We start from the raw sequence: 72,089 nt of genomic DNA, 5'->3' as shown, positions 1-72,089 counted from the left end.
ATATATAGGAAGTCATATTCCAAGTTTGGAAATGATCCGGTGCATTTATGGAAGGTTCTAGAAGCTTCTAGAAAAGTCCGGAAGAAATCACTAAGGAAGGAGGAGTCCCGGAGGGACTCCACCTCCCCATGGCCGGCCAACCCTAGAGGGGAGAGTCCAAGGTGGACTCCACCAAGGGGGCCGGCCACCCCCCTTCATGGAAGGGTGGAAATCCCACTTGGGTGGGAGTCCCACCTTGGGTAGGTTTCCCTACTACATGGAAGGTTTTGGGTTCGGGTCTTATTCGAAGACTTGTAGTCCAACACTTGGGGTTCCACCTATATAATGAGGGGCATAGGGGAGGGGGCCGTATACCACTACAAGCCACCAAGCTGGCCGCACCCCTTGAGGCCGGCCACCCCCTCTCCCAAACCCTAGCCGCCCCCTCTCTCCTCCACCTCTCCCGCACGCTTAGCGAAGCTTCGCCGGAGTTCTCCATCACCACCGCCACCACGCCGTCGTGCTGCCGGAGTCAAGGAGGAGCTACTACTTCTGCTGCCCGCTGGAACGGGGAGAAGGACATCGTCTTCATCAACACCGAATGTGTGACCGAGTACGGAGGTGCTGCCCGATCGTGGCACCGTGATCAAGATCTTCTACGCGCTTTTGCAAGTGGCAAGTGATCGTCTACCGCAGCAACAAGAGCCTCATCTTGTAGGCTTTGGAAATCTTCAAGGGTGAGTCTCGATGATCTCCTCGTTGCTCCCGTCTTCTAGATTGCGTCTTGGCTTGGATTGCATTCTCGCGGTAGGAAATTTTTTGTTTTCTATGCAACGAATCCCTACAGTGGTATCAGAGCCGTGTCTATGCATAGATGGTTGCACGAGTAGAACACAATGGTTTTGTGGGCGTTGATGCTTTTGTTGTATTTAGTTTGAGTACTTTGCATCTTTGTGGCATAGTGGGATGAAGCGGCTCGGGCTAACTTTACATGACCACGTTCATGAGATTTGCTCCACGCTCGACATGCAACTTGTATTGCATAAGTGGCTTTGCGGGTGTCTGTCTCTCCTACTATAGTGAAGATTCAATTTACTCTTCTATTGACAACACTAGTATCACCGTTGTGGTTCATGTTCGTAGGTAGATTGGATCTTACTCGAAAATCCTAAACCACGTAAAATATGCAAACCAAATTAGAGAACGTCTAACTTGTTTTTGCAGGGTTTGGTGATGTGATATGGCCATAATGTGATGATGACTATGTATGAGATGATCATTATTGTATTGTGGCAACCGGCAGGAGCCTTATGGTTGTCTTTAAATTTCATGTTGAGTAGTATTTCAAAGAAGTTGTAATAGTTGCTACATGGGAGAACAATCATGGAGACGGCGCCATTGACCTTGACGCTACGCCGACGATGATGGAGATCATGCCCGTTGATGATGGAGATCATGTCAGTGCTTTGGAGATGAAGATCAAAGGCGCAAAGACAAAAGGGCCATATCATATCACATATGAACTGCATGTGATGTTAATCCTTTGTGCATCTTATTTTGCTTAGATCACGACGGTAGCATTATAAGATGATCCCTCTCACTAAAATATCAAGATAATAAAGTGTTCATCCTTAGTAGCACCGTTGCCAAGACTTGTCGTTTCGAAGCATCTCGTGATGATCGGGTGTGATAGACTCAACAAGTGCATACAACGGGTGCAAGCCAGTTTTGCACATGCGGATACTAAGGTGGCCTTGACGAGCCTAGCATGTACAGACATGGTCTCGGAACACATGATACCGAAAGGTAGAGCATGAATCATATGATTGATATGATGAACACTTTGAGTGTTCGCCATTGAAGTTACATCTTGTCTCGTGATGATCGGACTTGGTGTAGTGGATTTGGTTCATGTGATCACTAAGACAATGCGAGGGATATTGTTTTGAGTGGGAGTTCACCTAGTTTTTAATTATATTGAATTAAAATTTGAACTCAATTTGTCATAAACATTAGTCTAAAATATTGCAAATATATGTTGTAGATATGGCGTCCCCAATCAATTTTAACCAGTTCCAAGAGAAAGAAAAGCTTCAGAGCAACGGTAGCAACTTCACCGACTGGTTCCGTCATGTGAGGATCTTTCTCAATGGCGGAAATCTGCAATATGTGCTTGATGCACCTCTAGGTGACCCTCCTGCAGAAACTGAAACCGATGAAGTAAAGAACGTTTACGCGACTCAGAAAACTCGGTACTCTCAAGTTCAGTGTGCCATCCCGTGCAGTCTGGAAGCCGATCTTCAAAAACGTTTTGAGCACCACGATCCACATGAGTTAGTCAATGAGTTGAAAACTATCTTTGAAACTCATGCGGCCATGGAATGCTATGAAGCATCGAAACACTTCTTCAGTTGCATGATGGAAGAAGGCAGCTCCGTTAGTGAGCACATGTTCGCCATGACCGGGCATGCGAAGAAACTCAGTGATTTGGGAATAGTGATTCCTAACCGACTGGGGATTAATCGTGTCCTTCAATCACTGCCACCTAGTTACAAGAACTTTGTGATGAACTACAATATGCAGAACATGAACAAAGAGTTACCTGAACTCTTCTCCATGCTGAAATCTGCTGAGATTGAGATCAAGAAAGAGCACCAAGTGTTGATGGTCAACAAGACCACCAGTTTCAAGAAACAGGGCAAGTCTAAAGGCAGAAACAAGAAGGGTGGCAAGAAAGCTGCCACGCCTCCTGTGAAACCTAAGACTGGCCCTAAGCCTGATGCTGAGTGCTATTACTGCAAGGAGAAGGGACACTGGAAGCGTAATTGCTCCAAGTATTTGGCGGATCTGAAGAGCGGCCTTGTCAAGAAGAAGAAAGAAGGTATATCTGATATACATGTTATAGATGTTTATCTTACTGGTTCTCGTACTAGTACCTGGGTATTTGATACTGTTTCGGTTGCTCATATTTGTAACTCGAAACAGGAACTAAAGAATAAACGAAGACTATTAAAGGATGAAGTGATGATGCGCGTTGGAAATGGATCCAAAGTCGATGTGATCGCTGTCGGCACACTTCCTCTACATCTACCTTCGGGATTAGTTTTAAACCTCAATAATTGTTATTTTGTACCCGCGTTGAGCATGAACATTATATCTGGATCTTGTTTAATGCAAGATGGTTATTCATTCAAGTCTGAGAATAATGGTTGTTCTATTTTTATGAATAATATCTTTTATGGTCGAGCACCTGAAAAGAATGGTTTATTTCTGTTAGATCTCGATAGTAGTGATAGACATTCATAACATTGATGCTAAGCGAATTAAATTGAATGATAATTCTACTTATATGTGGCACTGTCGTCTTGGTCATATTGGAGTGAAATGCATGAAGAAACTCCATACCGATGGATTACTTGAATCACTTGACTTTGAGTCACTTGATAGATGCGAAGCATGTCTAATGGGAAAAATGACTAAGACTCCATTCTCTGGTATTATGGAGCGAGCTACAGACTTATTGGAAATTATACATACCGATGTGTGCGGACCAATGAGTGTAGCATCGCGCGGTGGTTATCGTTATGTTCTAACCTTCATGGATGATCTGAGTAGATATGGGTATATCTATTTCATGAAACATAAATCCGAAGCTTTCGAGAAGTTTAAGGAATTCCAAAGTGAAGTAGAAAATCAACGTAACAAGAAGATTAAATTTCTACGATCTGATCGCGGAGGTGAATATCTGAGTTATGAGTTTGGCATGCATTTAAAGAAATGCGGAATACTTTCACAATTGACACCGCCGGGAACACCTCAACGAAACGGTGTGTCCGAACGTCGTAATCGAACTCTCTTAGATATGGTTCGTTCTATGATGTCTCTTACTGATTTGCCGTTATCATTTTGGAGTTATGCATTAGAGACAGCCGCATTCACTTTAAATAGAGCACCATCAAAATCCGTTGAAACGACACCGTATGAATTATGGTTTAATAAGAAACCTAAGTTGTCGTTCCTAAAAGTTTGGGTTGCGAAGCCTATGTAAAAAAGTTACAACCGGACAAGCTAGAACCCAAAGCGGAGAAATGCGTCTTCATAGGATACCCTAAGGAAACTATAGGGTACACTTTCTATCACAGATCCGAAGGCAAGATCTTTGTTGCTAAGAACGGAACCTTTCTTGAGAAAGAATTTCTCACTAAAGAAGTGAATGGAAGAAAAGTAGAACTCGATTAGATTGATGAATCTTCACTCATTGATCAGAGTAGCGCAGTACCAGAAGATGTTCCTGTGCCGCCTGCACCATCAACAGAGGAAGCTAATGATGATGATCATGAAACTTCAAACGAGATAGCTACTGAACCTCGCAGATCGACAAGGGAACGTGCCACTCCTGATTGGTATGATCCTTGTCTAAATGTCATGATTGTGGACAACAATGATGAAGACCCTGCAACGTATGAAGAAGCGATGATGAGCCCAGATTCCAACAAATGGCAAGAAGCCATGAAATCCGAAATGGGATCCATGTATGATAATAAAGTATGGACTTTGGTAGACTTACCTGATAGCCGCAAGGCTGTCGAGAATAAATGGATCTTCAAGAGAAAAACAGATGCTGATGGTAATATTATTGTCTATAAAGCTCGACTTGTCGCAAAGGGTTTCCGACAAATTCAAGGTGTTGACTACGATGAGACTTTCTCACCTGTAGCGAAGCTAAAATCTGTGAGGATTTTGTTAGCAATAGCTGCATTTTTCAATTATGAGATTTGGCAGATGGATGTCAAAACGGCGTTCCTTAATGGAGACATTGAGGAAGAGTTGTATATGGTACAACCCAAAGGTTTTGTCGATCCTAAAAATGCTGACAAAGTATGCAAACTTCAGCGTTCAATTTATGGACTGAAGCAAGCATCAAGAAGTTGGAACCGACGCTTTGATAAGGTGATCAAAGACTTGGGGTTTATACAGTGTCATGGAGAGGCCTGTATTTACAAGAAAGTGAGTGGGAGCTCTGTAGAATTCCTGATATTATATGTAGATGACATATTATTGATTGGGAATGATATAGAACTATTAAGCAGTGTAAAAGGTTATTTGAATAATAGTTTTTCGATAAAAGTCCTTGGTGAAGCATCGTATATATTAGGCATCAAGATTTATAGAGATAGATCAAGACGTCTAATAGGGCTATCACAGAGTACATACCTGGACAAGATTCTAAAGAAGTTTAGAATGGGCGAAAGTAAGAAAGGATTCTTACCTATGTTACCAGGCAAGGTCTTGAGTAAGACTCAAGGTCCGGCTACGGCAGAAGAAAGAGAAAGGATGAGTCAGATCCCCTATGCCTCGGCAGTAGGCTCTATATATCATGTATGCCATGCTATGTACTAGACCGGATATAGCACATGCTGTTAGTTTGACCAGCAGATATCAAAGTGATCCAGGAATGGAACACTGGACAGCGGTCAAGAATATCCTGAAGTACTTGAAAAGAACTAAGGATATGTTTCTTTGTTATGGAGGTGACCAAGAGCTCGTTGTAACAAGTTACACCGATGCAAGTTGGAACAACGATCCCGATGACTCTAAGTCACGATCACGGGTACGTGTTTATATTGAATGGTGCTTTGCAGAAGTCGGGCAAGCTCGAAGCAGTGCACGGTGGCGAAGTCATCCACAGAATCGGAGTACATAGCGGCTTCAGAGGCTTCATCAGAAGCGGTATGGATGAAGAGGTTCATTGTAGAGCTCGGTGTGGTTCCTAGTGCATTGGACCCACTAGTCATCTACTGTGACAACATGGGTGCCATCGCCAATGCACAAGAACCAAGGTCACACAAGAGGATGAAGCATATCAAGCTGTGTTATCATTCGATTCGCGAGTACATCGAAGATGGAGAAGTAAAGATTTGCAAAGTACACACTGATCTGAATGTAGCAGATCCATTGACTAAAGCTCTCCCTAGGGCAAAGCATGACCAACACCAGAATGCCATGGGTGTTAGGTACCTTACAATGTAATCTAGATTATTGACTCTAGTGCAAGTGGGAGACTGTTGGAGATATGCCCAAGAGGCAATAATAAAAATGGTTATTATATATCTTTATGTTAATGATAAATGTTTATATACCATGCTATAATTGTATTAACCGAAACATTGATACATGTGTGTTATGTAAACAAACAATGAGTCCCTAGTAAGCCTCTTAACTAGCTTGTTGATTAATAGATGATTAGTTTCATAATCATGAACATTGGATGTTATTAATAACAAGGTTATATCATTATATGAATGATGTAATGGACACACCCAATTAAGCGTAGCATAAGATCACGTCATTAAGTTATTTGCTATAAGCTTTCGATACATAGTTACCTAGTCCTTATGACCATGAGATCATGTAAATCACTTATGCTGGAAAGGTACTTTGATTACATCAAAGGCCACTGCGTAAATGGATGGTTATAAAGGTGGGATTAAGTATCCGGAAAGTATGAGTTGAGGCATATGGATCAACAGTGGGATTTGTCCATCCCGATGACAGATAGATATACTCTGGGCCCTCTCGGTGGAATGTCGTCTAATGTCTTGCAAGCATATGAATAAATTCATAAGAGACCACATACCACGGTACGAGTAAAGAGTACTTGTCAGGAGACGAGGTTGAACAAGGTATAGAGAGATACCGATGATCAAACCTCGGACAAGTAAAATATCGCGTGACAAAGGGAATTGGTATCATATGTGAATGGTTCATTCGATCACTAAGTCATCGTTGAATATGTGGGAGCCATTATGGATCTCCAGATCCCGCTATTGGTTATTGGTCGGAGAGAGATCTCAACCATGTCTACATAGTTCGCGAACCATAGGGTGACACACTTAAGGTTTGATGTTGTAATAGTAGAACTTGAATATGGAATGGAGTTCGAAGTATTGTTCGAAGTCTCGGATGGGATCCCGGACATCACGAGGAGTTCCGGAATGGTCCGGAGAATAAGATTCATATCTAGGAAGTCATATTCCAAGTTTGGAAATGATCTGGTGCATTTATGGAAGGTTCTAGAAGGTTCTAGAAAAGTCCGGAAGAAATCACTAAGGAAGGAGGAGTCCCGGAGGGACTCCACCTCCCCATGGTCAGCCAACCCTAGAGGGGGGAGTCCAAGGTGGACTCCACCAAGGGGGCCGGCCACCCCCCTTCATGGAAGGGTGGAAATCCCACTTGGGTGGGAGTCCCACCTTGGGTAGGTTTCCCTACTACATGGAAGGTTTTGGGTTCGGGTCTTATTCGAAGACTTGTAGTCCAACACTTGGGGTTCCACCTATATAATGAGGGGCATAGGGGAGGGGGGCCGTATACCACTACAAGCCACCAAGCTGGCCGCACCCCTTGAGGCCGGCCACCCCCTCTCCCAAACCCTAGCCGCCCCCTCTCTCTTCCACCTCTCCCGCACGCTTAGCGAAGCTTCACCGGAGTTCTCCATCGCCACCGCCACCACGCCGTCGTGCTGCCGGAGTCAAGGAGAAGCTACTACTTCCGCTGCCCGCTGGAACGGGGAGAAGGACGTCGTCTTCATCAACACCGAACGTGTGACCGAGTACGGAGGTGCTGCCCGATCGTGGCACCGTGATCAAGATCTTCTACGCGCTTTTGCAAGCGACAAGTGATCGTCTACCGCAGCAACAAGAGCCTCATCTTGTAGGCTTTGGAAATCTTCAAGGGTGAGTCTCGATGATCTCCTCGTTGCTCCCGTCTTCTAGATTGCATCTTGGCTTGGATTGCGTTCTCGCGGTAGGAAATTTTTTGTTTTCTATGCAACGAATCCCTACACGGGGAAATGGGCCGGTCGATCCAGCCGGCGCCTCCACCGGGCGCCCCATTGGCAACAAGAAGGCCAAGGCCGAGAGGAATGCGGCGCCATTATTGGCAGCCGTGGACGCCTCCCTCGAGAACAAGGAAGCGTCGGATAGGGCCGCTGTCGTGTGGAAGCAATCCTCGACAAGCAAGACAAGAAGATCGCGTTGGAGAGGGAGAAGGTGGAGGCGGTGAAGAAGGAAGCTCACGCCGCTGCCATGAAGGCCACCAACGAAGCGATGCAGCTATCGTTGGCCAAGGTGTCTCAAGAATCCAAGATCTTGATGACCGACATGGAGAAGATGGACCCGTTGGCGCGGGTGTGGCACGAGATGTACCGCGAGCGCATCGACCAAGAGGTGATGGCGGCGCGAGCTGCGTCGGTGTCTCCCCTGGCACCCTCCAAGTACATGTCTCCGTCGGCACCGTCCACATTCATCTCTCCGCCGGCACTGTCCACGTTCATGCCTCCCCCGGCGACCGTGGATCCTGTTGCATCGATGGAGCTGCCACCGGGGCTCGCCGCCGATGAGGAAGTTGTCGAGGTTGAGCCGCCCGTGACCTTGTTCATCTGATCAGCTGGCTTGGAAGCCATTTTTTTGCGCCGGAGATGGCGATTTGGTGGTCGTATGTTGGCCCAAACTTCATATTCGAAAACATATTCGAAAACCTATTCGAATTTGGTGGCCGTGTGTTGGCTCAAACTTTAAATTTATAAACTTATTCGAATTTCTATGCTCTTATTTGAATTTTCAAATTCAAATCATCTATTGGGGCCATCGTATGGGGCGCAGCGGTGTGGGAGCATCTCCCCTAAATGGAGGATGCTATGCCGGCGTCCCCAATACGACGGTGCCTGCGCCCCTGCCGGCGACTATTTGGGGGCGCCGGTGGAGATGCTCTAACATGAGAAACCAAAACTTGTTTACGTTGGAAAATTTTATATAGGGAGGGATATTGTTGGGAGAGAGGCGTATTCCCAAGCCATGTGGGGTATATAGGGCAAGAAAAAACCCCTTGCCAGGGTATTACATGTGGGGTACATATACGTGCGGTGCACTACACCGTATCCGTATCCATACACTAGTATTACACATAAAACTCTAACAACCCCCCTTAATCTAAACTTGGAAGAAGATTTAGATTACGTCCAAACTCATGTAAATTCCTAACAAAAAGTGTTTTAGTAAAGTCATCTGCAACCTGATCTTTACTATTGAAAAATTTGCAAAAGAAAATGACAAAAAAGAATAATGTTGATTTATAGAGACAAATAGTACAATGAAAATTTGAGACATCAAAATAAGCTGTCAGTAAACTAATAAGAAGACAGGGAAAATGCATCAGCTATTGACAAGGTATTAACTTGGCAATACCTACAAGTTATAGACTTGGGTTTCACGGAAGTAGAGGGGAAGTAGATCTCGAAGGTTTCAGCCGAAAAGGTGCTCGACTGCTAAAAACTAGGGTTGGATTGGCAATAAGATAGGTCCTTTCTTTGTCCCTCGACTCCCCCTTATATAGGAGGTGGAGCCGAGGGTTTCGTATTACACAAGTTACAATTCTCGGGAGACTCTTTGAATCCGTCCCGTAAAGTTACAAATCTCTATATTCTCAATCTATCTCTACTTGCCATAGTTGACGTCTTCATGGGCTTCCGGGCTTCATAAACTTCGGGTAGTGGGCTTTCACTAAACCCCGGGTACTATCTTTGGCAGGCCCATCTGGGATGCCTATGTCAGTAGCCCCCGAGATTTTGCTTGAATCGTAGAGTCGAGTAAAATCTCCATCATTCAATTTTCCCATAAATTCTTTGAGTCATTTACAAATAATTCATTCGAGACTTTTATATCTTGTACAGAGATATGGTAGATGGGGCTGGTTCATCTAACGGATCAGGTACCAGTTAACTGCTCTCGTGACAAACCCGCAAAAACCTACTTCAAAGTCAAGTCCCTGGACATGACCTCGGGATACTGGCGTAATTCGTCATGTGCCGCTTCAGGACTTACTCATGAATCGAATTCCAGTTAAGTTTTTAAAGTCCATAGCGCGTCCGCCAGGAATAATTCTTCGCATCTGTTGATACAGAAAAAATTAGCAGAGCGCATTCGGGTGCGATACCACGCCTCTCAGGACAAAACCTGGGCTCTTACCTTCATAACATTTTACGGCATCTAGAGACTCTATCGCGGCGGACGCGCTCTAGGAATATATTGTTGAGTACCTTTATCGGCTGCTGGAATAGCCAATTTTCTCGAGATACATCATGATAATATCTTGACACTCCCGATGGGAGTACATGTCGAGTTATATATAACTCCTGGATGTACAACGATTTATTGTTCATTTTATATTTTGTCTGCCAATCTCGGGGAATCATGCTCTATTTCTATCGGGAGTACTGCTTCAGCTCCATGGACCAAGAAGAACGGGGTTTCCTGTGTCGCTGTGTTCGGTGTAGTTCGTATGCTCCATAATACGCTAGGCAACTCCTCTGGCCACGTATGTCGAGCTTTTTCCAATGGCGTCAACAACCGTTTCTTGATTCCATTGCAGATTATGTCGTTTGGTTTTTCGACTTGGCCATTGGTTTGCGGGTGTGCCACCGATGCAAAGTGCAATTTGATGCCCACTTCTGCATAGTATGCCTTGAATTCTTTTGATGTAAAATTGCTACCATTGTTTGTGACTATGCTGTTAGGGACACCGAATCGAAAAACTATGCCCTTGATGAAGCTCACCACCGATGCTGCATCTGCCGAAGTTACTGGTACTGCTTCGATCCACTTGGTAAATTTGTCGACAGCCGCAAGAAGATATACATATCCTCCTGGCCAAGCTTTGTGTAGCTTCCCCACCATGTCGAGACCCCATTGTGCGAAGGGCCAAGCCAATGGTATTGACATCAGTTCTGCTGCCGGAGAATGAGGCTTTGCCGCAAACCTTTGACACGCATCGCACGTGCGCACTATATTTTTTGCATCTTCTATTGCTGTCAGCCAGTAAAATCCTGCCCTGAAAACTTTGGCTGCTATTTCTCGGCTGCTTGCATGATGGCCGCATATTCCTTCATGTACATCCTTGAGTATGGTTGTTCCTTCTTCGGGTGTGACTCATCTTTGCAGTACTCCTGATATACTTCATTTGTACAGTTCTCCCTTGATCACAGTAAAAGCTTTTGATCGTCGGATGACCGGTCGTGCCTCAACTGGATCTTGGGGTATTTCTTTCCTCGTATTATATGCCACGTAAACCTGCATCCAAGGGACTTCTATCGTCATGACTTCATGTGATTCCTCCTCGTCTTCCGACATATTGGCCTCGGTGTTTTCCGGAGCCCCGAGCCTTTCTTGGACTTCTCCTATTTTTTCGGCTGCTTTGGTATTTTCTTCGGCTTGGTGGAACTCTCACTTATCTCCTCCCAAAACACGCCAGGTGGTATCGGCAGGCACTGCAACCCGATATTTTCCAGAACGTCGGCTTCATCGTTGTTGAGTCTGCTAATATGGTTAACTTCGCACCCATCAAAGAGTTTCTCGAGTTCATTGTAAACTTATTTATATGCAACCATACTGTCGTTGACTGTGTCGCACTTGTTCATCACCTATTGTGCTACCAACTGGGAGTCGCCAAAGATTTTAAGGCGAGTAGCACCGCACGCCTTTGCCATCTTCATCCCGTGTATGAGTGCTTCATATTCTGCCTCATTTTTGAATGCGTTAGGAAACGCCATCCGCAATATATACTTCATTTTGTCGCCTTGAGGTGATATGAGTATTACGCCTGCTCCAGCTCCCTCTAATCTTTTGGGCCCATCGAAGTTCATGGTCCAAGTACTCGATAAATCCGGAGGTCCCGTGTTTTGCAGCTCCATCCACTCTGCGACAAAGTCTGGAAAAATCTGTGACTTTATTGCTTTTCTTTTCTCATAAGTATTGTCTCGAGGGGAGAGTTCTATGCTCCAAAGGGAGACACGCCCCGTGGCTTCTGGATTGTTCAGGATGTTGGAGAGAGGTGCCTCATTGACAACTACTATCGGGTGTGCCGAAAAGTAGTGTCGCAACTTTCTTGCCGTTGTAAACACGCCATATGCCAACTTCTGATATTGCGGGTAACATTGCTTAGATGGCGATAAAACTTCACTGATGAAGTATACCGGACGCTGAACTCCATGGATTTTCCCTTCTTCTTATCTTTCTACCACGAGGACCGTGCTGACCACCTGAGGTGTGGCCGCAATATATAAAAGGAGGGGTTCTTTATGTTTTGGAGCCACCAGTATCGGGGGTGTCGAGATTGTCCGCTTGAGGTCCTCAAAAGCTCTGTCGGCTTCTTCGTTCCACTCAAACTTTTCCCCTTGCTTGATCAACGCGTAAAATGGCAGCGCTTTTTCTCCCAGCCTGGCGACGAATCTGCTTAAAGCCGCGACTCGCCCAGTTAGCTGTTGTATTTCCTTGAGCTTGGTTGGCTTCCTCATCGTTATGATGGCTTGAATTTTCTCGGGGTTAGCCTCGATTCCTCTTGCTGACACCAGAAACCCAAGAAGGTCTCCTGCAGGGACGCCGAAAGAGCATTTTGTCGGGTTCAGCTTGAGGCAGAATGTCGAGGTTGTCGAAAGTTTCCTTGAGATCATCGATCAACGAGGATCCTTGCTTTGTTGTTATGACGACATCATCGATGTACACTTGAACATTTTTGCCAATCTGCGTGGCGAGACATTTCTGCATCATCCGTTGATATGTTGCTCCCGCGTTTTTCAACCCAAAAGGCATTGTTCTGTAACAAAACACGCCATAAGGGGTTATGAAAGCTATTTTGACTTCATCTTCTTCTTTCAAGTGGTTGTAACCAGAGTATGCGTCCAGGAAGGAAAGACGTTCGGAGCCTGCCGTGTAGTCGATAATTTGATCGATCCTCGGGAGGGGGAAGTGATCCTTTGGACAATGTTTATTGAGACACGTAAAGTCGACGCACATGCGAAGGACCTCCGTGTTTTTCTTCGGGACCAGCACTGGGTTAGCTACCCATGTGGCTTCTGTGTGTAGTTCCTTGATAAATCCTGCCTCTCTGAGTCGACTAATCTCAGATAGCATAGCTTTGCAATTTGGCTCATAGAAACGCCGCAAAGGTTGTCGAATCGGCCTGGCTCGTGGATCTAGATTAAGTGGGTGCTCGGCAAGTTTTCTGGGTACTCCTGGCATGTCAGCTGGACACCATGCGAAGATTTCCCAGCGCTCATGGAGGAACTCGACGAGCGCGCTTTGCTATGCGCTATCCATGTGGATAGCCATCGTCTTCTTAGGATCTGTCGGGTAAATCTGCACTTCCTTTGAGTTTTTTTAGGTGTCGAAGGTTTGCTCCTTAAGTGGTCTCCCTCCGTCAGGTAACACATCATAATCAGTTGTTATCTTTGACGCCATGTACTCTGCCTGCATCCCGAAGGTTTCTGACATCCTGTGGAATTCCTTGTCGCACTTATCTGCCAAAGCAAAACTTCCCTTCACCGTGATTGGGCCCTTGGGTCCGGGGAGCCTCCATAACAGGTATGTGCAATGTGGTACTGCCATAAACCTGGCGTAAGCTGGTCTCCCCAGTAAGGCATGATATTGCGATGGGAAATCCACGACTTCAAACTCCAGCTTCTCTCTTCTGTAGTTTTCTCGGGTTCCAAACTAAACGTCGAGATTGATCTTTCCCAGCGGATAACTAGGTTTTTCGGGTGTGATGCCGTGAAAACGCGTGTCATTTGGTGTCAAGTTTGCCAAAGATATGTTCATCTTCCTCAATGTATATGCGTACATGAGGTTTATGCTGCTCTCTCCATCTATGAACACGCGTGATACGTCGAATCCTGCGATTACTGCTGGAAGGATCGTCGCTGATTGCCCTGGTCGTGGAACTTGAGGTGGATGATCTGCTTGGGTGAACCCGATATCTTGTCCGACCAATGCAGATACTCTATTGTTGGTGGAGGCATCTTTTCTGCCATGAACACTTGCCGTGAAATCACTTTTTGGGCCCTATTCGAGGGTCTGCCCTTCTGGATCATTGCCACTGCTCCGTTTGTGTCGATGTATGGACCGTTGATTGGGTTTGCGGGTGGAGGTGGGAGGTGAATCTCACTCCTTGGCCCCTGCGGGTTCCCCCTATTTGCTGCTTGTGCATTGTGGTATGCTGCGTGCCGGTGCAACGCCTGGAAAGTTCGACAGTCCTTCTGAAGGTGGCATGACTGTCTTTTTCCCTCATTGTCGAGATAGAAGTGCATCTGACATGGTCCATTAAAGAGATCGTCGGGTGATACATTGTATGGCCTCTGGAATCTTGGCCGATTATTTTGTCTGCTAGAACTTGGCGCGTCGCGCTGTTCGTTGCTTCTCTGATAATCCTCCCGATTATTTCCACCACTGTTTCCTTGGAAGCCGGCCGCTACATGGCCAGTATTGTCGTAATCTGCGTACGGACGAGAGTAATGTCGCCTATTTTGATTATTGTTTCTGTTGCGGTCCTCCTGGGTGACCTGTGCCGTTTATTATGCACAGCATCTTCTCCATCTGCCCAGCGATTCACTATGTCCATGAGTTCTGCGATTGTTTTCGGGTTGGATCTGCCCAAGTCCTCGATGAAGTCCTTTCGCTGGATTCCCGCGACAAACGCATTTATCGCTCTTTCATCGGATACGTTTTCAGCAGAATTCTTTATGATATTCCACCGCTGGATGTAAGTCCTCATTGGTTCACCAAACTTTTGTTTGCAGGCCCTTAGCTGCTCTATGGATGCGGGCTTTTTACACGTGGAGCGGAAATTCTTTATGAATAGCTCCTCGAAAGTTTCCCAGCTGTCGATAGATCCTACTGGTAACTTTTTTATCCATGATCTTGCGGCTCCACTGAGATGTACTTGAACATTCTGCATAGCTGTTGCTCTTGATCCACCCAGAAGTTTTACTGTCTCCAAGAAATCAATCAACCAATCATCGGGATCTTGCAGACCATCATACTTTTTATAACCGTCTGGCAATTTAAAGCCAGAAGGGACCCGTATTCTGCGAACTCGTCGAGTGAAGCAAGGGAGTCCACACATATCCTCTTCCTCGACTTCTGGCGAATATCGCCTGGACCTACTTTCTCTTGCTCTGTCTACTCTATCTTGAGCTTCTGTATTCCTCGCCACATCTGCTCGTGGAGGATCTCGCGCCACCGGGGTGGGTCGAGGACTATTTCGCCTTGGATCACTTTCGGGTTGTGGTGTACTAGGTCCTGCGAACGTTGTTCCCATGACTCCAACTCCTGTCATGGCCATCTGATACAGTGCTTCTCTCGGGTCTCCAGTTGGTGGCTTTGACGCTAGTATAAAAGCTTGAGCCGGAATATACCCCGCTTCCGGTGTTTTGGGGATAATGTTCCCTCTTGTGTCTATTGACATAAAGGACATGTCGAGGTTCTGGATCAAGTGCTCCCGTTCATGCTCGGGTATATGCTGCAGGCGGGATCTTCCTCTGTCGCGCGCTGCTCTATGGTTATCATCCGAAGTCCTTGACTGTCGACTTAGGTCAGATCATCGCCTGCTTGATGCAGAAGTTGCGGCTTTCCTTTGCTCAAGTACTATATTTTATTTTTCTATTTCTCGTCTGGCCCGAGCGAGTCTATATTGATACGCTTGCATCTCCTCTAAAGTGGCAGTGGTGGTCATCGGCTCCGCGCCGCTCATGGCTCTTGCCGCTTTATCCCAAGCTACTTGTGGAAGTTGTAACTCCTGACGAGGTGCGGTCCCGATATATTTGGTTCCCAATCCTCGTGTAAGATCTTCGGGATCGATGTATGGATTTCCCAAATCATCGAAAGCCTCTGATGTTTCTTCCTGCCGGCGACTCGACTCTCCGATTACATAAACTTGATGATACATTGTCGGGTTGTTCCTCCTGGAGTTGGTGACATCGTCGCGCGGATCGGTGAGGACCGCTCGAACTGAGGTAGATCTGTCGATGAAGTCGAAGTTGTCGACGCTCTCCGAGTCGCTGCTCAGATCTGAATATGTAGGCGACCCGAAGGACATGTTGCCGAAGATGTCGGCGAGCTTTCCGCTTGACGCGGGCTTGACGAAGTGTGGCGGCGAGATCTCCTCATCTCCTGTCTCGAACGATGATGACGATCCCGAGAAATCGGAGTCGACCGCCTACGAACCTGATGAAGCCGGTGTCGCGAGGCGATGCGATCCTTCCTTCCGACGTGGAAGTGGAAACCTCCGAACGTCATCTCCATTGGCTCCTCCAGATACGCATATGCATCCACACGGGCGGGAGGGTGAGGAACAAAATCGACAAGACCAGTTTCGATCTATTTACCTCCATTCATTGCGTTTCTTGCGATCGATGATGTTGACGATGTTGCCAAAGATGTTGACAATGCCATCGAGATCAGCTCCTTGTCGCCTCTAGTTCCCACAGACGGCGCGAGCAAGACATGGTCGTGGGTTCGATTCCCACAGACGGCGCCAATTGACAAGGTATTAACTTGTCAATGCCTACAAGTTGTAGACTTGGGTTTCGCAGAAGTAGAGGGCAAGTAGATCTCGAAGGTTTCAGCCGAAAAGGTGCTCGACTGCTAAAAACTAGGGTTGGATTGGCAATAAGATCGGTCCTTTCTTTGTCCCTCGTCTCCCCCTTATATAGGAGGCGGAGCCGAGGGTTTCGTATTACACAAGTTACAATTGATGGGAGACTCTTTGAATCCGTCCCGTAAAGTTACAAATCTCTATATTCTTAATCTATCTCTACTTGCCATAGTCGATGTCTTCATGGGCTTCCGGGCTTCATAAACTTTGGGTAGTGGGCTTTCAGTAAACCCCGGGTACTATCTTCGGCAGGCCCATCTGGGATGCCTATGTCAGCTATAGAGAATTTCAGATCTAAGAAGTTATAGGTACCATAGTAATCGTGCACATATGCAATGATGCAACACATGCCCCCATTAATAAATATGAGTAAGCTAAATATATATGAGTTAAGTACAAATCATTGAGTTGAAAATTAATGGTTACCAAAGAAGGATATTAAAGGAGAAAGTTTATCATAAAAATATGTCAAAAGCAAATCATAAACAAATCATACTTCAGTGCTGCAAATTGCAGTCCTAAACTTGAGAACATATACAACTTGATAGTTAACTCATACAACTTGCAGCCTTGAATATGGGGAAGCATATCAGATGACAACTCTCAACGAAGATAGTGAATTGTTCATATTTTTAATGCCGATCAATAGCAAGCACATGAAAGCATAATCCATTGGAGTCAAAGGTAAGAGAATTAGAGATTTTAGAAATTTAGGCTTCTAAACCACCTGGAGATAGATATCAAAAACTCTCCTCCCTCTTTCTTTCCAAACCTGTGGATCAGGGGATTCAAACACTACAAACTGAAGTATCACCGTAAAGTTTCCATTATCGAGCCCAATGCCAATTATCTCAAAGATGATGGTGTCATCATTGCTTTGTGGAACAATCCAGAATCTAGTTTTCTGAAATTGACGTTAACTCCAGATTATTTAATTTCCATTGGGTGGGTCCATGAATCTTCCATTGCTGCTACTACCCCATATAGCAACATAATACAATTAAACACCAATATTGGCCTTATAAGCCTGATACATGTGGATGTCTGAGCCTGATATGGTTATACTACCACCACTTTCCACCACCAAGGAATAAGATGTATGTAAGATAACAGTGGTCTTTACTTCCGAATCTGCAATTACATATGGTTCTAACATTACTGTAGTATATTAAAAAAAACAAATAAGGGAAGCTTACACTGATGAGGGTCAAGAAAACAAGGGATATTTCGCTGAAGACAATTCAACCTCCACTACAAACATGGCAAATGAAAAGATTGATAATTCTGAATTCCACTTACACATGTTCAGATGGATATTTTTTTCTTCATAGACCATGCAGAGACGAATAATTTTCCCTAGATGGTTAATGCAGCAAGTACCTCTCGTTGGAGTTATCCATCACAAACTTAGTTCAAATAGACTGACTGTATGTTCAGTCAATAAAAGTCATGAAGCATACAGTTGTAGGTTTTTACGACTCATCTGGTGAACTCGGATGTGTGTGGGAAACACGCATTAGCCATACAATAGTGGAGTTTAGACAGAGAGAAGCTCAGCAGGGAGGAGTCGTACGGGGGCGATGGAGCGAGGAAGGGCGGAGGCAGAGCTTGTATGAGAAAATCATCAAGAATTTCTTGATGTTTCTTCCTTAAACCTGCATTGAACCATACTCCCTCTCTAGAGTCCACAAACTAACACACACCTGCCACACATTATACATTTTCTTTGTTTATGCATGCCAAAATCAATGCGCTCATATTCAATATGCGGGGAGGGCTTTAGTAGGTCGGTCATTAGCACAACTTACAGCTTAGTAAAATTCCAGGCAGTAGGCATGTCCTTGAACAATATTTCAGCATTAGAGAGAAGCCATGCTTTCAGAACAAATAAATAACCAAGCTACATGACATGAAATTTATAGTACATTATGAATTTCATTTCGTAAAGGTAGTTAAATGATTATTATGATATGCTCTATCCAAAATATTATACATCACATGTCATGAAATTTAGCTACCGAGATAAAATCTTGAAAACAACAGCGAAGAGGTTCCATCACAAATGAGACTCGTGTTTGAACTTTGAACTTTTGTCCCTCTTAGCTAGTTATCAAGGATAAAAATATATTTATTGTAATGAACTTGAAGAAAAAAGCTTGAAAAAATTATAAATTTACATCTCACAGATGTAGTCTATATAAAAGTTGCCGATGTATAAATAATAATATTAGTTTAGTTACATAGTTGTAAACTAAATAGCGAACCAAATATTTTGTATGACAGTCTGAACAAAACAAAAAAGATACTTTGATGGAAAAATTGGAGCATTGAAAGAGAGTAAATAAATAAGGAGAAAATAATTCAAAGGGGACATACCATTGACAACCATGGACCTGAAGGGAGGCCAAATACAAAGAAAAATCTAAGCTATGCCATCTTTGATAGATGTCTCACGCCTGGAACTAGACTGGATCATATGTGTTTGAATCATGTCGATGTAGGCAATCACTTCCTGGCAACAGATTAGTGTTGCCGCCTTGCTTGCACAGCTTGTTCCTTGCATCCCACAAGTGCCAGAAGGTGAGTAGTGGCCTATGATAAAGTCTATCATGAGATGCACCGTAAAAATTTGAATGGGGTAATACTCAAGATCAACTTTGAAAAAGCCTATGATAAAGTCAAATGGTCTTTTCTTCAACAAACCCTCAGGATGAAAGGTTTTTTTGAGGAATGGCGTGCTCTTATTAATAACTTTGTTTTTGGTGGTAGCATTGCCATTAAGGTCAATGATGACATTGGTAAATACTTCCAGGCCAAAAAAGGGTTGAAGGCAAGGTGATCCCCTATCTCCAATGTTATTTAACATTGTGACGGATATGCTTGCAATTATAATAGAGCGCGATAAGATTGATGGTCAAATTGAAGGTGTAGTCCCCCATATGGTTGATGGAGGCTTGTCCATACTTCAGTACGCCAATGACACAATACTTTTTATGGATCATGACTTGGAAAAGGCACGAAACCTGAAATTAATTCTTTCAGCTTTCGAGCAGTTGTCCGGTCTAAAGATTAATTTCCATAAAAGTGAATTGTTTTGTTTCGGTGAAGCCGTCGATGAGGCCAACCTATATGCTGAATTATTTGGCTGTGGGATTGGGTCTTTTCCAATTAGCTAGCTGGGTATTCCGATACATTATCGGAGACTAACGTTGGCTGAATGGAAAATTGTTGAAGAAAGACTTCAAAAACGTCTTACTAGCTAGAAAGGCAAATTACTATCCCTTGGTGCAAGATTAGTTCTCATTAATTAGGTACTCACAAATATGGTACAGTATATGATTTCTTTCTTCCAGTTGCTGAAAGGAGTCTTACATAGATTGGATTATTTCCGATCAAGATTTTTTTGGCAAGGGGAAAGTGAGAAGAAAAAATACCGGATAACTAAATGGAGTGTTGTATGCCGTCCGAAAGATCAAGGTGGACTTCGAGTTCACGATCTTGAAGTTAAGAACATGGCTTTACTTGGTAAATGGCTGGCCAGGTTGTTAACGGAGGATGGAGTATGGCAACAACTATTGCGGAAAAAGTATGTTGGCTCAAAGGCGATCTCTCAGGTTCTTTGGAAACCAGGAGATTCACATTTTTGGGCTGGCATCATGGCAACTAAGAAGCACTTTTTCCCATTTGGTTCTTTCTCCATCAAGAATGGGGCGGAGATACGGTTTTGGGAGGATCGTTGGTTGGGAACAACCACTCTTCGTGAACAGTATCCGGCTTTGTACAGTATAGTTCGTCATAAAGGGGATACCTTGCAGAAGGTGATGGAATCTTCTCCCCCCTCTATGACGTTCAGGCGAGATCTTGTCGGTCCCCGACTAGCTTCTTGGAATGAACTACTTGAGCGGTTAGGTTCAATCCAGCTGGTTCAGGGGATGGATGAATTCCGTTGGAGTCTCACCAAAAATAGAATCTTTTCGGTTAGCTCCATGTACTAAATAATAAATGCATCTGGAAGATGAAGATACCCCTCAAAATAAAAGTCTTTGCATGGTATCTTCATCGAGGTGTGATTCTTACTAAAGATAACCTTGTAAAGCGTAACTGACAAGGTTGTACGAAATGTGTGTTCTGTCACGAAGATGAGACAATAAAATACCTTTTCTTCAACTGTCGAGTTGCTCGATCTATATGGTCAAGCATTCAGATAGGTTCTACCTTATACCCTCCTCGCAGCATTGCAAACATTTCTGGCAATTGGCTAAATGGGGTGGATTCTAGGTACAAAACAATTATCAGAGTGTGAGCAATTGCGGTTGTATGGTCGCTTTGGCTATGTAGAAATGACAAGGTTTCTAATGACAAAACTTCCTCTCTTATGCAGGTCATCTACCGATGTACAACTTTACTCAATTCATGGTCGTCACTCCAGCGTTTGGCGGATCACGACCTCTTTATGGAGGTGTCTACATGATTGGAGAATACGGCCACAGAGTTTATTTCCCAACATGGGTGGCTGCATAATCGGAGGATTGAAGCCAACAGAGTGTCATAGTAGTTGGCTTTTTATATCGTTGTATGTATCTTTTGCTGATGATTTCTGGACATCTAAACGGCCGTGTGCATCCTGGTTATGCAGAGGCTGGGTGTAATGCTTAAAACTTTTTGAGTAATAAAGCGCCCCTTATAAAAAAAAGGTGAGTACCTCCTTGTTGCTACATCTAGCTAGGAATTCAAAGAGCCACATCCTAGGTAGGAGTGCAGAATCCTTTACGCTGAAGCTGAATTCCAACATGCTCATTCATGCGGTCCCACACTGCGCAAGCAAAGGGGCAGAACTTCATAGCATGCTCCATGCTTTCATCAACCGAACAGTGATTGCATGACAGTGAGATAGGCACATGCCGCCCCTAGAGTTGTATTTTCCGTAGATACATTTTCATATAAATTTTTTTTTCATCAGAGGTCGTAGGCAACGGGAAATGCCATTTCACCGAATGGTACAACATTTTGCAAAAAAGTCTGAAATTCAAATTTGTTAATTTTCCTAACAACTAGAACATATAACATATGATCATCTCGAAGGATTTTTTATTTCTATCATTCTCATTTATTTTTTCGAAGTAAAAAAATGGATCCAAGGGGGGGAGTGCAAAAAAGCTGAGTTGCCTTTACTGCCTGTGGTAATCAATTTACCACCGGCGTCCTACTATAGCAGTGCGCCTTCGGTGTGGGGCCTCACATTTTTGCCTCCGGCTGAACTTGGTCCAACCTTATACCCTACACACCCTTTTTTAGCTGCGCCGCCAGTATTGATATATCACCGGCGCGCCAGATACTTGTTGTGCCGGCAGTATATAGCACCGGCGGACAGCAGTTTGGGCGCGTCGGCGGTAGTTCGGCCGGCTATAGCTTTTTTCCTAGCAGTGATGCATCAAATGATCAATGGTGGTCGCTTCACCCCGGATGACGGCCTTGAGACAGAGGGAATGACTCAAGGGTATGGCATCGACATAGAGCAATTGTTCGATCAATATGGACAGCCAATGGCCCAGGAAACTGCTGTGGATGTTGATGTCGAGGGCAACAACGACGGTGATGCCGACAGCTATGGCCTAGGCGACGCCGAAGGCGTTGCCAACGCCGGTGAGCCAAAGAAGAAGGTGAGCCAAAGGACTACATGCTACACCAAAAAAGAGGACCAGATCCTTTGCAAATTTTGGGTTGGAATTACCCAATCCTATTTCCGGTGGCGAGCAAAAAGAGAATTGTTATTGGAGGAACTTTACCTAAGAATTCCATTACCGTCAGGAACATGCTCCCTTCCGAATCCATAGTGGCTGCAACCAACTATCAATCCTAAAGAGATGAGGCTACATCCAACAAGAAACCAACAAGCTCTACACGGTGATCAATCACGTGGTTTCCCCGCCCATGCGTCGGCGATTTGGTAAGGCCATTGACATACTCATTTTGGCTCTAAACATGCTTGTGCATTTTAGCACATCTACCATTTTGCAAATGTGTAGGTTCCCCGTGCTTTATAATACTTCAAAGTTATTTGGAAGAAGGGATACCACATGATCCATTGTTGGAGGGAGGTCAAGGATTGCCCCAAGTTGAGGCTAGGCTATGTGGCCTACAAGCATAGCATCAAGAATGGCGCTGCAAGGTGGCGGCGGCCATTGATTTTGAAGAAGAAGTCCCAGGCAAGGGTGCCCTTCCATCTCAAAGGGGCCACACGGCCAGAATGGCGATAGCGCGATGCTTCGGCACTTGTATTGAGTGAGACCTTAAAGGCGATGATGGCTGAGAAGGAGGAGACCATTGTCAAGAGAGAGGAGAAGCGGCGCCGAGAGAAAGAGGCCACTTGTGCAACCTTCATCGACCTCACCAAACAAGCAATACAAGTCCAAAAGATTGAGTCTAAGGGCAAGTTGCTCACGGCGGAGAGCCGGATCATGCTCCCATACTGGAGCCTCACGGAGCTTTTTTTCGATAAAGGATGCTTTATTACTTTAGAAGCAATTACTTCCCGCCTCTGCATAACCAGAATGCACACAGCCGTTTAAGTGTCTCAAGTCAAAAGATGAAGAAAAAAATAGGCGAAATACATATCGAAGCGATGAATCATATAACGTCTAAGGTGTGGGTGGTGCTTCAATCCGTAGACTATGCTGCCACCCATGTAGGGAAAAAGTATCCCTCGCCGTAGCCTCCAACTGTGTACAGACCTCACGGAGCTGGAACAAAGGGTTTGGTTCTAGTCGAATTGAGGCATCATTTGTGTGATCTTTCTCGCATATCAATCTACTTTGTATATTTCACCTTAAAACGTGTGTCCTTAATCGACCACGGCATGCTTCAGTGTCACGGAAAAACCAATCGTATGTCAAAAAGTTTGCTCTTCCTCCGATCGATCCCGCATGAAAAAACCGGGGCACTAAATGATCACACTGGAAAAAACAGAGGGACGAAAGAAAACCAGCATCCACGAAAGCAGTCCTGACACCTGAACTCCTGAATCGATCGGTCCGTGTACGAAAATAAACAAGGTCAGATATATCTGGATCATGCCCAGCTTTCGTCGTTCGTCCCAGGCTTGCGACTGGATCACACGTAGCGTCTAGCGCAAACCCATCGAGTCAACCAACCAGAGGAGCAGAGGCAGGCCACGGGGAAGAGTTGCTCCGGCACGGAAACTGTCCGCTGCTGCGCCTGTGGGGGATCTTATCGACGGAGTGTTCGATCGCGCCAGAACGTCCAGCATCGAGCTCGAGCAAACATCCTCGCGACGCCGCCGTGCGCCTCCTGATCAATGACGAGCTCGACCGTGCGACAAGGTCGCGAGCGGATGGGCGAGTTTGACTTCCACAGGTGTCGCGCCATGTTTCTCACATGGGTTCTTCCGTAAGCATCTCGAGGCGTCTGCCGCCAGAACCATTGAGCAGTTGTAACCCTCCAGCCTCCCCAGCCTCCCCAGCCTCCAGCCTCCCCAGCCCTAAACGCCGCCGCCGCCGTTGGTAGCGCCGCCGGGGCAAAGACCCTCGGGGCGTGGCGGCGGCGGGGGCCCTTCCTCGTCGACGCCTGGTGGACGGCGGCCGGATCTCCTTCCTCGACGCATGGCGGGCGCGCGGATGGGTTGGGCGGCGGCGGCCAGCGCTGCGCCCCCTTCTCCCGTCGGCTCTCCCGTGGTGGATCGGCCGGCGCGGTTGGGATGGGCGGCGGCGGCCAACGCTGCGGCCTCCCTCCTCCCGTCGGCTCTCCGCAGCACTCCGACAGGGGCTGGTGGTGGACGGCGGCCAGGCTCATGGCCTGCGCCAATTCCCCCCCCCTGCCTCTCGCCGGTGAGTGGAGGCGATCTCGGGCTTCACCCGCGACACGAGGTCGCCCGGGGCTGCAGCCTTGGGTACGACGGTGGAGGTGGCCCTCTTCTTCGCCGGAGAGGGTCGGCCTGCGGTTGGTGGTGGTGGATCTATCGATCTATCACCGCGTTTCGGCGGCGAGATGGAGATGCTTGGAAGCCGGCGACGGAGTCGCCGGTGGAGGGTTGGAGTGGCCAGCCCGGGATGGTCGCCGACGTGGGGGTCCGACCTGAATAAAGGCGGTGGTCCTAGGGTCTCTCTTGCGTGAAGAGGAAGACCTACCGGAGGCCTGGACTCGTGATCTAGCCGATGTGTTGAGTTCCGGAAGGCTCCGCCGGCGAATGTAACAGTGCTTTTTGCCTGGAGTTTGCTGGATTGGTGGTATTCGGTCGTGCGCACCCATGCTTTTATTCCGACCGATTGGTTCTGGAGGGAGCGGCGCGAAGCTCTTTTTCTGTGTTGACATCAAGTGACTATGGATCCATGATGAAATTCGGAAGAAGAGAAGTTCATGAAGGCCGGAGGGGAGGACTAGCTAAGGGAGGTTCAAGTCTCCGCGCTGTTGAGGGACTTGCTTGGTGTTCCGGGCTTCACAGCAGCGGTATGAAAGTGGGGGCGACAACACAGGTGAAGTTCAGAGTCCTACCTTTCAGGGTGAAAACCCAAGGTCTGGCCTTAACTGGTTGTGCCTGGCAATGACCTTGTTGGAGGCATTGTATCTTCAGGGTGAAAACCTAAGATCGTTGATCGGGCGACGATGGTGTTAGCGCACTGTTCCCTTCTTGGAGGCGTCGTTTTTGGAGATTCTGTATTTCAGGTGTTGTCTTGGCGGTGGATGTATTGCTGTTGTTAGGCCCGAGATACGGTAGCGGGACTTTTGTTTATTAGTTTTCTTTTCCTTTTTTTGGCTGTGTGCATCCGTAGTGCCATTAGGGTGGTGCGTTGTTGCAGAGGCTGGGTGTAATTGGTATCGTTTTGATATTAATATATTCCCTTTATCGAAAAAAAGGTTACCAGGGAGAGAGAAACAGGGAGGGAGAGTCTGGGCAATGAGACATTAAGATCATATGTATGGTATATGTATTTCCCGTAGCGTAGCACGGGTATTGTGCTAGTTTCACCTTAAAACGTGTGTCCTTTTGCACTATGATGATTCTATACTATTACCTATGAACTATGTGATATTCTAAATTAGCCGTGTTTTGTTTGCTATATTTTTCAGTTTGTATGGACTTTTCCCCTATACTGACTTATTTGGTGAAATTGGGTTAAAATAAATCGAATGGATTGGTGTCGAATCAACTGTACGTATGTGCATCTGGAGTTATTGGTGTCGAATCGACTAGGCGTCTAGGCCGGCAGTGACGTGCCAGTGGTACTCCTCTTTCCAGATTCTTAAACTTGCTCCTCTGCTACTCAACAAGCCGCTTGAACAAACAATGCTTTGTGGGTCTGTCAACCTGCCGTCGTGCTCTTGCCGGGGTTTGTTTACTCTTCTTCTTCTGTGCCTGCAACGGTTGTTGGGACTGAAAGGTACATCAAAACGCGCCTTGGCTTGGCTTTGGGCATTATTAAAGCGAGAGAGGAGGGTGACTTGCTGCCGCTTTCTCCCAATCTCCCAATCTCAGGTGGTGCTTCAGTTGAGTTCACCGCTTCAAGCCGCACTCCTCCTCTTCTCGCTCTGACAGTAGCTTCGAGTGCGTATCTTGCTCTTCCATAGTCGTCAATCTTGGTATGTGGCATCAGCAAACAGTCCTGGTCTATTGATTCCGAAGCTGATGAGATCAAGAATGAGAATTTGTCTCAAGGTACATGCCTATGATCCTCAGAGGTTTCTTCTGTGCTGGATTTCTGCTTTCTGGTTCCCTTCCGATCAACTCTGTATGGCATGATCCAGTGAAAAAGACAAGTAAACTGGTCGTCTCTGTGGCATCCCGGGGGAGGGTCAGGAGACAGAGCAAATGGTTTCTCCACGAATTCCGTCGCGTTGCAGGAATCTGAGTGCGCACCTCTTGTGCGCATGATCAGCTGTGCAACCCCTCCCCTAAACTTAAAAGGGTAATTTAGTCTTTTGTCATTAATTATTAGTTCCTAATACTATTTTAATTAGATTGGTTCTCTCAGATCCAGATCCAAGCCCGTAAGACCCAAGTATTCTATACGTACGTGGGTACCTGGATTGATCTAACCCTCCTCACACAAGGAGAGGTCGGCGAAGCCTGGGAGCTGGCCATGGATAACAGGATGCCAAACCAGAGCTTCATTCCGTCGGCAAGAGAGCCACCGGCTCAAAGATTCGTGTCATCGGCAAGGCCACTTCGCGAGACTGCAGCATGGTGAGGTTTTCGTAAGTCACCTCACAGATCATACATGGAGGGAGGAGCTATGGTGATGATAAAGCGTAGGAGCCCCATCCGTGTTCTTCGGCCAGGCTCCCAATCCCTCCTCCGACGCCTGCTTTTCTCTCTCGATAGTGCTGCCAAGGTCACCGTGGCCGCGGTGACGGCAAGCTTGAGGAAGATCATGAGCGCGTATGCTCAAACTCGATGCTCTCGCTTGCACACCTCCTGCAGGCTGCCGGGATAGCTGCGGCCGCATACCCTCCTCCTCCCTGCCGGCCATGATGCTCTGCTTTGAGCAATGCTCGTGGCCTAGGTGAAGTACGGCTAAGCCCGTCAGTTCCGCCGTGCCGGCAACCTCTCCTGCCTGTGACGACATACATGGCCTTGCCACCACTACCCGCCGACGAGGGATATCGCGCTTGTGCCGGGCAACACACCTCGCTGTCGACCAGGACGAGCCACCGTGAACCGTGAGTGACAAGTACAGACCCACCACGGATGATTACGTGTGAGGTTCGGTTCTGTACTTATTCAATTGAACCGAATGGGTATATACAGGGCCAAATACAACTTAAGTAATCGATAATAGTTTATTAAGTACCATCATACCCTCAATTGTGAAGGGGTACGGAACGATCTGAGCCGGCGCCTCCTCCCTGCCGGCCATGATGCTCTGCTTTGAGCAATGCGCGTGGCCTAGGTGAAGTACGGCTAAGCCCGTTAGTTCCGCCATGCCGGCAACCTCTCCTGCTTGTGACGACATCCATGGCCTTGCCACCGCTACCCGCCGACGAGGGATGTCGCGCTTGTGCCGGGCAACACACCTCGCTGTCGACCAAGACGAGCCACCGTGAACCGTGAGTGACAAGTACAGACCCACCACTGATGATTACGTGTGAGGTTCTGTTCTGTACATATTCAATTGAGCCGAATGGGTATATACAGGGCCAAATACAACTTAAGTAATCGTTAATAGTTTATTAAGTACCATCATACCCTCAATTGTGAAGGGGTACGGAACAATCTGAGCCGTTGTTCTGTTTAAGTTTGAAGGAGGGGGGAGCACTGAAGCAAAAGTGCTTCCTGCCCAGGAAGCAAAGTAGAAGGGCATTTATCGGCATTTTCAGTTCAGTCATAGGCCTCCCAGCTTGCTATCAAATCAAGGCAATGACCGCGTGACAAATATGAGTCTGTTTCTGGAATTTGCACAGCTGCATCCAAGTTTTCCACCTCAACTAAGCATAAAATACGACATAAATAATCTAAACTGCAGGTAATGAAGAAAAAACAGAGCTCTACTGCACAGCAGTAAGAATCTCAGTAATCCCACACATTTAATTTAAGCATCAAGATTAGACAGCTGAAATAATCATCTCAGTTGACGTGGACAGTTTGATTTAAACTAAAACCGAATGGGTACCATAACCAGAAAAGACTAGGTCCAGAATGAGGCATAAATTGTCACAAAGGGCCGTATTGGCATGCCTACATCTCCATGTCAAAACTCAGATGGCAATACACTTCAAAGTAATATCTGGAAACTGGAATGACTTCATGCTCCAATTAACTCAGCATCCTCTCATCAAAGCGAAAAGTAACAACTTGACCTGAAATTCAAAGGAATACACTTGCTTTAGGATGCAGAAACCAAAGCCACTCACCACCAAATAAAACAAGTAACCGATCACCTGGTGCTCACATGGTAGAGAAACAACATTTTTCACTAATCCTCATGGAAATGGAGAAATTTAATATGATCATGATTCATGAATTCTAAAGTAACCAAAACAATTGGCACTTTCAGCACAATTATTCAGTTTAGGATATCCAATAGTACTTAATTTTGTCGATCAAATTGACATAACTGAAGAAAATATATGGAGTTAAATTTACAAGTGATTGGTGCAAGCTATGACACAATAGAGTTACAAATTAATTGCAGATACTAATTAAACACCAATGGGAAGCATTGTCTTATTTTACACGGAACTGAAGCAAATTCTAAGAAATTACGTGTTGACTATATATAAAGTAATGTGTCCTTGACTAAAACACGAAGAAACTAGCAAGAAAAATCAATTAGTTGTCACCTAGTAGGCAAGTACTAGTTGTTCTCTCTAAGAAACATTTTAGGTTAAAACACTTATACTTTGATTGTGAAAGTATGTACATCGTAGTTTCTGAGAAAAAGGAACAATTATAAGTCAACAACCAAGTCGTTCTTTTAGAAATTTACATACAGTACATGGATGTCCCAATAAAAAGATAGAGTTAACTTGACCCAAACGATTAGGTAATCAAATGACAGATAAGGAAACAAGTTTTACACGTGACGATGGGATCTAGGAAAATTGGTTGGGGGAAGTGCATGATAGGACACCATACGAGTAACAAAAACCATAAGCTGTCTACATGATGAGTTATGGAAATTTTGAAATACTTTATCATGTAATAGCTTCAGTAGACACCAAACCGTTATTTGAGGAAGCAGTCTACACCAGTAAGCATAGTAGCTAAATCAAGAAAGTAGGAACAGAAGAAAATGAATACAATTAACATGTCACATTGAAGATTACCTACACCATTGTATGGCTGTATCAAGCACCTCAAAGTTTCTCGTCAGCATCTGTAGCAGGCAGAGGTGCGAACCTCATGAAGAACGGAAAGGCAGAACCCCTGTAAGGCTTGGTCGACTGGTTGCGAATGATTTTCAGCTTGGTGGTGTTCAGATTGAGCACAAGAAGATAGGAATGAGGCTTCCTTATGGACCAAAACTCCATGTAGACATAACCAGCCTTCACTGCCAGGATACGCACCCTCTTCATCCACTCATCACGGCGAAGTTTCTTCAAGTACCCAAACTTATTCAGCAACAATACCTCCTTCTTGAGCATCCACTCATTGTTGCTGTTACGGACCCAGAGCTGCACGCATTGCTCCTTGCTGGACACGATGCAGAGGCCACCGTGCTCCGCCATGTCCGCGATGCAGTAGGATTCACCAGGAGGGAACGGCGGTTTGATGACCGACCACACCATTGTTTCAGTGTCCAGCACCATGATCTTCTCTTTGGTCTTGTAGTACTTCACCTTCTTGGTGTCCGACCGCCAGTACACGAACCGGCCCGCGGACATGCCATCGCTCATGATATGATAAAAATCATCCCCTACACGATGATCCGCATCTGAGTCAATCATGACCCATTTGCGGCTGTCGGAGGAGAAGACCGCGGAAAATGCATCACCCCATTGCTGGAAGCCGATTACCCTGAAGGAGGAGTCGGTCTCGCTCGCCAAGATGGCGTAACGTACCATGTGGAACGAATGGCGCCAGGCGTTAGGCCCGCGGAAGAAGACGGCGGTCCGCTCGAGGGGATCATAGACGGCGAGATCAACCGAGTTCCAGCCGCGTGACAGGAGGAGGCGGCCGCCGTCGCAGCCACGGAGGCGCCACTCATCGTGGTAGTATTCCTCCTCGTCATCTGAATCGATGTCGGGGATGTCTTCGAAGAAGAAATCGCCGTCAGCGACGGCGGTGGCCAGATTGGGGTTACCAGATCCAGCTGAGATGAAGCAGAGGTCAGGGCAGTACCGGGGAACGCGCACGTGGTCGGTGAGGATAAAGCCGACGAGTGGGGGCCTGCGGAGGGAGAGGAAGTTGCGGAAGATCGCAGGGGATGATGCCACTGGGGCCCAGCTCTTGCAGACGAGGGCGGCGCTGGCGAGGGACGCCATGTCGGGGAGGCGGAGGAGGATCCTACCAAGGAGATCGTCGCCGAGGGCGTCCACCGGCGGCGCCAGCGAGGTCTTCGGCTTCTTGACGCTCTCTGTCACGCTTCTCTCCATGGGTTCCATTTCTCTCTCCACAGAGTCTGCTCCTTCGATTGCATCCCTTAATTTCTATATGTCGCATAGATTTCGCGCCACATATTTCACTTTAGCGCCAAAAGAAACTCGTTTCGCTTTTTTCGCGCCAAGATCAATTGGAACCTTTGACCTATCCTTTTTTGGATGAGCTTTGACCTGTCCTTTGCACTTTTGCAGTCAAGGAGATGATAGCGGACGGAGTGGGCATAGAAAGAGAGAACGAAAATCGAACTGAGAGCATCACAGGTTAAGCCCTCAAAATAATTGTTTTTTTAAAGGCCGAGGCAGAAAATTGTCGCGGAACAGAGCCCTAAACCTTACCTAAACCTTAAGCCCTCAAAAAAAATTGAAGGCCTAGCCCTCATTTTTCATCCCAATCTGTACAAACCTAGGTTGAGAGGCAAAATCCCCAGACCCCTTCATCTGGTTAACGATGCGTCGCGGCAGGGAAAAATCCCTCAACCGCTCGAGCTCCTCCTTCCCCCCTATGTCGCCGTCGGCCCAATTTCGCCTCGCCCTGCCCAATCCCGCCTCGCTCCGCCGCCCCGCCTCGCCTCCGACCCCTACCGCCCCGCCTGCGCCCGACCCGAATCGGCCGCCGCCCCGCCCCAACTCCGCCTGCGCTCGTCCACCGGCGGTCAAGATGCCGCCGCGCCGCGCCATGCCGCGCTCGTCCACCGGCTACCACGACATGCGGCTCCGCCCCTCCGGCCGGTGGGCCGCCGAGATCATGCGCGGCGGCGAGCGCTTTTGGCTCGGGACTTTTGAGTCGGCGGAACTCGCCGCCGGCGCGTACGACGTCATGGTGTGGCGTTTCGACGGTGTCGCCGGGCCGCGGAACTTCTTCGACGTCGACAACCTCGCGGCAGCGGAGTTCGTGGCGCCGGCGTTCAACGTCATTACCCGCACCGAGGAGCGCGCCGTCCGCCGGAAATACATGTGGATGTCCATCCGCAACCGCGATGAGGTGGACATGGCCGCCTTCCGCGCGGCGCATCCGCAACACGTCGAAGCGGAGCTGGAGTTCTACGCGCAACTGACGGCGCAACGAGCTGCAGCGGCCGCCGCTTGTCCGTCTTCATCCTCGGTGCCGCCTCCCACTATCGTAGTCGACGACGATCCTGATTGGATCGACAATATGGTCGTGGAGCTGGAGGCTGAGGAAGCCGCCAAGAAGACCGTGGAGGACGACGACAATCCCGATTGGTGCAACAAGATGGTCGTGAAGCTGGAGGCGAAGGAAGCCGCCGAGGAAGCTGCCAAGAAGGCCGCGGAGGATGGCGACAACTCCAATTTTGATGAGGACTTCTGGGATAAACCCTAGATTTCAACGATCCGATGAACTATCTACCTAGTATGAATGTTGATGAACTACCTAGTATGTATGTTCACTGTCAGTGTCAGTGTCTTTGAATGAACCACCTAGTATGTATGCTGATGAATCTTATTTGTTGAAGTTTAAATGTGTCTCAAAATTTGAATGTTCTGAGGTTTGAACGCCGGGGCGCAGACCAGTGCCTTCAAACCAACCCTCAAAACAGAATATTTCTGTTTTGAGTGTTGGTTTGAGGGCACTAGTCTGCACCGGCTATTTTGGATCTTTAAAATCACAAATTCTCGACCCTTAAACTCCTTTTGAGGGTTACAGGTTTGAGGGCGCTGCTAGTGATGCTCTGATGTGATGCCGAAACAGTAAAAACTGAGTTCTCGGTTTCTGGTCTTGTTGCATAGTTTTATGGTTTCAACTCTCACGAACAGAATCTATAGTTTGTGAATGCTTATTTTTAACTGGTAGTTTGTGGACTTTTTCTTTGAGGTGGTAGTTTGTGGACTTGGTTAACCTTAAAACCGGAACATGGAAGTAATATGAATTAGAGAATCTATATCCGATTTAAAGGAATCCGATAAATAAGGATATCTGATTTCGAACTTACAATAGAGGTTATGGTATGCTAAATAACACATAGTGCTTCCTATTTTTTTAGGACTATCTGATGCTTTTTATCTGAATACTTCGACTTTCATCCGAAATATCAAAGCTAATAGAGCATATTTAATAGTTATTGAGTTGTTGAGCTCATCCGTTAAACAATAGCTCTCTTACATTGTCAATATATGAAATATGGAGTCTAAACTTATTTAGGATACTCGCTATTGAAGTATGATTTGTTGTTTGCTTTAGTGTATCCATATGAACCCACTTTGTATGGTTGAGTTGCATTTATTCATTCCACCGTGTTACATTATTTATTTTATAACTATTTAGTTAAACTTGTTTTTTGTTGTTGTATGGTTTGACGACATGGTTATGTCAGTACATAACCGATTAATTTTGTTTCCACTCCGGCGTCGGCTCTATTTCTGTTTCGCATCCAGAGTCTCATATATTTGTATTTGAATCCGTAACCCTCACTATCCCATGTGCTTCAAATCCGCCAAAAAATATGGTATGGGATATCCTAACGACAAAACCCGATGCATATTGAAGGCCCAGTAGAGTTGCCTAGGCTCTGTCAATCAGGCGTGATGATTTGTATTTTAGCCCTTCTGTGTCTGTTTTGCGCTAGGCCCGGTAAGAGTTCACCCTCGCCTTTTTTCTTCTTCTTTTTTTTCAGTTTTCTTATTCTTTTTTTATTTTTTTATTTTACTTTTTGTTCTTCTTTCTTCATTTTCCATTTCTTGTGTCATGCAGTTCTCTAGTAAAAGTAGATGCTACTTCTGAATCAGCTTTGGACGTTGGATAGGGATAGGCCGATGGCTCGCAAAGGGAACCCAATCTCCCTATCTGCTGCGCTATCTGCTGCGCATTCACCATACTGTTTCCTTTTTTTTCGGGAATCATCATCATCATCATCATCATCGAGTATCTTGATGCCTTTTCCACCTATCCGGCAGGCAGCACCCTGCCAGGTAGCTATGGCTTACCAAACATCAAACATGCATGGTAAGTTGGAAATTATCTAGGACTCGCCAGCCCCACTACGGAGACTGTCAAATCTGCTCTCTTCCGGGTGAGTGGTATGCTGAGAGCTTCGGCTGAGCGGTACTGCCGAGCTATCTGCCTGTCTTGCTGAGGCGAGAGGCATTGATCTCTTCTGAGGTAAACGTTGGGAGACTAGCGACCTTTGTTCTCTCCAGTATGGCATTTGCTTCCTTTCCTTTTAAATATATTCTATAATAACTTTTGCCCTTTTAAAGCCAAAGCGAAACTCGGAAACCTACTATGAAATCTGAACCCATCACAAGTGGTGCAACCGTGCAACAGATCCTGCGATTCAGAATGTTTGCTAAGTTCACCGTTCCAATTAAGAACAAAGCATACATTGATTTAAGAAAATATTATATTCTGCATACAACAGGAAAATCAGGGCTCTAATGCGCAGCTGAAATGATCTAGATTCGATCACGCTGCAAAAAGCATTTGACCTGAGCTACGATGTGAGACGCTGGCTTAAGAAACTGGACAACACAAGACTGATAGTAAATTAGACCATCGCAGGCAACATAGAAAGTTTGAATATACTCCACCCATTTCATAATTTTTTCATTGTTTTAGTTCAAATTTGAACTAAACTACAAATACGACAAGAATTATGGAACGGAGGGAATAACTAGCACCCAACGAGTACTATTAACTAGAAAACGACTCAATTCAGATAAAAGAGATGCTATTGTCCCAAAAGGCCAAAATCAGAAAGCCGAAAAAGATAGGCATCCAATCAGCTTCTACGATTCCAGTAGAAATAGATGTCTCAGGTGATGCTCTGGTGCTCCAGTTAACTTTTAAACAAAGCTAGAAGAACTTGACCTGAAATGCATAGAACAAAAATTATTATTTTCTGCCAGATCATGCAAAGTGACATGTTTGTAGGTCAAGCATTCAAAATACAGAGATTTATATGCATTGTTAAAGCGCCCTTTAGAAGCTACAAACAAGAGCCACCACAAAATATAAGAGGTCACCGGTCACCTGGAACTCACATGGTACAGAAATGCATCAGGTCTTTACTACTAGACCTGGAAAGCACAAATCCGTTTTGACCATGATTCATGCATTCTAAGAGCATCACCAATTCGGGATGCTTAGAAAACTGAAATCACAGGCATGTACAAGCGCCTGGTCGCTAGGAGCCATAATTTGTATGTCTTTCCCAAGCGTCCGACTCCTCTTCAGGTGCCGATGCCAGAAAGAGACGGAAACGAGGCTGGAACTGCCAAATCGGCTGGGATTCCATTTCTAGTACCTATAAAATTAGCGTCGCATTGTAGATGGCCTAAACTAACTACTTATCCGGTGCATTCTACAAAATTATTAAGCTTAGCACAAAACCAATGGTATTTATGTTTGTCAATCAAATGGACATTATCGAAGAAAATATAGTGAAGTTTAATATGCAAGTAACTGACGCAAATTATGAGCTCGGCATATGCAGCACAGTCCATTGGCATCATCAGGCCTGCCTTCCCGCCGACCGTGTGGAGATCCGACGCTCCACCCAAGTGCAGATTCTACGCGTGGCTTGCTGTCCAGGGGAGATGTCTGACGGCAGATGTTCTGTCGCAGCGCGGATGCCCGCACGACCCGCTCTATCCGTTCGGTCGATCACAGCCTGAAACTGCAACCCATCCGCTTGCTACCTGTCCGTACACGAGGGAAATCTATCTGGGCGCTGGTTGTTGATCGTGCTCGGCTGCCGGTCTCGCTGATCCCCCATGCTCACACGGAGCTGCAAGATTGGCTGGTCTCCTCTTCTCAACAGGTCAGATCAACGAGCGCCAAGATGTGGCGGTCCATCGTACCGCTTGTATGGTGGTGGGTTTGGAAGGAACGGAAGGATATTCAGTCATATGGCTAACTCGCCGGCAGAGCTATTTCACACAATCATGTTCGAGGCGCGGCTATGGGTTGATGCAGGGCGGTGGAGGATTCTAGCTTTGACAGAAAGACCAAAGGAACCTGACTACGTCGCCGTCGGTTTCTCTCGTCGCTCACGAGCGAAGCTGTAGCTAGCTTTTCCTCTTCTCTGTTGTTCTTGTGTTTTTCGTTTGATCTTTCGTAAAAAAAAGGAAGTCGAGAAACAGATTACAAATGGATAAACACTGAAATCCAACTGAAGAATAGCATAGAAAATTCAGAAGCTAACTATAGACTACAATGTTTACAGTGACTAAACCAAGTAGAGTAGCAAATAGTTGCCGTGGTACCTACTGTTTTATTTCAAAATCATTCATTTTCAGGTGGAAAACATATATTCATGTGATTGGCTGACAGTTTGTTTGTAATTAGTTTTGCGGGGAATTTGTTTGTAATATCTAGAAAATTAAACAACTGTATACAAACAACTTATTAGTTGTTTCTGAAATAAGAAAGATGCTCTACACATGATAGGTTCTAGGAAAATTGGTTGACAACCACGGAATACTATACACACTCTAAGAATATTAATGCAATTCATGAGCAGCATTATTTGGAGTATTTTTATTTACATTTAAGGCTGTGTTTGTTAGCAAAGTTTTTTTTTAAGTATTTGAGCAATACCACAGTTTTCAAAAATACTACAGTTTCAAATACTTTGATGTGTTTGGCTCTGACTAAAAATTGCAGTATTAATACTTTAGTATCCTTCAAAGTGTAGTATTTTTGAAGTATTAAATAAACAGGCTCGGACCAGTTTTTTCTGAAATGGAGAACAATGAAAACGTTCCCGCTGATGCAATCGTTCCTTAGTTTATGCATGCTTGCATGGAATCTGGTACCTCTGATGCCCTTTACTATACCTCCCAATATTTTGTACTACAAGTACAAACGTATTTCAAGTCTTTTGCTTGAAGCACTATTTTGAATTTTCTTGCCGAAGTATATAATGTTCACAGCTTCCAACATTCATTACTTGTTCCAGGTAGCTAGCTAGGACTAAAGTTCGAATGCTTGAGCAAGTGACGCAATAACCATGTGTAGACGTCTGATGGTCAAACGTCAATCAAAGGGACAGTAAAACAACACTTGCCAAACACCTTGTAGTTTTTGCCAAAAATGAAAAATATTACGGTATCATGAAACTGCAGTATTTTTCTCCATTCACATAAATACTTTAGTTTTACAATACTTCAGTTTTAGAGAAACTTTGTTGCCAAACTAAGCCTAGCTTGGTTCTTTAGCAAATGGGGACACATGATCCATTAAGCACCAAATTTCTAACCAAGAAAATAATCACAAATATCATGATCTGAGAGGAATATCTACATCAATAATTAAATACCTAAACAATGAAGTAGAAACAATAGAAAATAAATTGACCAATCAAATTAGACATTACCTTCTCCATTGTATCAAGCACCTGGAAGTGTTTTGTCATCATCTGGAGCAGGCAGAGGTGCCAACGGTATGAAGAATGGAAACGCAGGACCTCTGTACGGCTCGGTCGACTTGTTGGGAAAAATCTCCAGCTTGATGGTGTTCAGATTGAGCACAAGAAGGTAGGAATGAGGCTTGTTTATGGACCAAAACTCCATGTAGACATAGCTGACCTTCATTGCCAGGATGCGCACCCTCTTCATCCAATCCTCACGACGAAGCTGCTTCTTCAAGTACCCAAACTCCTTCAGCAACGACACTTCCTTTTTGAGCACCCACTCACCATCGCTGCTGCTACGGACCCAGAGCTGTACGCATTGCTCCTTGCTGGACACGATGCAGAGCCCACCGTGCTCCGCCATGTCCGCGATGCAGTACGACTCACCTGGAGGGAACGGCGGTCTGATAACTGACCACACCATTGCTTCGGTGTCCAGCACCATTATCTTCTCTTTGTTCCAGTAGTCTTGGGACTTCTTGGTGTTGGACCTCCAGTACACGTACCGGCCGGCGGGCATGCCGTCGCTCTGGCATCCGGAAAAAATAGGTAGCACACGAGTGGCATCCGACGGCGGAGGATGAGCCGGCCCAATACAGCGCGCCCACGACTCGGAATGTGGCGTCAGCATCATCCGCGACGATGGCGTAGCGGGCCACGTGAGAACACTCGCGCCAGGCGCTGGGCACGCGGAAGAAGATGGCGGTCCGTGAGAGGGGGTTGTACACGGCGAGCTCCACCGCGGCGCGACCGCGCGCGAGGAGGAGGAGGCCGCCGTCGCAGCCGCGGAGGCGCCACTGGTCGTCGTAGCGTCTATGTCGCCGGCCGGCCGGATCTATGTCGGGGACGTCTTCCAAGAAGAAGTCGCCGTCGGCGGCGGCCGAGGCCGCATCGGGGTTGCGGGATTTGGCGGAGACGAAGCAGAGGTTAGGGCAGTGGTAAGGGACGTTCATGTCGCTGCCTTCGGCGAGGATGAAGCCGACGAGTTGGGGCCTGCGACGGGAGCCGAAGTGGCGAAAGATGGCTGGGACGCGGGCCACTCGGCCCCAGCTCTTGCAGACGAGGGCGGCGCTAGCGAGTGACGCCATGTCGGGGAGGCAGAGCAGGATCTCGCCGAGGAGATCGTCGCCGAGAGCAGCCACCGGCGGCGCCGGCGGCGCCGGCGAGGTCTTCGTCCCCTTGACGCCACATCCCCCACTTCTCTCCCATGGTTCCATCAATTTCTCAAAAGCTTTTTCTTGGATTGGATCTCTCTTTGTAAGGGGGTTTTACCTGTTAAGAGCATCTGCCAGTAATTAAAAGTGGCAAAAGTGAATAATAATCGTCACTTTACGGGTTCAGTTCGGAGAATGGAGTTGATCACTGTAAATACGCCCGGCCCGGGAAAAAAAATTTGGGCCGCGATCGAAAACCTAACTCGGCTCGTAATTGTAGGGGTTAAACGCCAAACTGAACTTGAACCCTACTTTCCCCATTCTTTGCGCGCGACGAATATTTCAGCTCCTCCCATTCGCGCACAACTGCCGCCGCTGCCTCCGTTCTCCGCGCCCCCACCGTCTCCTCCAATGCCGCTGCCGGATCTATGCGAGATGAGCCTCAGTTCGACCCCGTCGGCCGCCGGTGGCACCTCGCAGCTTCCGCCACCCTCTCCCGTGGTGCGCGTCTCTCCCGGGGCGAGCGGAGCGCTACCGAACCCCGCCGAGGTTGCGAACTTGGTCGCAGCGACGAACGTGAAGAAGCGGAGGCGCTTCGGTATGCACTTGGTCCCGAAATGAGGTGTCGCGGGCAGCCCTGCTCTCACGGCGGTCCCCGCCCAGGTGGCGGCGGGAGCCAAACCGAACAAATCCCACGCGAAAGCTCCATCGCCGGGGCTGAGGGGGAGAGGGCGAAGAGCAACCTTAGTGGCACCATCGTTGGAGGAGATGAAGCTTGCATAAGTTGAAGCCACCCGAGAGGAAGCAATCAACAAGGCCAAGTTGGAGGAGACGAAGATCAATGTGAAGAAAGCCAAAGCAATGAAGGAGTATTGGCTGAAGAGAGGGAGATCATGATGATGTCCACGAAGGACATGAATGAGCAACAATTAGAGTGGTGGAAGGATGCCACGGCGGAGATCATAGAGAAAAGAAGGCTTTCTCGTGAAGGGGAAAATGGTGGTGCATCGGCTACCTATGGAGGTGGTGGCGACGGAGGTGGTGACGGTCATGTCTCCCTTTGATTTGGTTGATAAGTTTGTATCGATTGATTGTTAGCACTAGGTATTTTATTATATGTCGATTATGTGATAAAATCCTGGTATACGGGTTCGGACGCTGTTGTCGCGAAACAGAGCCCGCAAACCAAACCCAGAATATTTTGTTTTACAGTTTCAGTTTACGGGCTCTGTTCTGCGCCAACCCTCCTCCGAACCGTAAACCCATTTTCGGGAGACTGAACTTCAGGTTTTCGGTTCGCACTTTTACGGGCACTAGAGATGCTCTAACTACCTATTGCAATCCATGGCATTTTATACTTGCAAAAACTAAGATGTCCTTGTAATTAATGATTAGAGAGTTTATGATGTATCATACGTGTTAGATAGTACAGTATAATGCCACGTAGAAATAGAAAGATAAATACGGAGTATTAAGTAGATTTTATACATAATTTTACATTAAAATTCTACAAATCATAAATATAAGAAAACTCTAACACTACTGCATAGTACTACGTATCATGCATTATGTACTAGTATCATATGCATGTCAATATGGGAAACCCATTTTAGCTCATGGGTGTACATCATTTCCAAAAACAGATTTCAAAATGTTTAAAAATCCTAAAACAACATTCGGGTTGTACTTCCGCACATTCTATGCCTGCACACAAAATGTCGTGAAAAATATTATTTTTTGTGGCCTGTGCAAAAAAGACAATTTACGAGACATTTTTTAAAATCTTTTTACATAGGCCACGGTAAAAAAAAATCCTGCAAATTTTTTGTGAGCTAACATAGAATGTCCGGCAGCACACTAAGAAATTTTTTTCGAATTTTTTATTTAAAATGGATTTAAATATTTTTCCTAATAGTTATATCTACACCTACGAGTCAAAACACCATGTCCACTACTACTATGCATTGTGAGTTTGTGACTAGTCTCACCGCTGTGCAAAAGAGACCAGAAAGAGGCAATGGAGGAGGTGAACGGCGAGGTGGCCGCTACCACTAGCCACATATACTCGGGTCGGGTCACGTGCATTGCTTTTGGTCAGACAATGTATAATCAACAACAAAATAAGGGTGACCAGATTCAGCGGATACAATCGCATCAAACAGTACAGCTACTTGTGTGACATATAAGCACGGAACTGTCAAAGCTTGCAGCTAGTACACACCGTTTTACATGAGTAACATCGTAATACCATTTTAGATGGAATACGAGAAGGCATCTATAGTTCCATCACTATATCATACTTACTAGTCTTTTTTCTCCGAGAGAGAATCACACAAAGCCTGACAGACAACAACAATCAACAGAGATGCTTCCATCTAGCGGAAGAGCTGTGGAACTGATCGCTTCGGTATCTTCCCTTCAAGCTTCAGTCTTCTATATGCTTCTCTGATGTGGCAAGGTCTGATCGGTCCAGAATCCTTCCTCTCGCTCATTACTATTCTAGCTGCAATATGCAGGTTGAATTCTTCAAAAACAATTTCTAAAATCAAGGTGGTCATGCTACCAACATTTTACTAACAAAGAACAGGTATTTCATAGTACGGAGTATATTAAAACTAAGCTGGAAACCAGGAATTGCTTTGGGCATGGACATGCATAGACGACCAATTATAAACTATAGTCAGTTAACAATTTAAAAAACAGATAATTTGCTAGTCATGCCACAACGCAAGTAAAAAGTATTGCATACATCGATATCATATGCGTAGAGAGATTAAAGTAAACACGATAAGTACTCTGTACTTGCCTGTTTCAATAACCTCACCAACAAACATCTTTGCTATTCCTGATACTACGATAGTTGTTGGCATAGATATCTTTTGACTGCCAGTGATACTTGCCAATAGCTGCCAAAAAGGATAAAAAAGTCAAGCAAAAAAATGTAAGCATAAACTCACTTGAATCACTGATGATAAAATAAATTTAACCATGTTTCCCTGCAACTACTAGAGCATTTTGTTGGCACAATCACTCCATACACATGGTAATCAGTAATAGCCCACTTCACAACATATTAGCAAGGAATAGTTTCAGTCTCAGAATGATTCTGCAAGCAATGCATCCTAGGCTCCTAGCTACCTATAGCTACGAACATATTTTAAAAGTTATTTCTTCAAATTTGAGGAAACTGCATACAAATGATCGTGGTAAGTGATGAAAACCAGATTAGTCTCAACTGAAGGTGAAAGCAACAAATCATGAAGTCTGTCTACGATTCGACAAATGTAGACATGTGCTATATATTAGTATGGTTCAAAAAGAGACATGTCACAGAGGAAACATCTATCCGAAAACAATAAGTGATTTAACAGGGAGAAAGGCATAAGACTTAAGATAAACCAAGCAAATTGATAATGCGAACACAACAATCAAGAAGGAAAATGATCCACGTTATACAAACATACTTGCTTACAACCTCAAACTATGGGGCAAACTGAGAGAGATGAGCATGCCACATGTACCAGATTCTTCAGTTTATGTGATTTAAGTTAGCTTCAATGGAAGATGGGAAGGGGCCAAACCTTCTTCATATTAGATTTCTGGAATCCAGATCTCCGGAATGACTCGTAGCGGTTCATCTGATCTTCAGTAAATTGGGACAGTAGGGCACTACAAAAGGAAGTTCATGTTACTTAATACGCAATTCTGTATCACTACGTAGTATATAAATCCTTGCTGGAACATAGATCAAAAACGTGAGAATGGCAATTTGATCTGTTATTACAATTACTCGGATAACAATTGAGTACAGCCAGCTTCCTGTCGACCTTATAAATCATCCGGGGGAAAGGTACGATCCGCGAGTAGCTAAAGAAATCAAATGCGTAAACGATGCTACCACACTAGATTCACGTCAAGGATCTGTGTTTCCTAGACACCTATATGCTTCCTACTTGCACGTTGATGTTTATGCGGTTGATTCAAGTCAAATTATGGTGCGCAGGCAAGCTAATTCACAAAGGTATACGTGTTTTTATAATAGGAGTAGAGAACATATAGGAATTTGAAAGAAAATAAACGAATTTCTAGAAGCATATAGGGCAAAAAGCTAGGTCGAGCAAGGACAGAGGATACCGACTTCATCTTGGCGAGCTTGTCGGGGTCGCTGGTGCCGGAGGGCAGCTTATCGATGTCGACCTCCATCTGGTCCTCCTCTTCGTCCTCGTCATCCTGCTCCTTATGGGCCGGCACCTTGGCCTTCGGCGGCGGCGGGGCGGCGGAGGTCGAGGGCGCGGCTTGCGACGGAGGCCGCGGGCGCGGCGGCAGGGAGCGAGGGCCGCCGGAGGCCTCTGCTCCGTCGTAGTCGTCGGCTAGGGCGTGGGGCGGCGCGGCGGAGGCATCCTCCTCGGGCTGCGCCGGCGATTCCGGCGGCGACTCCTGCTCCTCGACGGCTGCCTCGAACGGGTCCTTCATGGGTCACGGTGGATTCTGGAACTGGGAGTTGGGGGCCTGAATTTTGTTTCGCTTAGCGGGGTTCTGTTTCGAGATCATTCTAGTTATGGGCCGATATTGCCCTCCTCAATTTACTAGGCCTTTTCCGATAGTTTCGGCCCAGACGACCGGAGACTTCTTTCAGTGGTCGGACCGGGAAGAACATGAATCTCCATCTCTCCTCATACATGATGACCTTAGCTCAGATGGGTTGAGATTTTAGCATGTGTTTGGTGGCATGTGTCTGTTGACACAAGCTGAGTTGAGATGTTGTTTGGTGGGCTTGGATGTGCTCAGACGTGCTCAGCTCATGTGCAGCAATATAAAATTACAAAAAGGTCCAAAATTTACACAAAGCCCCTTGAATAGAAAATAAAAAAATCAATCGGGTCCTCAGATCCATGACCAAGCTTGCTGCTTGCTGGCCATGGCGGAGCTTGCTGCCGGCGGCCGCAGCGGCGTGTCCTGGTCGACGGGAGGGAGGTGGCGGCGCGAGGACACGATGGAGCTTCGTGCTGGCGGGCAAGGAGGTGCGAGGCCGCGGCGGCGCGAGGCTGCTGGCGGCGCGAGGCCGTGGTGAGTTTCTTGGCGGGCGGTGCGTCGAGGCGGCCTGCCTGGTCGACGAGAGGGAGGCGGCGGCGTGTCCTGGTCGATGCGAGGGGTGTCCTGGCGGCGCGTCGAGGCGGCCTGCCTGGTCGACGAGAGGGAGGCGGCGGCGTGCTTTGGTCGACGGGAGGGAGGCGGCGGCGTGCCCTGTAGGCGGCGGTTGGCGGCGCAGGGATGCGGCGTTGGTCTTCCTGCTCGGCCGACGCGAGAGGAGGACGGGAGGGAGGCGGCGGCGTGGTCTCCTGCTCGGTCGGATGGGAGAGGAGAGGTCGGGGCTCGTGTGGACTGTGGCAAACGGGAGAGGATGATGGGGGAGAATGAGGGAGAGAAAGAGGTGGGGGTGGAGGTCTGGGTGGCTGGGCCGCGGGGTTGCTACAGTGATTTGCGGGATGGGTTCAGCTTGGTTGAGTTGTGAAGCTCGATTTGAGCTTCGCAACTGTTGCGGTCAGAAACCCACCGGCGGGCAGCGACGGGCAACACAGGAGAGCCGGGAGCAACTTAGGGCTGCGGCTGGCCCTGGTCCCTCCGAGCGACGGCCCGCAAAGAACTCCGGCACGCACGTCCGATGCTGGTGCAAGGGCGTGCCACCTGACCTATACCTGGTCAGGAAGGTGATGGAGATGCCTCGCTTAGTTTCCTGCATGGCATACACGTAAACATTAAATACGAGCCTCGATCGGCTCTCAGGTTGTCCTGTGAATCGGCTCAAAGAGCCGATCCACCCATGATTCGTACGAGGTGTACGAATATATGGTGGTCCTGCTTGATCAAGATAAAGCTAAAACGATCTACGACGATTTGGGGTTTTCACCGCATAATCGGATCATCCTACTCGTGATTGGGCCTCGCGGTCACGCACGGTGATCGTAAGCCGATCCTAGACAAGGCCTAAAAACCAACACGAGGTTGATCCCCGGAACATCCTGTCTAGGGCTAGCAAACTACACCCTACGCGCCGCTGGATCCTCCAACCCTTTGTAAGGCCTAACTATGCAGATATTAAACTAATCCTTGAAGAACAAGGAGCAACCATAACGGATCGGATCTACTAAATAATGATCAAGCGGGGTGCCGCCCCTACGCCTAAGATAGGCGTAAGGGCGGCTAGATGTCTAAGGGTTGCACGACGATAGCATATGATACGAAGAACAATGCTAACCCTAACACATCTAAGATAACTACGTTGGTCGCCATCAAAAAGGCTTCAGTACGAGCAACGCATGAACGACGAATAAACTTATACTGTCTAGATCGATGCGATCTAGGCAGCATGATGCTTACCCGGAAGAAACCCTCGAGATAAGGGAGTTGGCGATGCGCCTAGATTGATTTGTGGTGAACGTGATTGTTGTTTATTTCATAAACCCTAGATACATATTTATAGTCCGTAGACTTTCTAACGTGGGAATAATCCCAACCGTGCACGAGACAAACTCTAACTAACCGACACGTATCCTACTATGTTACAGATACAAGGGCAAACTAGCCCAAACTTTACATATAAGGCCGATTCACGTATTTCTTCCATATATATCCTTCAAGTCCATCTTGATCGCGGCCCACCTCTGATTCGGTCAAATTCTGGTGATAACACATGCCCCCCTGGTTTTGGAATTGATAATTCCAAAATCACTCTGCTTTTCTTCGTCGGGTCATGTCGTGGCAGAACCGTTGCAGTATCCTTCATCATGATGCCTTGCCTTCTCAACTTCTCCGCGTGACTTGGCAGATTTATTCCTGTTGGGCACCACCTCCTCGGAAACCGCTGTGGCATTGAATCTCCACTATATCCTCTTTATTTAACCGCTCTGAATCGTCTGCCACTTCATCCCCTTGCTCTGCTCTGGCCATCGGCACCAAGAAAACCCTCTTCCCCTGCAGCAATGTCGTCCTCTTCCTCCATCTCCTCAGGCCTCTCCCTCCAGTCTGCCTCCTCGAGCGAGCAGGAGTGGAACTTCGACCATGTGCCAGACGGCCCACCCGAAGCACTCGTCGGGTCAGATGGTGACCTACCTCTGACCGATGGGGAAGACGACCTCAAGTTCCTCATCGAAGGGGAGCTGAAGAGCGAAAGCGAAGACGACCTCCATCCCTGGGTGAAACCCACCTCCTCCGACGGGAAGGAGGAAGAAGAAGAAGTAGAGGAAGAAGAGGAAAAGGAGGAGGATGACTCCTCCTCCTCCACTGGGCATCCGCTGGCAAAGCGATTCCGCGCTTGGGCGGACAGCGAGGACGATGATGATGATGAAGAGGAAGAGGAAAGGGAGGAGGATGAATCCTCCTCCTCCGCCGGATATCCGCCGGCAAAACGCTTCCGCACCTAGGCGGACAGCGAGGATGATGATGATGACGAGGAGGAAGAAGAAGCTCCGGCCGAGGGCTGGGGCAGCAGCGACGAGGAACTCCCTGGAAGCAGCGCCGACGGCAGCTACAACGGCGACGATGAGGACAGCGACAACCCCTAGAACAAGGGCAAATTAGTGTAGGACTAGTAGTAGCAGTGCACTAGGCATCAGATCCCCCTTTTGAGAGCCATCGGCTCTTTCCTGTAAAGCCGCTCCTTTGAATCAATAAGAATTGTTCTTCCAATTTGATTTTCAATTAATCCAATTTCAAGCCTTCCGCTCGCCACACCAAGACCGATAGCAACGTATCGGATTTTTTTTAGACGCCTATGAAGCCAGACTCATATACCGATTAGACCGTCAGTCAAGCACTTCTCAAATTCAGACTGTGATTTGATATCTGGCCATAATATTTCGCAGTCCAATAGCCGATGGCTGTTCATCGGCTGTTTTGAGAATCCAGTCTCCTTCATTTTCTTGCAGCAACAGGACGGTCCAAACCTTGTAGATGACGACGGCTTCCCTTTCTAGCTCCTCTCTGTAGCTCTAGCAACAAATCACCGCTTTTGGAGAAGGTTATGATGCAGGGTCAGCCGATGCACCTCCAATCGGCTCCCAAAAACAGAGTGTCTACCAAATCAGCTGCACCCCGAGCCTCAGTCAAAGTGAGAACAGTGGCGAGGATACACAGTTCAGTCCAAGGGCCCTGAATTTAGGCAAATTGAGACAGCCACCATGCAGAGGTCCTAATCATGCCTATGAGCGTAGCTGGGAAAGTGGCCAACTTAGCCAGGCCGACGGTAGACGCACCAGAGCCGATCACCCTTCTTCCTTTGAAAGCCGTTATTGCAGATGAAGTACCAACGGCTTAAAGAGCAAAGGCAAAGGGTTGCACCCAAACTGGCTCCTTGCAGCTGAGGTAGTTCTCATTGTTCATCCCTTCGAGGAAGCAGAAGGACTCACAGCTGAACTGAAAACCGACCTGGTCGAAATCCGCGTCTTGAACACGCAGCCGGAAGTCGATGCCCGTGCATCGACTGTATATCGTGATGATGATTTTTTTTTTACTGGCCGATTTTTCTATCGGCCCCCAACATTTCACTGCACACATGTTCATCTGCACATGTCCATCTGATTAGGTGCCCCCCGAGCCGAATCTGTCAGGGAACTGCAGATATCGGCTCTGTAGTTAACCAAGGCACTGTATTTGCACGTCGGCTCCGGTAGGACCAATGTTGATTTTTCCTAACTCATCAGCCGACGTAAAACCGCTGCCCAGTAGATCGATGTTGAACACAAGCAGAACATGTGGTGAGGATAATTTTGGCCGATTGCTGGAATCGGCCTCCATATTGATCGAAGCGCTCAATGAAGGTTTTGCAATGTCCCTCCATATATCTTTGGGGCCGATCCCAAGGATCGGCCTCGCCACGTTTGTCTGTAGGTTGGTTCTTGCTACACGGTCAGGCCGGTGGATAGGACCAGCCTACCCCGTTCTTCGTCACGTCGATGCGCTCGCAGTCGTCCAAATTGATACCTGAGAGTGGCTCTTGGCCTGCTGTTTCCACAAGCGTTCATGCCAGCCGTTGAAATCTTGGCTGAGTCATCGGCCTGGACGACCTCTACCTCATCTCCATCCCACTGTATTACGCATTGGTGCATCGTGGAGGGAATGCAACAGTTGGCGTGGATCCAATCTCTTCCTAGCAGGACAGCATAGGTGCTCTTGCTATCGACGATGAAGAACGTCGTAGGGATGGTTTTCCTTCCTACGGTCAGATCCACGTTCAGAACACCTTGTGCGTCAGACACTTGGCCGTTGAAATCGCTCAATGTCACGTTGGTCTTGATCAGATCCGAGCTAGAGCGTCCCAACCGACGTAGCATAGAGTATGGCATAATGTTGACTGCCGCTCCGGTGTCCACCAGCATCTTGTTGACAGGCCTCCCATCGATATAACCTCGCAAGTACATGGCCTTCAGATGTCTGTAGCTTCTTTCTCGTGGCTTCTCAAAGATAACCGGCCGTGGGCCGCAGTCAAGTTGTGCCACAGGTGCCTCGTCTAATCCTGGAGCACTGAACTCCGTAGGAAGGATGAACACCATGTTTGTGCCAGCCGATGTTTCATCATCGGCTTTCCTTTGCTTGGGGCGCCACTCCATTTTTTGTGGTCGACCCTCTTCATCCAGGGTTCGCTGGATCTTCGCGGCCAGATCAGGCCGCGCCTTCCTTAGCGTGTGCAGGTACAACCTTTCGGCTTCCTCCAAGCCACGCAGTCGCTGAACCCTACGCTTTTGGGAACGGCTGAGTCCATTAGGGCACCGCCTTGGCCGGTGGTACTTGTCTTCTTCTTCATCATCGTCTTCCAAATCCTCGAGATCTTCCACTCGAGGGGACTCAGCGTGTTTGTTCCGAGGCGGGAGAGGCCCTAAGCGTTGGAACACGGACACGTTAGCTGCCTCCTTCTTCTTCTGTTTACATTCTGGGCAATTGCCGATTGTAGGCAATCGGCTCATTCCTGAATCCCAGCAGTGTCTGAAGAAGGGACAGTCCCAGTGCCTATCCTCGTCATCTCGCTCCCTTGACTTTTCCTTGGCACGGTGCTCGTACTCCTCCTCATCGCGATCATGCCGACGATGTCTTCTGGCTTCTCTAACCAGACGATCCCTTTCATCATCGTCGTTGGACCGTCGGCGTTGGTCATACTGACTCACGTACTTGTTGAGGAGGTGATCAGAGAGAAGTCGCTGATATCTTACATTCTTTACTTCTCCCTCTGTGATGTAGCGCTTGCCATCGTGACGGAGCCGATCGCGTGGAGCGGCCTCCTCTGTGTCCTTGCTACGAGAGCAACTGCCCTCGTCTCCGTCCTTGCCAGAGTGGTGTCCAGGTCCTACCATGTTGATGTTGAACGAGAATCCTGGCTGGCAACCTTCAGGGTAAGTGCACTCCACCATGTTAACGGCGGGAAAGGGGTGGGTGTCGACCTTCATGGCGTACTGGTTAAAAATCAGTCGTCCTTGTTCTATCGCCATTTGGATCTGCTGACGCCACACCCTGCAGTCGTTGGTGGTATGGGAGAACGAGTTATGCCATTTGCAGTATGGCTTTCCGTTCAGCTCCTGTACCGTGGGGATTTTGAGGCCTTCGGGTAACTTCAACTGTTTCTCCTTGAGTAAGAGGTCGAAGATTTGCTCAGTTTTAGTCACGTCAAAATCAAACCCTCTGGGCGGACCTGGTGGCTTAACCCATTTGCAGGACACGGGGGTTGCCCCCCGAGTCCATTCAGCCACTGCTACTTCTTGATCTCCCGCAGAGCCTTCGTCTTCATCTGCCTCAACCAGGACTACCGCACGCTTGAATTTGTCCTGGTACAAGTCCGGGTGGCGCTATTCATATAACGACAGTTTCTGAACCATGTGCGCCAGTGAAGGGTAGTCTGCTTGGGAGGCCATATCCTTGATTTGTGATGCAAGGCCCACCACTGCCAACTCGACTGCTTCTTTTTCAGTCACACGAGCCGAATAACATCGGTTCCTAAGATTTCTGAAGCGCTGGACGTATTCTGCCACAGTTTCTCCACGCTTCTGACGTATTTGTGCGAGATCGGCAAGGCCAGACTCGGAAGCCTCTGTGTGATACTGCATGTGGAACTGTTCTTCCAACTGCTTCCAAGTCCGGATCGAGTCCGGTGGCAACGAAGTGTACCACCCGAAAGCCGATCCTGTGAGGGACTGTGCGAAGAACCTCATACGTAGCTCATCTGCTGCTGAGATCGTGCCCAGCTGTGCCAAATATCGGCTCACATGCTCGATGGAGCTGGAACCATCTGATCCATTGAACTTGGAGAAATCAGGGAGCCGATATTTGGGTGGTAGCGGGATCAACTCATACTCGTTGGGGTACGGCTTGGAATAGCCGATTGTCCTCCTTTTCGGTACCATGCCGAACTGGTCTCTCAGTATGGTACTGATTTGATCCGCGGTGCTGGCTGCAGGAGTCGAACTCTGAAGATTTGCCGGAGTGGCATACTTAGCCAGCCATGCTTGCTTTTCCAGCTCTGAGCCAACTGCAGGAGCTGAGCTCTGGAGGTTTGTTGGAGTGGCATACTTAGCTAGCCACGTCTGCTTCTCAAGATCTGTTGCTGAAGTTCCTCCTGCTTTTCCAGAAGTCCCTGCTGTTACGGCCTGGTTTGTGAGCGCCCCGATTACCGCGATCGCACGTATGTGCACGTGTATCCGTGAGGGATCTCCTTAGGCGCCTCGTGCAAGAACTGGTAGTCACTAGGGTCACCACCGATCTTGTGGACGACGAATGCCGGTGAATTCGGCACTTCTGGTGCTGCCAACACGAACGGCAGCGGTGGACGGGACTGGAGTGGCATCTCTCCTTGGTATGTCCCGAGAGCTGGTCCTGACGGAGAGTACTGGTGCCTCATGATCTCCTGGATCACCCGAAGAGCAACACGCTCCAAAGTGTTCACCAGGTTCTCAGAGTGGCGGTGCAGCGAGTGAGCCACCATGTAGTTAATCTCCTGACGCAGGGACCTGGTGCGTTCTTCTGACGGGGCGGACAGGTCTATTCCATCGAGCGCACCTTCAGGCGAGAACCCTTTCCACCTGACGCCATGTGAGCGGGTTCTGTGAAAAGAGCCGATGAGGTCGGCTTCGAGGATCGCTTTGACCTCGTCATACTTCTTCTTGAGCTCCTCGGTCAGATCCTCGTACGTGACTGGAGTGCCGTCCGCCATCTCAGATGTAGATGGCGATGTGGTTGATGTCGAAGATTGTCCCACCGGGCGTGCCAGAATGTGTTGCGGTCAGAAACCCACCGGCGGGCAGCGACGGGCAACACAGGAGAGCCGGGAGCAACTTAGGGCTGCGGCTGGCCCTGGTCCCTCCGAGCGACGGCCCGCAAAGAACTCCGGCACGCACGTCCGATGCTGGTGCAAGGGCGTGCCACCTGACCTATACCTGGTCAGGAAGGTGATGGAGATGCCTCGCTTAGTTTCCTGCATGGCATACACGTAAACATTAAATACGAGCCTCGATCGGCTCTCAGGTTGTCATGTGAATCGGCTCAAAGAGCCGATCCACCCATGATTCGTACGAGGTGTACGAATATATGGTGGTCCTGCTTGATCAAGATAAAGCTAAAACGATCTATGACGATTTGGGGTTTTCACCGCATAATCGGATCATCCTACTCGTGATTGGGCCTCGCGGCCACGCACGGTGATCGTAAGCCGATCCTAGACAAGGCCTAAAACCAACACGAGGTTGATCTCCGGAACATCCTGTCTAGGGCTAGCAAACTACACCCTACGCGCCGCTGGATCCTCCAACCCTTTGTAAGGCCTAACTATGCAGATATTAAACTAATCCTTGAAGAACAAGGAGCAACCATAACGGATCGGATCTACTAAATAATGATCAAGCGGGGTGCCGCCCCTACGCCTAAGATAGGCGTAAGGGTGGCTAGATGTCTAAGGGTTGCACGACGATAGCATATGATACGAAGAACAATGCTAACCCTAACACATCTAAGATAACTACGTTGCTCGCCATCAAAAAGGCTTCAGTACGAGCACGCATGAACGACGAATAAACTTATACTGCCTAGATCTAGGCAGCATGATGCTTACCCGGAAGAAACCCTCGAGACAAGGGAGTTGGCGATGCGCCTAGATTGATTTGTGGTGAACGTGATTGTTGTTTATTTCATAAACCCTAGATACATATTTATAGTCCGTAGACTTTCTAACGTGGGAATAATCCCAACCGTGCACGAGACAAACTCTAACTAACCGACACGTATCCTACTATGTTACAGATACAAGGGCAAACTAGCCCAAACTTTACATATAAGGCCGATTCACGTATTTCTTCCATATATATCCTTCAAGTCCATCTTGATCGCGGCCCACCTCTGATTCGGTCAAATTCTGGTGATAACAGCAACTCAGCCTGGCTGAGAGGGCTTTTACGTGTGAAGTGGGCAGTGCTGAGATCGACCGAGCCGGGCTAACAAACAACAATTTAGTTGGTTGAGCTAGGTTGAGGTTAGAATATCTGTGTTGGCCCGGGCTACCAAACACACCCTTAGATTTCGGATACGGCTCCAACAGTTTCTGAAAAGCACGAGTAATAAGTGGATTAAAGTGTACCTAAAAAAGGATTAAAGTGGCTAAAGGTGAACTTGAAGAGGCTCACTCAGAGGATTTATCTGCAGCCAATGTGGCCCGCTAGAAAGAACAAGCGGTGGAGATTGAGAAACTATTGGAACAAGAGGAGATGCATTGGGGCACAAGAGAGTCCTATTAATTGGTTGCAATTTGGAGATAGAAATATAAACTATTTTCATAACTTTGCAAAATTGGGAAGGCAAAGGAATAGGATCAAAAGGTTTAGCAAGGATCAAGGGAATTGGGTTGGAGGTAATGATTATTCAAACTCAATGATTCCAGACTACTTCTCGAGGTTTTTCTCGACTGAGGTATATGATACAGACCCACCAGAACTACGTGAAAAGGTAGTCCCCGGGTTTCTTTTGAGATGAATGATGCTCTTAAAAAAACATATTCAGCTGAAGATGTAAACAAAGCCCTCTTCTCAATTAGCACTATGAAGGTACAAGGTAGGTCGTTTTAAGGAGGTTTTCCTTTCTAGCCATGGAGAGCATTTTTCCTTCCAGCCAACAAGTCTAGCAATAAGTCTTTCTAGTAGATCTAGTCCATAACAGTTGTTGCAATTGCGGTTTTTAAAATCCAAAAAAATATGCAAGCTAATTGTAGATGCCATGGCTGTTTTTTGGTGGGGAGATACATAAGAACAGAAAAAGATGCATTGGTGTGTTTGGTGGAGAATGTGCATTCGAAAATATTATGGCGGCATGGGGTTTAGGGATATCCATACTTTTAATCTAGCAATGCTTGCTAAGCAATCTTGGCAGCTGATCACTAATCCGAATACTTTATGTGCAAAGGTCTTAAGGGCAAAGTATTACCCGGATGAGAATAGTTTAAATGCATGTCCAAAGAGTGGATCGTATTGCACTTGGAAGAGCATCCATTTAAGAAAAGTTCAAAAAAATGCTATTTAAAAGTTTCAAAAAAATGTGAAGTAAATTTTTGCATGTATATATTATGTTGATACTTACTCGTGTGTGTTTTCACGGAAAAATACCATTGTGTGTGACCTACATAAAAATGACAAAATGCAAATTCCTATTCCTGTGAATAGTAAAATTCCTATTCACTATTCTCATTTGGACATTTTTGTCATTTTTATGCAGGCCACACACAATAGTATTTTTTCGTGAAAACTCACACGAGTAAGTATCAACATAATATGTACATGCAAAATTTTACTTCACATTTTTTTGAAACTTTTAAATAGCATTTTTTTGAACTTTTCGTAAATGGGTGCGCGCGCACCCAGGTTCCAAACGTCCGGGTCGGGAGTCCGGAAATGGTGAATGGAACCTGGGTGCGCGCGCACCCAGGTTCCATTCACCATTTCCGGACTCCACACCTTTAAAAGAGGACACATTTGGAAGTTTGGGAATGGAAAAGAGTATAAATATTTGGAAATACCACTGGGTCCTAGGTATGGATTCAAGGAAAATTGAAACTAACCGTAGTTAGATCATATTATAGACCGTGGATGAGCTAATGGATCCGGTTAATGGAGGATGGGATGAGTACCTTCTTAACACTCCTTTTCACCCCCTGAAGTTTGACCTATCCTCCAAATACTGATCAATACTAACCTGGATAATGACTTTGTTGCATGGCATAAAACAAAATCTTGTGCTTTTCGGTCAGGTATGCCTGCTACACTGAGTGGGAACAATAGTATGGAGTTAAGATAAAAAGGCCAGGACAGATGGGTACTACGAGAAAAAAACCCCATCAGAGAAATACTATGGAAACTTAAAGTTCCAGCACAAATCAAAACAGTGGGAAGGTGCTACATGGATTACTTCCTGCAGACACCTCATGTTTACGTGTAAGAGAGAAAAATTGGCAAAGTCTGGTCCTGATGAAATAATTGGCCAGGTTCTTGTGTTGGATAGGTTGGGTTCAGTAGTCCTTCAAGAATTGTTTCAAAGTCCAATCAGGAAGCTGAATTCTCTAGAAAAAGATCGACCTTCATGAAGGGAAGGCAACTCACTCCGCACGCGACAAGTGGCGCACCCTGGTGCCAGCAAATTTCTGAGAAGTGATCCCTCTACCCGCAATGTGTTGCAAGGAGAAGAAAGGTGGAGATGAGGGAGGAGAGAGAAGCACAGGTGGAGGGTGGGTTGTTCCAGTTTTCCCTTTATTTTTTAATTCACTTTCTGAAAATGAAATATCCTGAGAACCGCAAGTCCAAATTACGAAACATTTTCACTTTTGGGACCCTCGCATCGAGATCTTCAAAATTATATCCCATGTTGATAGATTTTGAGATACTTTTTTTTGTACTTCCTATACTACTATAGTTGTACACGTGGTGTGTACCTAATTATACTTGTGCTTGAACTGATAAGTACTTCTGTTTTTAGTGTATTTGGTGTAGTTTTTTTTCCTTTTACTTGATAATTGTACTTGCTCATGTGCACGACTGTACATGTACTTGCTAGTGTGTGCGACTGTACTTCTGTACATGTACTTGATCGTGTGAACAACTGTACCCGTACTTCCTCGTGTGTGCGGCTGCATTCGTGCCCTATATGTAACTGTACTTGTGTGGTGCACGTAACTCTGCTCGTGTGTTGTATGTAACTGTATTCGCGTGGTGCATGTAACTGTACCCGTGTGTTGCACATAACTGTACTCGTGTGTTGTATGTAACTGTACTCGCGTGTTATACCTAACTGTACTCGTGCCATCTTATCAACGGTACACTTACTTATACTTACTAGTGTTTGTGACTTGGAGTATCTTTTGACTAGGGATCAATGTACATATTTGATAAATTGAAACTAGCTAAATCGATGCTAAAACGAAAAGCAAGCTAAGTGAGGCTACATATCGTACTTCCTCATGCATGGGCTAAGTATTTGATTCGGCGAGCGGAAGGCCTAAATGTGAGCGTTTCACTCACGACGCAAAGTACATGTAGAGGAGAAGTACGTGCGGAAGGGGGTTGGTCGCACCTTTGCATGCGCATGCGGGCAGTAAGCCAGATAAGTATGTGTGTGGGAGAAGCCAGGATGAGAAAGTATCTAGTGCTACAAGGGCTATGGGTGGTACCATTACCCCGTGGATCTGGACCGTCCGTCGTGGATCAAGGGACAGGATCGCTTGGAATATCCCACACTGGCACATACGCACATTAGTCCCTGCTTTTCTTCGAATTCGTGGCACATGATCCATTAGATCCAGTGCATCTCACTGGCTTCACCTCTCGCACAGTTCGACTCATCCCCAAAATCGCCTCTAGGGTTACGGAGAGTAATGCAGCCGGAGCTCAACCTACCGGCGCCGCCTAGCACAGGGCTGGACTGCCCCTCGCATTCTCCTCCGGCACAGCGTCAAGTGCTGCCGCGACCTGCGGAGATATTCCAGCCGCATCTCCACGTCGACCACACGGCCTCATCTCTGGTTTTGTACCACCCGCCGACACATGTCGCATCGTCTGTGGCTCCATTCACGACCGGAGACGGGACCTGTAGAAGCCTCGCGCCGACATGCGATTCCTCGGGGAGTGCCACAGATCTTGTTGGAGCTGAGCCTACTTTGGTGAGTTCAGTTTCTAGTTCGACTTGCAATCTCCTCCTTGTTCAAATGGTATTTCAGGATGATTTGTCTGTACTTATTCAATATTTTGGGCAACCATCTTGCTGCAATGGATTTGTGTTCTCTCAGTGTGTAGTTAAGAAATTACCTATGCGGCATATGGCTTAATGTGCTCTCTTAACAGCTCATGGTCTCATATTTATATGTAAACGCAAAAGCATAGTACAGATTGAATATGAAGATGGTTCAGCTAGAACACCATGTTATATTTGAGGTGTTGTGTGCCACTTTATTTCTACCACCATACTCGGTACCTTGCATGATCTTGTTGTGTTCAGAGTGCAAGCAATAGTTGACGCCCTCTGTTTTATCACTGTATTTTCCTCAATCAACTTGATTCTATGCCGATTTCTGACTGAACCAGTCTATCATGGAGCCATTGGAAACTATTGCTCAGAGCTTAGGGTCAACGACGGCCACGACGCTTGAGGACGATGCCAACATTTTTTTCACGGTAAATGCTTAGTTCCATAATAATTTGAGTACCATACCATGTCACTTCTGACTTGTACCTTTTTATAGGGTGCAATGTTGTCCAGTTCATATGACGGAGATAGCTACAGCACACCCATGAGAAAAAAAAACCTGCCATTTTGTGTAAGCATTTTTTGTAGTGCTCAAGCCTTCAACATGAAATGCTTTAGTTTGGAATTTGAGAGCTATCTAATTTTGTTCAGGGAACGACGTATGAGCCTGAATGCAATGATGAATTGCAGCCCAAAATTGGCATGGAATTTGATAGCTGGGAAAATGGCGAGTCATTCTACACACGGTATGCTCATGAGGTTGGGTTTTCTGTACGAACAGGAAAACAACACTTAGCGAAGGATCGTGTAGCAATGTGGAAGCGGTTTGTCTGTGCAAAGCAAGGCTGGAGGAAAGCAAAAGAGCTCAACAATGAATCTGTGAAGAAACGGAAAAGAAATGTGAAGATAAGTAGGTGTGGTTGTGAGGCTATGATAGGTTTGAAGAGAAGAAACGATGGTAAGTATGTGGTTGCCCGTTTGGTTCTACAGCACACACATCAGCTCGTGTCACCAAGTAAGCGGCAGTTCCTAAGATCAAATAGAGAAGTAAGCAGTGAACTCAGGAGCAAATTATTTACATGCCATAAAGCATTGATTGGCACTTCTGCAACATACCGTTTGCTTAGTGTAGAAAGAGGACCTGGACAAGTTGGTTGCATGAAGCGTGATTTACAGAACTGCTACCGTGATTTCAAGGAAACAATTAAAGATTCAGACGCCCAAACGATTATTGGTGCTATGAAAACTAAGCAAAGCATCAATCCATCGTTTTTCTTTGATTACAAACTAGATGAAGAGAACAAGCTAACACATATTTTCTGGGCTGATGGTACCTCTCGGAAGAACTATGCACTATTTGGGCAGGTTGTCTCCTTTGATTCTACATATCGAACCAACCAATATGACATGGTTTTTGCCCCATTCACTGGAGTTAATCACCATGATACGGAAATTCCTTTCCTATTTAAGTTGGCAGCTTGTAAATGCACATGTAGTTCATTTACAAAAGAAATCCATTACTCTTTACAAAAGAAACATATAATAAACGGAAATTCCCTCAAGTACACAATTACAACCATCACTTGATCAGTAACTTGGTACACTATAACCTCAAGATTTCTGCACGGTACAAGTTTATGTCCTGGCAAATTTTCACCGCTGATTCAATCACATTCAAAACAGATATTTCTGCACGGTACAACATCAAAGCCTCTTGATTTTTCTTGAGACGTCTGTATTTTCAGGATTGTGCTGCAAAGCTATTTGAAAAGCAGATATTGCCTGCACAGAACGTAATACAAGTACATCAGACATAATCTTAATTCTGGTTTACAGACATACGAAAACAAATGGTTCATCTCAATATAAATAACTTAGTAGTTGAGCTAACATATGGAGAACTCAGTCATATCAAATAAAACCAAGGCCATACTTTAAATAATTTAGCCAGCAAATACAAGCACTGTATGTGGATAGATGGGACCATTGCCATCCCCAAATCAAATGGCCATTGCACTTGAAAAGTAAGAAAATAAGCAGATACATGGCATGTATTTTTTAATTAAACTCCTTCCATATATGTTGTTTGTAGGAAGCTCTTGACACAACATCAATTACAAAAATTCCATGACATTGTATCAAGCATCGTACATATGTTAATTTTCTATAATCAGGAGGTGCAAGCAATCTACCTAGACATAAAAATCACAAGAATAAATTGGACAGAAGTGCTTACGAGCTGCAGCGTCCAACAACCCTTGCGGTCGTACGGCCGTAAGTTCTCACACAGGGCGACCGCCTGGGAGCTCGACTACCCGTGACGCGGCGGCGCGAAAGGTTGGTCCAGCTTCGTACATCTCCACGGTTGCAGCGGCTGGTGCTAGCGGGGGGACGCGACAGTTGGTCCAGATCTATACTAGGCGGCGAGTTGATGAAGCTTCGGCTGCGTCTGACCTCTTCTAACCCTAGGATGATTTGGGGGCGATGCGCAGAGTGAGGAGAGAGAGAGACCAGAGGTCCAGAGTTGTGGATTACGTGCCATAAATTAGAAGAACATCAAGGACAAATGTGCATATGTGCCAGTGTGGGCTGTTACTTTCGATCCTGTCCCTTGATCCACGACGAACGGTCCAGATTCATGGGGTAACTGGTACCACACATAGCCTATGTAGCACTAGATACTCTCTCAGGCGAGGATATACGCACGGTTGCGCGTGCGTGCAGATGGCCACGCGTCATACGGAGAGCATCGCTCACAGATGGACCGAACCTTTGAGAAGGTCAGTGTTTTTCTAGTGGTACCCATAAGTCGTTGGTATTAGGGCCACTAGGGCTCTAGGAGACAATTATTGTGGTGGCTTGGTATATTGGTGGTAAAGAAGAGAAGCTACCAAAGGAGAGTCGGTGGCACCGATTGCCAGATCATCCTTTGCAGTCTAGGCCTTGACAGTGAACTTTGGTTTAACATCAAGAACAAACCTCTAAAGGTCAAACCCGGGTGCAAACCACCGCTGAATCAGTACAAACCGAATACAAATGCTTCTTATTTTCCTAATGGTTTAGGTGCAGTCACCTCGGCCGTGTAGAGAAATGATCGGGGAGTAACAATTGCAGGGGGCCATTGACAATCTTGTTGATGCAGTTGTTGTTGAATAGATATGTAACAACCCTATTTTTCGATAACTCCTTTTCAATAAAAACATGCTTTTTGACTCTCTATTTACATATTTCAGTTGGTTCATTGAATCATATATGCGACTCCGTAATTGTGTCGGGATCGTCGAGACGATCGAAATGGACTACTCAATTTACTCGAAGTTGGATGCATTTTCAATGGTTAACCCCATTTTCAATTGTTGTGTTTATTTGGGCAGTTTAGTGTTTGTTGCTGTTGGTGGTACCTCTCAATGTTGTGGAGTCACACTCCTTGTTTGTAGGTCGTGGCGTTATTTTGAGTTATGGTGGGTCCTTTGGGGCCATTTCGTTGGTTATGTTACCTATGCTGCAATTATGTTATCCATATTCAACTGCATGTCGTCAATGTCCTCCCGTACATGGAAAACTCTGCCGGATTTCTTCTGTGGGTTATTATTCTTCCGCGGTTATGGTATTTATTGTGGCATTCCATCTTATTAAGTAAGTTGGTGTGTTAAACGATACACCGAAAATAGCTGACACAAACCAGCCTCCTGGGTCGCTCTCCTTGGGCGACTCTAGAGGCGACTGGTAACCCTAACCCGACCCCGACCCCGCCCTTCCCATACCCCCTCCTCACCGCCGCCGGTGGTCGTCGCTGGTCCAAGCTCGTGCGGTTGACGGCGACGGCGTGGCCCCCTCCCCATGGCTGGCTGGTGAATGGTTAGGTCCCAGCACGTACATGCCCTCCTTGTGGTCATGGCGGCGGATGCCAGCGCAGCGGGCAGCGGCGTCTGGCCGGCAGCAACAGGCGCAGCGGGCGGCTGCGAGAGCAGAGGGCGGTGGTGCTTCGGCCGGCTGCTCGGGCTGGGAGGACTCCGGGAGAGCGCTAGGCAGTTCGGCAGTGGAGCCGGCCGCCTCGAATTTCGGTCGGGGCTAGGTCCCGACCCCATATCGAGCCCTTTCGCGTCTCCTCCTCCATATTTAGCACTGCCGGCAGCCGGTGTGGCTGCATGCCGCCGATCGCGCATGGGAAGCTCCTTTCCGTCCAGCCTTCAGATCTGTCGGCAATAACAACCCTGGTGGCTGCGGGTTGCCCATAATTCTGGAGGTGCTCACTGATGAGTGCATTTTTAGCATGTTTTGCATTACTATTTTGTCAAGATATCATCAAGTAGTGGTAGGATTTTTCTATTTCACCGCGGTACCGCACCCTTTTATGCTTGTCTACACAGGATCTCGAATTAATAATTCAATAATAAAATATCTGTGAAAACTGTCATTTCCTGGCATTTTGACGTGATAAAAATTATTTTTGCACTTAATAATGCGCCTGGACGAAAGGGCAATGCGAGTGAAAGGACACGAATGTCGCCTAGAGGGGGGGTGAATAGGCGATTTAAAACTTTTACGAGATGGGCTTAACAAATGCGGAATAAAACTAGCATTTACTTTATCAAGCCCAAAGCCTATATACTATGGTTCACCTATGTGCACCAACAACTTATTCTAAGCAATACAAGCAAGTATGTGATAGCAAGATATATATAATTTCAAGCACGATGGCTATCACAAGGTAAAGTGCATAAGTAAAGAGCTTGGGTATAGAGATAACCGAGGCACGCGGGAGACGATGATTTATCCCGAAGTTCACACTCTTGCGAGTGCTAATCTCCGGTGGAGAGGTGCGGTGGCTTCGTGCTCCCGAACGCCACAAGAGGCTCACCTTGAGGTGTGGTTGCTCGATGCACACCAACGCCACAAAGGCCTCACCCCAAGATGCGGTACTCACACCACACACCGAACGCCACGAAGGCGCTTCACCTAAATCTCCGGTGACCCTCGCCACAAAGGCCTAGGTCACGGTTCCACTAAGGGATTTCCTTCGAGGCGGAAACCGGGCCTTACACAAAGGTTGGGGCACACTTCCACAACTTAATTGGAGGCTCCCAACAAATCGCCACAAAGGCCTAGAATCCGTCTAGGGTTCCAAGAACCCAAGAGTACCAACCTTCTTGCTTTCACCACCACGAATCACCGTGGAGAACTCAAACCGATGCACCAAATGCAATGACAAGAACACCACAAAGATGCTCAAGTCCTTCTCTCTCAAATTCCAACAAAGCTACAAAAGATATTGGGGGAATAAGAGAGGAAGAACAAAGAGGAGAACACAAAATTCTCCAAGATCTAGATCTAGAGGATTCCACTCACAAAGAGAGGGATTTGATTGGTGAAGATGTAGATCTAGATCTGCTCTCTCTTTTCCCTCAAGAATATGCAAGAATCATGTGAGGAATCAAGAACTAGGGCAAGCTTTGAAGGACAACAATGGAGGGGAGAGAGAGAACCAACCAGCCCAAGGAGGAAGAAGGGGGTCTTATATACCCCCTCCCAACGAAATATGGCCGTTTGGGACCTCCCAGGCCGGAAAATCCGCCCCCGGGCCGGATTATCCGCCCCCCGAAAATCGCCCCTGGACTCGGGCCGGATGTTTGGCCGGATTTTTCATTCGAGAATGATCATAACTTGAGCATCCGGACTCCGATTTTGATGATCTTGGGCTTGTTTCGAAGCTAGTAACAAGCTCTACAAGATCATGCAGGGAACCATCATAGTCCAGCAAGGGAGGATAGAAACAAATGACGAAAGGGTTGACCTATCTAAAAAAAAGACATACCGGTAAAACCTCCAACCTTGAAAATGCAACAAGTTGCCCGTGCAAAAACCATTCTTGATGAACTAGAGCTTGTCATGAGAATAAGTACAAGCTCTAAAACATCACATGGATAAGATCCAAATAACAACCAAGAAAGATGATGCAAGGATGCAAAGGTTTGAGCTCTCTCTGAACGATATGATCGAGTTACTCACTCGAGAGCCCTCTTGATAGTACGAAAACTAAACTATAAACCGGTCTCCAACTACACTATGAGACCGGTGAGAAAGAAACCCTATCAAGAGCAAACCTTATACTTGCGCATTCCACTTGAGCTCGATGATGACAATCTTGACCTCAACAAGATGGAACGCCTTTCTTGATTGTGCTTGCTTGATGAAGTCTTGTGGATTGCTCCCCCATAATCCACCATGGGAGAGCTTCTTCTTCGGCGCAACTTCACATATCCATGAACACCATATGGATGGCTCTCCCATAATCCACCATAGGAGAGATTCTTCTTCGGCGCATCTTTACATATCCATGATCACCATGTGGATGGCAAGAGTCGAGCAAAGGATCTCTTCGAGATGGCTTATCTTGAACTTGCGCTTCATTTCTTCATGGCAAGCTTCAAGCTTATGATCTCTTCGAGTTGGCTCATCTTGAACTTGCACTTCATTTCTTCATGGCAAGATTCAAGCATATGATCTCTTCGAGTTGGCTCATCTTGAACTTGCACTTCATTTCGTTGATGTCTTGAAGTTAACCTTGAGAGCTCACTTCATCTTCATCTTCAAGACATACTTGACACTTGATCTTCTTCATTTGCTCCTTATAGCAATCTTGAAGCCAACATATGGTTCAAGCATTGCCTATGGACAACTCCTACAAATATAACTCAATGCAAACATTAGTCCATAGGGATTGTCATTAATTACCAAAATCACACATGGGGGCTCCATGCACTTTCAATCTCCCCCATTTTGGTAATTGATGACAATCTCTTTGAGAGGGTTTATATAAGGAATTTAAGTAACAAACAAGTTGAATATATAGAGCAAACCCCCCCATAATATATGCATGTGTGAATGATCTAGACTTTCATTGCATATATTGGCATTCAAAGCCTAGTGGAGTTTTCTCTAAATATTCAACTATGCAAAGCAACAAGATGCAATGCAATAAAGGCACATGCTTAAGCACAAATCAAAGACATAACCAAATTCCCTTAAACCCTCCAAACTTCTCCCCCATTGGCACCAATTGCCGAAATGGGTGAAAAATTTAGAAGGCCAATATAGTGATAGTTCCTCCATAGCGTGTGCATTTCTCATAATTTGAGTGGAATCAAATGCACGTATCCAATGACGAATATTCGGAAGGAATCACACTATAGATAGGATCAAAGATTGCAAAAATATAACAAAGTCAAGAAGCTTCAACAAATGAAGCAAGCAACCAAATGGACCACAAAGAAGCTACCAAAAGAAAGATAGATATTATGATAAGGTTAAGAAGATTGTTCTAAATAATATGAGGAAGCTCCCAAAGGTTTGTGCACAAAACATTGGAGTAAAAAGTGCACAAACATGGAATCATCACTCCCATAATATCATCCAAAACAAAAGATACCAAGTGAATCAAACTCTAATGATCACCACAAAATAGTGCCTTAAATAAAATGAGGAAGCTCCCCAAGGTACATGCATAAATTAAAATGTTCCATTTGAATACAATATGCATAACATGGAATCCTTACTCCCTCATTACCATTTAAAACACAAACATTTGCAATAGATCATAGATAGAAAAAAAAACTTAACACTTGCAACAAACAAATGGTTGAGCAACAAGTAAGAGGCACCATAATAAAAGGCTCAACCAAGAGGATATGTGAAAGGCATGACAAAGCATATTATAGGACTATTACAAGGATGAGAAAATAGCATCATCATAGTCTTCAATGAATTATATTGCTTAGCATGACCAATCAACACGCAACAAATAAATAAGATATCAAATGGAGATGTATCATCTCTTATGTGTATAAGTTTCTCTAAGTGGGCAATATCACAAAGATATTTATCCACAAAGAAACATGCACACACAACATAGATACACAAGAAATATAGCATGATATCCAAGAAGAAGTCATGCAATATACCAATAATAATTTTTGCTTAATAGCATGGCCAAAGGCTCAATTTTATCTTATTGTACATTCATGAAATTCAACCACAAACATCCAAAATACATCACAAATATCAACAAGGGATAGAAGATAGTTGGGATGCATTGAGAAAGGCAACAAGTATCACAAACGAGGATACCAAAAGAAATAACTAAATTTGCACTTTCATCTATATTGCACATGTGAGAGCCTTGAGGAATTGATATGCAATAAAATTGCTAGATAGGCATAGTTGGGATGGATGAATCATGAGCATGATTTAATATACTTCCCAACAAATGCAGTCATCTCAAATTACTCACATTCACAATAAAGAGGTTTCATTAAGACTTTTGCAAGAAGCACAACATTTGCAAATCAAGAGATTCATGCCAAGATGCAACCACATGGTTTGATGCTAGAAAAATATGCATGAGAAGATACTTGTTACCGAGATAGCATTGATGTGGATGTAGTAGATAGGAGTTCGTTGATCATCCTAGCTTGCCTCAAATTACCATTTAGTCACCACTTCTTCCTAAGTGTGAGACAAGCATCCAATGTATCTCCTTGTACCTAAAACAAAATTAAATACAAAATGGTTCCCAAACTAATTGGGTCCAAAGTAGTTAGACACTACAACATATAGGACAAACTCCACAATACTATGTGCATATAGATATGAAATTGAATTTCATGCACATCTTAACCAAATTAGGATTTGATGGAGTTTACCCTATATATTGGATCAAAGAAACTAACACATGCCATAAGATATACATATATTAAATGTGCATGCATGATACGTCTCAAACGTATCTATAATTTCTTATGTTCCATGCTTGTTTTATGACAATACCTACATGTTTTGTTCACACTTTATGTCATATTTATGCGTTTTCCTGAACTAACCTATTGACGAGATGCCGAAGGGCCAGTTGCTGTTTTCTGCTGTTTTTGGTTTCAGAAATCCTAGTAAGAAAATATTCTTGGAATCGGACGAAATCAATGCCCAGCATCCTATTTTTCCACGAAGCTTCCAGAACACCCGAGAGCCAGCAGAGGGGGGCCACAGGGCCACCAGACGCCAGGGCGGCGCGGCCAGGGCCTGGGCCGTGCCCCCTATTGTGTCACCGCCTCGTACTCCCTCCGACTCCGCCTCTTCGGCTATATAAAGGTCCCTGACCTAAAACCTCGATACGGAAAAGCCACGGTACGAGAAACCTTCCAGAGCCGCCGCCATCGCGAAGCCAAGATCTGGGGGACAGGAGTCTCTGTTCCGGCACGGCGCCGGGACGGGGAAGTGCCCCCGGAAGGCTCCTCCATCGACACCACCGCCATCTTCATCAACGCTGCTGTCTCCCATGAGGAGGGAGTAGTTCTCCCTCGAGGCTAAGGGCTGTACCGGTAGCTATGTGGTTAATCTCTCTCATGTACCCCAATACAATGATCTCATGAATTGCCTTGCATAATTGAGATCCATATGATGAGCATTGTATCACTATTAGTCTATGTGCTACTCTTGTGATGTTATTAAAGTATTCTATTCCTCCTTCACGGTGTAATGGTGACAGTGTGTGCATCGTGTAGTACTTGGCGTAGGTTATGATCATAATATCTTGTAGGTTATGGAGTTAATTATTACTATGATAGTATTGATGTGATTTATTCCCCCTTCATAGTGTAAATGTGACCGTGTGTATGCTATGTTAGTTCTCGGTTTAAATTGCAAAGATCTATTATGCTCTAAAGGTTACTTAAATATGAACATCGAATGGTGTGGCGCTTGTTAACTCCGGCTTGAGGGAGCTCTTGTAGCCCTACACAATGAATGGTGTTCATTATCAAACAAGAGTATATGTAGCACAAAGGAAGAGAACTTATTTATTTATGTGATCAATGTTGAGAGTGTCTACTAGTGAAAGTATGATCCCTAGGCCTTGTTTCCAAATACTGCAATCATCGCTTGTTCACTGTTTTACTGCATCTTTACTTCCTGCAATATTACTACCATCAACTGCACGCCAGCAAGCACTTTTCTGGCGCCGTTACTACTGCTCATATTCATTCATACCACTTGTATTTCACTATCTCTTCGCCGAACTAGTGCACCTATACATCTGACAAGTGTATTAGGTGTGTTGGGGACACAAGAGACTTCTTGTATCGTGATTGCAGGGTTGCTTGAGAGGGATATCTTTGACCTCTTCCTCCCTGAGTTCGATAAACCTTGGGTGATCCACTTAAGGGAAACTTGCTGCTGTTCTACAAACCTCTGCTCTTGGAGGCCCAGCACTGTCTACAGGAATAGAAGCGTGCGTAGACATCAATGCACAATACTTTCAAGAACCAAAGGAAGATACACTTTGGACAAAACACCGAATAAATCAAGAGACAATGGTTGTCCAAATTATATCAAAGAATCAAATCAACACAAGATTGACTCCAAAGACTTATCTCATTGTAAGAAGCTAATTAAACCTAAACACAAAGGAATGAGATAATCAACTCCCAATAGAGCAAGGTTCCAACAAATAAACCAAACCCTTGACACTTTTTATGATGGCACAAAAGTACCAAAAAGAAAAATTATGTCTCCCAAAACCAAATTTTTGATAATGATCAAGAGATGTTAAGCATTCTAACAAATATAGGAGAGCTCCCCCAAGATTAGTGCATTATCTAGGATTTGGCAAATGAATACAAAATGCACAAAACTAGGATCATCACGCTACCTATATCTACTAAAATGCCAAGAAAGTTTGAATAGACAAATTAGATCCATAAGATGCAAGGAAGACACATGGGAGTCAAAGCATAACAAATTCATGGCAATAAATAAGACAATTTAAACACAAGAGCCAATGTAAATATGATCAATAAATTTCTACCTCATAAAAGATTGCCACTTGTCCTAGGACAAGAGGTATTAGGAAATATTTCCCGGTGGTAGTTTGTAAGTATACATAAGATCATATTTACACCAAATAAAGCATATGGTAAAAGATAAGATTTAACCATCATGCAAAGAGAGTTTCTTGATAGCTTCAATTAGTCATACCAACAAGCAAAGCAATTAATAGTATTCATACCAACATGCAAAGCAATTAATAGTATTCATACCAACATGCAAAGCAATTAATAGTATTCATACCAACATGCAAAGCAATCAATAGTATTCATACCAATATGCAAAGCAATTAATAGTATGACTTGAAGCACATGGTTTTCCAAAAATGTATTGAGGGACATATTGTGAAAAAACCATGCCAAGAAAAACTTTCACAAATAAGATCCACAAAGATATTAGCAATGAAGCCATTTAAGCAAATTGGAACTTGTTTGAGAAAACATGCCACATAGGAGAGGGATAATTTACGATATCAATTCTACGTGACACAACCTCAAATATTCACATTTTCTAGGCTTGTAATATTCACAAAGCTTATTACTCCCCCGTAATGTGATAAGGAATTTATTTTCACAAGAGGTAAATAAGATCCAACTTAGAGATATTAATAGACATTAGAATTTGAATTTCTCATGAAGATGACATACCACATAGAGACTAGATAATCTTGCAATATCAATTCTAAGTGATATTCCTCATGTACACACATTGTTAGGATCATGAAATTCCCAAGGGAATATCACTCCCCCAAAATGGGATAGTCCATTAATCGCTCATAAGAGCCATATAAGATACAACAAGATGCAAAGAGGCTCCAAAACAAACACAAATACATGGTGTGCAACCCATCATGCATAGACTTGATTTCTCAAGAAAAGCAAGTAGGAAGCACAACATATACAAACACATGTTAGGAACAAAACTAACACATGCAAAGGGGCGAGTAACTTTCAATATAAATGAGTTGAGCACATGTTACCGCAAGGAGGAACATTGAATATATGATAGAAGCAAGATAACTAAAAGACTTGGCTTGAGATAATATAAATGATGAAGATCCCTTAATTCTTCATGATGTAGCCAAGTCTCCAATGCCCTCCATCAATCACCTATTGATCAAGTTTTGGATTGTTGGTCCCCAACTAAGTTGGGTCCTAAGAGGTTAGTCACAATAGGTTTGGCAACCCAAATGGTTCTTTTCTTGACACCACTTTGAGCACCAACATATTTGGCAAACACATTACCACCCTCATCCTTACTAAGAGAATAAATATTATCAATGGTGATAGAGTTGGATGAGGTACCAATAGTGCAAAAAGAGGAGATGTGGCCCTTCTCGCGGCATATGTAGCAAGTTCTTTTCTTCTCCTTCTTCTCACTAGATTTCTCCACAATGGGAGCATTGGCTTGATTCTTCTTGGGAAGTGGCATTTCTTCAACTTGAGGTTGAATATGAGTTTGAGCTTGAGGCCGCTTCCCTTTTTGCTTCTTCTTCAAAGGGAAAGATCTAACATGATGCCCTTCAATTTTGCACTTGAAGCAAACAATCTTGGCCGGGTCTTTGACTTGTAGTTGGACCTTCTTCTTCTTCTTGTTGTTGTTGGACTTGTTCTTGTTGTTGGATTTGAATCCAAGTCCACTCTTGTCATTGGGGGATTGTTGCACACTTAACATCGTGTCAAGTTTGCATTTCCCTTCACGACTCTTTACCAAGTCATTCTTCAAAGAAGTGACTTGGGCCTTGAGCTCTTTGATTTCCTCTACATGGTTAGTAACAACACAAGTACTAGAGGAAGTAGATCCTTCATTGTTAGAGCAATAAGGCACGGAAGATAATTCATCACAAGATTTAGCAATACTGTGAGTGGATGAATTACTAGGACTAGCAAATGGCAATATAGAATTTTGAGTAGTAGTGCTAGTATCCACATGAGGCTCACAAGGTGTTCCCTTCGATATGATAGCCTCATGAGCTAACTTTAGCCTATCATGAGAGGCTAGAAGATCCTCATGGGATCTAGAAAGCTTTCCATGATTTTCTTCCAATTTCCCACAATTGCTAGTTAGCAATTCAAGTTGAGCCCTTAGCTCAACATTCTCCTTCAAGATAGATGCTTGACACGAAGTGGAGTTTGTAGCACAAGGATCATCACAAGACACATCAAGAAGAGAGGGTAACCTAGCATGCTCTTTTAAATATGAAGCTTGTAGTTGCTCATGTGACTTGGTGAGGATAGAGTGTTCGCTCTCCAAGGCCTTGTGGGCCTTGTCTAGATCATCTAGATCCTTAACAAGTTTATCATGACCAACACCAACTTTGGAATTTTCCTTTTTAAGAATTTTTACTTGAGCTTTAGCATGGTCTCTTTCCTTAGTGAGTTTAGAAACTATTTCATTTTGAGACACTTCAAGGGTTTCAAGTTGCTCCTCAAGAGAGGCTACGGTATCTTGTTCTTCTTCAAGATCATTCTTTAAGGATGCTACATCATTGGCATACTCTCGTTCAAGAGCACCCATTTTATCAATGGTGTTCTCACGCATCTAAATAAGTTTTTGGCTCTCAATAGCGGTAGTCAAGATTTCAAAAAAGTGAGAGCTAGCAATTTTATCTTTGCAAAGAATCTTGAATACATTTTTACCCTTATCGCGTAGAGAGACAACCCAATCATCTTCTTCATATTCATCCTCATCCTTATCACCACGAGGAATATTAGGTTCCACGGTAGGAGATACCGTGGAACTCTTGGCCATAAGGCATATATGAGAACCATGACATAAAGATGAGGAGTTACTTGAGGCTGCTTTCAAGATCTCTTCTTGACCAATAGAATCTTTGGTTTCCTCTACATTGTTAGTCACACAACAACTAGAGGAAATAGAAGCATTTTTATCATGGCCACAAGACAAAACAAGCATATCATCATGAGATTTATTCAAGCAACTTACACATGATATGCACGGACTATCAACACAAGCATGTATATGATTTATAGTGCTAGATGTGTTTATGTCCATAGATGAAGCATTGCAATGAGATAGAGATGAAGAATCATCAATAGTGAGCTCAATATCAACATTGCAATTTTCATCACCACTCACCATATCATTACCTTGTGTCTTGCCACACTTTGGTGAAGTGGATGAAGATGAGAACTCATCACGGCCGGAAGTGGAAGCAATACAATCATCCTCAATAATATTGGACACATCATATTTATCTTGAATCTTTGTCCATAACTCATGAGCGCTCCAAAAAGGCAAGAATTGAAAAAGACCTACATCTCTCAAAGCATTCATAACAACATTAGAAGCTTGAGAATTGAGATATAAATTTTTCTCATCCTCTAAAGATAGATTTTGTGAATCCATAGGAGGAGAAAAACCTATATCTACAATTTTCTCCATATGTGGGTCAATGTCCCGAAAATGACTGAGCATGCAAATTTTCCAAACATCATAATTTGTGCCATCTAATATAAGAGTGTTATCATGCACTAATCCTCTAGCCGACATCTTTACTCTCAAGGAGGTGAAGCCTAAAATGAGAGACCTCGCTCTGATACCAATTGAAAGGACACGGATGTCGCCTAGAGGGGGGGTGAATATGCGATTTAAAACTTTTACGAGATGGGCTTAACAAATGCGGAATAAAACTAGCGTTTACTTTGTCAAGCCCAAAGCCTATATACTATGGTTCACCTATGTGCACCAACAACTTATTCTAAGCAATACAAGCAAGTATGTGATAGCAAGATATATATAACTTCAAGCACGATGGCTATCACAAGGTAAAGTGCATAAGTAAAGAGCTCGGGTATAGAGATAACCGAGGCACACGGGAGACGATGATTTATCCCGAAGTTCACACTCTTGCGAGTGCTAATCTCCGGTGGAGAGGTGCGGTGGCTTAGTGCTCCCGAACGCCACAAGAGGCTCACCTTGAGGTGTGGTTGCTTGATGACTGATGTCTACGTTCCCCCTCCTTTCCTGTAGACAGTGTTGGGCCTCCAAGAGCAGAGGTTTGTAGAACAGCAGCAAGTTTTCCCTTAAGTGGATCACCCAAGGTTTATCGAACTCAGGGAGGAAGAGGTCAAAGATATCCCTCTCATGCAACCCTGCAACCACAAAGCAAGAAGTCTCTTGTGTCCCCAACACACCTAATAGGTGCACTAGTTCGGCGAAGAGATAGTGAAATACAGGTGGTATGAATATATATGAGCAGTAGCAACGGTGCCAGAAAATAGCTTGCTGGCGTGTAGTTGATGGTGGTAGTATTGCAGCGAGTAACGCAAAGAAACAAGAAACAAGCAGCGATAGCAGTATTTAGGAACAAGGCCTAGGGATTACACTTTCACTAGTGGACACTCTCAACTTTGATCACATAACAGAATAGATAAATGCATACTCTACACTTTTGTTGGATGATGAACACATTGCGTAGGATTACACGAACCCTCAATGCCGGAGTTAACAAGCTCCACAATTAATGTTCATATTTTAGTAACCTTATAGTGTAAGATAGATCAACATAACCAAATAGATCACATCAATACCATCATAGTAATAGTTAACTTCACAATCCACAAGAGATCATGATCATAGCCTACGACAAGAACCACATGGTGCACACACTAGTCACCTTTACACCATGCAGGAGGAATAGAATACTTTAATAACATCACTAGAGTAGCACATAGATGAATTGTGATACAAAACTCATATGAATCTCAATCATGTAAAGCAGCTCATGAGATTATTGTATTGAGGTACATGGGAGAGAGATGAACCACATAGCTACCGGTACAGCCCCGAGCCTCGATGGAGAACTACTCCCTCCTCATGGAAGACAGCAGCGTTGATGAAGATGGCGGTGGTGTCGATGGAGGAGCCTTCCGGGGGCACTTCCCCGTTCCGGCAGCGTGCCGGAACAGAGATTCCTGTCCCCCAGATCTTGGCGTCGCGATGGCGGCGGCTCTGGAAGGTTTCTGTGGGTTTCATCGAACGCATCAGGGTTTTCGATCCAGGGGCTTTATATAGGCGAAGAGGCGGCGCAGGAGGGTCGAAGGGGCGACGAAACCATAGGGCGGCGCGGCCAGGGCCTGGGCCGCGCCGGCCTATGGTCTGGGGGCCCAGTGCCCCCCTCTGGTCCTTCCCGGGTGTTCTGGATGCTTCCGGTGAAAATAGGAACTTGGGCGTTGATTTCGTCCGATTTCGAGAATATTTCGTTACTAGGATTTCTGAAACCAAAAACAGCAGAAAACAGGAACTGGCACTTCGGCATCTTGTTAATAGGTTAGTTCCAGAAAATGCACGAATATGACATAAAGTGTGCATAAAACATGTAGATAACATCAATAATGTGGCATGGAACATAAGAAATTATCGATACGTCGGAGACGTATCAGCATCCCCAAGCTTAGTTCTGCTCGTCCCGAGCAGGTAAAACGATAACAAAGATAATTTCTGGAGTGACATGCCATCATAAACTTGATCATACTATTTGTAAAGCATATGTAGTGAATGCAGCGATCAAAACAATGTATATGACATGAGTAAACAAGTGAATCATATTGCAAAGACTTTTCATGAATAGCACTTCGAGACAAGCATCAATAAGTCTTGCATAAGAGTTAACTCATAAAGCAATAATTCAAAGTAAAGGCATTGAAGCAACACAAAAGAAGATTAAGTTTCAGCGGTTGCTTTCAACTTGTAGCATGTATATCTCATGGATATTGTCAACATAGAGTAATATAATAAGTGCAGTAAGCAAGTATGTAGGAATCAATGCACAGTTCACACAAGTGTTTGCTTCTTGAGATGGAGAGAAATAGGTGAACTGACTCAACAATGAAAGTAAAAGAATGGTCCTCCATAGAGGAAAAGCATCGATTGCTATATTTGTGCTAGAGCTTTGATTTTG

At 45.7% G+C, this 72,089-nt stretch overlaps 3 protein-coding genes and 1 pseudogene across 4 annotated transcripts; 1 reads left to right on the top strand and 3 right to left on the bottom strand.

The window, feature by feature from the left end:
* Window positions 1-27,979: 27,979 nt before the first annotated feature.
* Window positions 27,980-30,628, bottom strand: LOC127343344 (uncharacterized). 2 transcript variants are annotated; one of them, XM_051369460.2, is made up of 2 exons: window positions 29,243-30,628; window positions 27,980-28,269 (listed from the first exon to the last, which is right to left on the bottom strand). In XM_051369460.2, the coding sequence occupies exon 1, from the start codon at window positions 30,514-30,516 to the stop codon at window positions 29,269-29,271; it is 1,248 nt and encodes a 415-aa protein (XP_051225420.1). In that variant the 5' UTR covers window positions 30,517-30,628; the 3' UTR covers window positions 27,980-28,269; window positions 29,243-29,268. The 2 variants fall into 2 exon arrangements, with proteins under 2 accessions (XP_051225420.1, XP_051225419.1); XM_051369459.2 differs by having other exon boundaries at window positions 29,239-30,622.
* Window positions 30,629-34,035: 3,407 nt separating this feature from the next.
* On the bottom strand, window positions 34,036-38,107 carry LOC127343343 (uncharacterized; annotated as a pseudogene).
* A 2,012-nt stretch (window positions 38,108-40,119) lies between these two features.
* On the bottom strand, window positions 40,120-42,555 carry LOC127343342 (transcription initiation factor TFIID subunit 11). The gene is made up of 4 exons (XM_051369458.2): window positions 42,174-42,555; window positions 41,617-41,704; window positions 40,838-40,941; window positions 40,120-40,534 (listed from the first exon to the last, which is right to left on the bottom strand). The coding sequence occupies exons 1-4, from the start codon at window positions 42,506-42,508 to the stop codon at window positions 40,411-40,413; spliced, it is 651 nt and encodes a 216-aa protein (XP_051225418.1). The 5' UTR covers window positions 42,509-42,555; the 3' UTR covers window positions 40,120-40,410.
* A 12,293-nt stretch (window positions 42,556-54,848) lies between these two features.
* On the top strand, window positions 54,849-56,875 carry LOC127339803 (protein FAR1-RELATED SEQUENCE 5-like). The gene is made up of 4 exons (XM_051365615.2): window positions 54,849-55,205; window positions 55,627-55,716; window positions 55,785-55,859; window positions 55,940-56,875. Exons 1-4 carry the CDS (start codon window positions 54,921-54,923, stop codon window positions 56,873-56,875), a joined length of 1,386 nt encoding a protein of 461 aa, XP_051221575.1. The 5' UTR covers window positions 54,849-54,920.
* Window positions 56,876-72,089: the final 15,214 nt, after the last annotated feature.

Source organism: Lolium perenne, chromosome 3 (genome assembly GCF_019359855.2).
Source record: "Lolium perenne isolate Kyuss_39 chromosome 3, Kyuss_2.0, whole genome shotgun sequence".
NCBI lineage: Eukaryota > Viridiplantae > Streptophyta > Magnoliopsida > Poales > Poaceae > Lolium > Lolium perenne.
This window is presented reverse-complemented; position numbering and strand designations above follow the sequence as displayed.

Excerpts from the sequence above, each read along its gene's own strand:
- LOC127343344 (XM_051369460.2), bottom strand. The coding sequence starts at position 30,516 with ATGGAACCCATGGAGAGAAGCGTGACAGAGAGCGTCAAGAAGCCGAAG.
- LOC127343342 (XM_051369458.2), bottom strand. The coding sequence starts at position 42,508 with ATGAAGGACCCGTTCGAGGCAGCCGTCGAGGAGCAGGAGTCGCCGCCG. Across the intron at positions 40,942-41,616 it reads AGAAATCTAATATGAAGAAG|CTATTGGCAAGTATCACTGG; the intron begins GTTTGGCCCCTT and ends CCTTTTTGGCAG. Across the intron at positions 40,535-40,837 it reads GAGGTTATTGAAACAGGCAA|AATAGTAATGAGCGAGAGGA; the intron begins GTACAGAGTACT and ends TATTGCAGCTAG.
- LOC127339803 (XM_051365615.2), top strand. The coding sequence starts at position 54,921 with ATGCAGCCGGAGCTCAACCTACCGGCGCCGCCTAGCACAGGGCTGGAC. Across the intron at positions 55,206-55,626 it reads TTGGAGCTGAGCCTACTTTG|TCTATCATGGAGCCATTGGA; the intron begins GTGAGTTCAGTT and ends TGACTGAACCAG. Across the intron at positions 55,860-55,939 it reads AAAAAAACCTGCCATTTTGT|GGAACGACGTATGAGCCTGA; the intron begins GTAAGCATTTTT and ends AATTTTGTTCAG.